Source organism: Heteronotia binoei, chromosome 4 (assembly GCF_032191835.1).
Source record: "Heteronotia binoei isolate CCM8104 ecotype False Entrance Well chromosome 4, APGP_CSIRO_Hbin_v1, whole genome shotgun sequence".
Classification (NCBI taxonomy): Eukaryota; Metazoa; Chordata; class Lepidosauria; order Squamata; family Gekkonidae; genus Heteronotia; species Heteronotia binoei.
Genome location: NC_083226.1, coordinates 147,022,650 through 147,094,738, shown reverse-complemented (window position 1 = coordinate 147,094,738; position 72,089 = coordinate 147,022,650). Strand labels below are relative to the sequence as shown.

General features: G+C 46.1%; 1 protein-coding gene across 1 annotated transcript; it reads left to right on the top strand.

Annotated features, from left to right (window-relative positions):
* Nucleotides 1-20,796: 20,796 nt before the first annotated feature.
* LOC132570151 (uncharacterized protein K02A2.6-like) lies at nucleotides 20,797-53,362 on the top strand (the record flags this gene model as incomplete). The annotated part of the gene is given in 4 exon segments (XM_060236583.1): nucleotides 20,797-20,822; nucleotides 50,520-50,685; nucleotides 52,654-52,686; nucleotides 52,688-53,362. Coding segments are annotated over 4 exon segments (900 nt in total), but the record flags the coding sequence as incomplete, so codon positions are not given.
* Between the last annotated feature and the right edge of the window lie 18,727 nt (nucleotides 53,363-72,089).

Sequence of the window (72,089 nt, the reverse complement as noted above, 5' to 3'; positions counted from 1 at the left end):
CAGGCAATGTTAGTAACAGTAACACAAGTGTGATGCTGAGATAACAGACCCAGTGCTTGACCTGTTGCCTGTTAGGGGTGCTGGATCTTTCTCTTTCAGTGGTTCTCAGCGGCATCATCAATACATCTGATTCTCAAGATGGCCCCATCTGTGGATGTTTAAATCCATGGACTAGGGCCAGATTCAGAGAAAATAGTTATTTCTACAAACTTGAGGGACTTCCCAGGTTTGCATAAAAAACTGAAAATTAAAAAAAAATGGAGGGAGGATGAAATGCCATAATCCCCAGCAGCTGTGTATGGGAGATGGAGAAAGTAGAAGGGACATAATTGTGCTTCTGAAGGGGGAGGCAGAGGAGAGCAGGAATTGCTGCCACTCCCTGGAAGCAGTGAGGGGGGCATGCAGGCAGAGCAGTGGGGGACATGTAGGCTTGCCTGTCCCCAGGTATGAGCAGGGGATCCCCAGTTTTGCAGGCTCCTCCCTGCCACCAGCTGGCTGGCCAGTGGGGGAAACCCCACCCCAACAGCTATGATGTGTGTTTAGATCTCAGGCAGGGTTAGAAGCTTGCAAACTGCTTCTGTTTTGGAAGGTGTATGTGTGTCTTTAAATCTCTGTGAGACTGAAGCTGCAGTGGGGTGGGGCAAGTAGTCAGAGCCTGCTGTGTAAGAGAGGAAGCAAGAGAGCCCAGTCTCCCTTTTGCATTCCTTTCAGAAGCTGTTTGGGATAGTAAAGAGACAGAGGAGAAGAAAAAAGGATAGTAATGAGAAGGATAGAAAAAGAAAAGATAGTAATGAGTTAACTAGAACCTGATTATGGGATAGAGGAAAACTTCACCACCTAGACCAGCGGAGTCAAACATGCGGTCCGGGGGCTAGATCAGGCCCGCGAGCAAGTCTGCTTTCTTCTCCATCTTGCTTCCTTCTGCATCAGAGATTGCTTTGCTCAATCACATAGGAGGTTTGCTCAATCACATAGGAGCCTCTATTTTCTCCATTGGCTGAGGCTCCTTCCTTGGGGAGGAAGGCTGGGAGGGAGAGCTTGCTTGCCAGGCTCTCTCAATCGCACAGGATAGTTACTGAGCCAAGCCTCTTTTTCTTCTATTGGATAAGGCTCTCTCCAGTTCTCATCCCCTGTCTGAGGAAGTATGTGTGCAGATGAAAGCACACACTCTGAATAAAACTTTGTTGGTCTTAAAGGTGTTGTTGGACTCTGATTTCTCAATAGGCTTGTTCCAGTCTTGGAACCCTCCCCCACAGTGCTTCTGTCCAATTTTGCACAAGCTGCCGTGGGCGTGCAACTTGCCCTGCTTCTTTCCTGTGGCAAGCAGAAACCAGTTTTCAGAGGATCTTCCTTACCATGGTCTAACTTTGTTCTAATCCTGATCTTATTTGACCAAATTTAGAGAATCTCCTTGGTAGAGGGAACTAGAATTTAGGAAGATTCCTCTCATATACTTTCTGAAAGCCCCCGCCCCTGACTCAGAGCTGGGAGTGCAGCCAGGATAGAATTGTTCCCAGTCACATGGGATAGGAAGAGGGAAGAAATTGCTGAATGTCTATAAAGGGAATCTGCCTAACCTTTAGCTTAGTCTGTTGGTAAGCTCTCCCAGGTCAATGAGACATGCTCAGGGACTGCTCATCTTTTCTCCAAAGGCTCATTGAGCTGTGGCTTGTGGGCCAGGTCAGGGATCACAGTTTCCTGTAGACTTAAAAAATCATTTGGGGATTCTACATAAACCCCTTTAGAGTCTAGGACTTGAATGAAAAATAGATTAAATTGATTGGGCTTAAACAAAATGACCTGTGCAGGCTTAGGTAGATATGCCAGAAGAGCAACTCAGGTTTATTTTGTTGCCTAATTTCCTTTGACTATGAGTATCACAATATCTTTACTTTGCAGATCAGTTTCCTATATTGGACTAAAAAACACTTTTTATCAATAAGTGAAAGTTATTAATACGGGGCAGAATGTATCAGATAAACTGAATGTATATGCAGGTTCTTGTAGGTCATCATTTACATCCCAGACCACCCTCATGTCTAAAAATGCCCTTGGTCTGACACAGTCCATTTAATAAACATATCCTTTCATTAGGCCTCAGAGTCATTCCTTGCTCAGTCCAAATGCTGGTGGGTGATTTTCCCTTTGGCATCTGTCCATTTCTCATCTCCCCTTGCATACCAGTACCTAGAGACCTGTAAATCATTTTCACTTCAGCACTGCTGACTGGGAAAGGGATTCAAAATTCTTGTTTTGTTGACACATTGAACTTGGGGCCTATTCTCATAAAACAGTAGCTCTCAATGGCCAATGTCATGTTTGTTAGATTTCCAATTGCTGATGGTTGAGTTTCAGTTAATGAATCATGTCCCTGCCTTCTTGCATTTTTACCTTTTATTGTTTCCCCTTGTAAAGAAAAATTTACAAGCCTTTCCCATACCCCTGTTACAGTATTAAATTTGGTTGAGCCCGTAGGGTATTTCCCTTGTGAGGAGCCACATTAAGAGATCAGATTACTCTGAAGATCGATGATTTGCATGCATCCACATATCCAAGGGAGCTTCTCCAATTGTTGTGAAAGTTGTTCACTCCCAAGCCCTCGGGTGCTGCCACTATCAGCAATCTAGGCATTTGATTTAATCAGGCACAGTTTTTAAGGAAGCCTTTGTGCTCTGCTCAGTTGTTGCTCTCTTCAGCTGGAAACACTGACATGGCAGATTCAGAGGGTAACTGGAGCCCTTATGATTTTGGCACTCCTATTTTGTGTACCAAGAGCGCACTCTACGTACAGTCCTCTCAATACACTTGTTCACTATTTTGTGTGAAAAACACATATTTTCCAACTTTGGTACATGCAACTGTAAAACTAACATTTTTTAAATGATTATTTATTTATTTATTTATTTATTTATTGGCCAGATTTTTAAGGGTAAGTATTCACAAGCAAGGAGCCCCATGGCGCAGAGTGGTAAAGCTGCAGTACTGCAGCCCAAGCTTTCTGCTCACGACCTGAGTTTGATCCCTGGTGGAAGCTGGGTTCAGGTAGCTGGCTCAAGGTTGACTCAGCCTTCCATCCTTCCGAGGTTGGTAAAATGAGTACCCAGCTTGCTGGGGGGGAAATGTAGATGACTGGGGAAGGCAATGGCAAACCACCCCGTAAAAAGTCTGTCATGAAAACTTTGTGATGCAACATCACCCCAGAGTTGGAAATGACTGCTGCTTGCACAGGGGACTACCTTTACCTATATTCACAAGTGCCAAAACTGGAAAATACATATGATGCTTTATTCAAGCAAAATGGTTAATGGTTATATTGAGAGGATCGCACATAGAATGGTCTCCCAGTGCATGAGGAACAAGTACTGAAAATCGTAGTAACTGAAAAGGGCTCATTGGGATACAAAATCCAGGATCCCCCAGAATGCAGCTGTTAGATTGTGTCTAGGCCCATAGAGGAATATGGGCAAGGAGTAGAGTTTCCAGGTTTGTGTTGGAAAATACCTGGAGACTTTGGGGGTGGATCTGGAAGAGGACAGGGTTTGGGGTGGGGAGGGACCTCAGCATGGTACAATGCCCTAGAGTCCACCCTTCAGAGCAGCCATTTTCTCCAGAGGAGACTGATCAAATCCACCAAGTAATACACTGTCTTTCAGTTTGCAAAAATATATTACAAGGATTGTGTACAACACATAATAAACAATACAATAATGATAAAGGCTGACGGTGCTAGGGCCTTTTAAAGTAACAGAAACCCAAGGGAACCAAAAAAACCCTGTCTCCAAATGAATAGATATACGTTCAAACTTGGAAATAGTCCAACTGAAATTCACAAGGAAGGTGGGTGCTCCTGAGGAATGTAGCCCATGGGGAAAGAGTCCAATGTTCACACTGAAATGAGAAGCTTAATGCTGTGATTAGAGAGTATAGAACGTGGTTCCTAAATAATTAAGCCATTAAACTGAAGAAGGAATTGAAACATCATCAAAATCTAGAGAGACGTCTTTTTAAGAAAGCGGCTGCGTTGAAGCTATGTTCCTCAGGAGCACCCACCTTGTGAATTTCAGTTGGACTATTTCCAAGTTCTATTCATTTTGGGATGGGGGATTTTGGCAGCTTTGGGGTTTCTGTTACTTTAAAAGGTCCTAGCACTGCCGACCTTTATCAGTATTGTATCACTTATTTTGTGTTGTACACAATCCTTGTAATATATTTTTGCAAACTGAAAGACGGTGTATTACTTGGTGGCTTTGCTCAGTCTACTAATTACACCAAGTGCCCTTCAAGCAGCAGCACATTTTCTCCAGAGGAGCTGATCTCTGCCAGCTGGAGATCAGTTGTAAAAGCAGGAGATATCCAGGCCCCACATGGACGCTGGCAACCCTACTGAGGGGTGAGGTAGATCACCTTTGAAAAGAGAGTTGCACAGCCTCAGCACCCCAATCATAAAAAGGATGTGTTGGGGGGGGGGGGGGGACATGTTATAGGACAATTTGTCCATTCAGCTCAAGGATGTGTTGAGACTTCCCAGAAGCATGATGCTGGAAGGTGGAGGCGAGTTTCAATGTTTACATGCATTTGGTGCTGTTTTGATTGGATTGTTTCATAATTTAAATGTTATTTTTAATTGTTCAGATATTTTGTCAGAGCCCTCTGCTGCAAGGTTGCCTTCCCCCCATTCTGCCATTGTGTCCTCCATGTTGGAGCTCATGAGGCCTCAGAATTGGGGAAGATAGGAGGCCCAAGAACTGTAGGTCCCTCCTTTCCTCCCCTAGAACACATTGCCTCCACCTTCAGAATTATTCATCTTCCTTCCTCCCCGGCCTGTCTATGAAGCCCGCCTTTTATTTCCTTCTCTGGTCTTACTCCCACCTCCTCTGTCCTTGAGGAGTCAATCATCTGCCACTCCCCATTAACCCAACAGCTCCTACACCTGCCCCCACCTCATTTGTTTCCTTGGTCCAGGGGTTTCTCTTCAATCAACTGCTGCCTGCCTCCTGTGGCTTCTCTTGCCTGTGTTAGGCAAGCAGCCTGTTCCCTGGTACCCTTCCTTCCCTCTGATGGCCACAGAGCAGGTAAATATCCTGGCTCTGGGGTCTCGGTGGGTGGTGTGGTGGCTGAGTTTAGGCCCATGGCTGGACAGTTTTAAGAGACTGGATTTATACCCCCGCCCTTCACTTGGAGTCTCAGAGCGGGTTACAATCTCCTTTCCCTTCCCGCAACAGACACCCTGTGAGGTAGGTGGAGCTGAGAGAGCTCTTTTGAGAGCTGCTCTTGAGAGAACAGCTCTGAGAGAACTTGTGACTGACTCATTAGCAGGTGCATGTGAAGGAGTGGGAAATCATAAGAACATAAAAGAAGCCATGTTGGATCAGGCCAATGGCCCATCCAGTCCAACACTCTGTGTTACACAGTGGCCAAAATACACACACACTGTGGCTAATAGCCACTGATGGACCTCAGCTCCATATTTTTATCTAACCCCCTCTTGAAGCTGCCACCACCTCCTGTGGCAGTGAATTCCACATTTTAATCACCCTTTGGGTGAAGAAGTACTTCCTTTTATCCATTTTAACCTGACTGCTAAGCAATTTCATTGAATGCCCATGAGTTCTTGTATTGTGAGAAAGTGAGAAAAGTACTTCTTTCTCTGCTTTCTCCATCCCATGCATTATCTTGTAAACCTCTATCATGCCACCCCGCAGTCGACGTTTCTCCAAGCTAAAGAGCCCCAGGCGTTTTAACCTTTCTTCATAGGGAAAGTGTTCCAACCCTTTAATCATTCTGGTTGCCCTTTTCTGGACTTTTTCCAATGCTATAATATCCTTTTTGAGGTGCGGTGACCAGAATTGCACACAGTATTCCAAATGAGACCGCACCATCGATTTATACAGGGGCATTATGATACTGGCTGATTTGTTTTCAGTTCCCTTCCTAATAATTCCCAGCATGGCGTTGGCCTTTTTTATTGTAATCGCACACTGTCTTGACATTTTCAGTGAGTTATCTACCACGACCCCAAGATCTCTCTCTTGGTCAGTCTCTGCCAGTTCACACCCCATCAACTTGTATTTGTAGCTGGGATTCTTGGCCCCAATGTGCATTACTTTGCACTTGGCCACACTGAACCTCATCTGCCACGTTGAAGCCCACTCACCCAGCCTCAACAGATCCCTTTGGAGTTCCTCACAATCCTCTCTGGTTCTCACCACCCTGAACAATTTAGTGTCATCCGCAAACTTGGCCACTTCACTGCTCACTCCCAACTCTAAATCATTTATGAACAAGTTAAAGAGCATGGGACCCAGTACCGAGCCCTGCGGCACCCCACTGCTTACCGTCCTCCACTGCGAAGACTGCCCATTTATACTCACTCTCTGCTTCCTATTACTCAGCCAGTTTTTGATCCACAAGAGGACCTGTCCTTTTACTCCATGACTCTCAAGCTTTCTAAGGAGCCTTTGATGAGGAACTTTATCAAAAGCTTTCTGGAAGTCAAGGTAAATGTTGTATCCTAGGCTTAAATGGGAGAACTGTTACTTTTGGAGGGAACTGTTACTTTTGGAGGGAAGCTGAACAAGCCAAAGCTTGTACTCCACACCAGGGTTCCAGAGAAGGCCTAAGCGTGCCCAATCAGGGGAAGGATTGAAACATAAGTAGCCAATCAACATCTAGGCTCATACTGTACCCTGATAGGCCCTTAGGGCCCTGTAAATAGCCAATCCATGTAGATAGTTAAGGACCAATCAGAAGGGGGCAAGAATTGTATAAAAGAGCGGGAAGTTTGAATAGAGTTCAGTCTGTGTGTGTGTTCCTGAAGTAAAGCTTGCTGAAATCACTCTCCGACTCTGGTCTCTTACTGCGCCAACCCCAGTACTTTACACTGGCAATGAGGATGGGATGCCAGTAAGAACCAGCAACAGAACCAGGAACACGGAAAGGTGGCTAAATCCAAGCCATCTGGGTCCGCACCTCCGCTCTGCGCACACCCCAGCTCGCAAGCCGCCCAGACACGCTGCCAAGAATGGAGGCTCCAGCCAACCTCCTACAGTCCTTTAGCATCGATCGCCCCGAGCTGTGGGACTCGTGGGTCGAAGGCTTCCAGTCATACCTGACCTTCCGGAAGATTACAGAGACTACCATGCAGAGAGCTCTGCTTATCAGTACGTGTGGCACGGAGACCGTGGACTTAGCCAGGGCTCTTCTCCAACCCAGGAAGCTCTCAGAGACGCCGGTGGACGACATCATCAGCGCTCTGGAGAAGTATTTCCAGCCCCAGACAACCAAGCTCACCCGGCACTGGGACTTCCGACAAAGGACACAGAAGGCAGGCGAAACCACGATGGCGTTCTTGACAAGCCTGCGCCGGGTGGCAAGCCGATGCAGTTTTGCAGACCTCAACGAAGCCCTTCTCGACCAGTTTGTATGGGGCTTGAGGGACGAAAAACTAGTACAGAAACTCCTGTCCCTCTCTGAGTGCAACCTAACAAAGGCAATCGATGTGGCCACCAGTTGGGAGAAGGGCAGATCAGCAGAGCCACGGCTGACAAGACAGGCTGCGGCACACCAGATCAACCCTGAACCATCTACAGAGGACTCAGACGAGGACAAAGCTCTACAAACCAGCTATCGTTCAGCAGGAAGGAAGACCACCCATGTCCCACAGGGCATGAGACACAAGACACTACCTGCATGTGCAAGTTGCGGGGGCCAGCACGAGCGGAAGACCTGCCGATTCCGGAATGCCACCTGTCGAATCTGCAACAAGGAAGGCCACATTGCCTGCGCCTGCAGATCCAAATCCCGAGCACGCGTCCCGCAAAGATCTGCGCACTCCGAAGGCCAGCCAGACTTTGAGACCGACGCTCTCCACGCCCACCCATACCCGGTACAGTACCTACCCTCGCCAGTCAGGCCCTCCAAAATCCGGGTCAATGTAGGGATCGGGGGGGTGCCCTGCCAAATGTAGGTGGACTCTGGGTCAGCATCATCTATTATAGCGGCAGAGACATTTTTTAAAATTCCCACCAGGCTGAGGCCTTGTCTCAGGGACCCGGGGTTTACCTTAGTGGACTTCCAGAAGAATAAGGTGCCTATCTTGGGAGTGGGCCCGGTCCCAGTCCAATACAAGGGGTTCAAGGGCCAGCTACAAGTGCTAGTGGTCAAGAACCACCTTACAAACCTTTTGGGTCTCGACTGGTTCAAGCCCCTGGGAATAGAGATCAGGGGGGTCAATAAGACTGTCGGAGTGGACTTTAACAAGGTTTGCGAAGAGTTCCCGGCCATTTTCGATGGCACCTTGGGCTGCTACACGGGTCCCCCGGTTACACTACACCTCGACCCCACAGTGCGGCCTATTAGGCTTAAAGCGCGGCGAGTTCCATTCGCGCTCAAGCCTAAAATTGAGGAGGAACTGGATAAACTGATTGCACAGGGAATACTAGAGCCTGTCACCCACACAACCTGGGAAACTCCCATTGTGACTCCAGTCAAGCCCAGTGGGGAGGTGCGGATTTGTGCAGACTATAAGTGCACCCTCAACAAGGCTCTTCAGGCCCAAGCATACCCTGTGCCCATCGTCAGCCACGTTTTAGCCACCCTAGCCGGCGCAAAATTTTTTGGCAAGTTGGACTTGGCCCAAGCTTACCAACAGCTGCCGGTGGATGAGGCCACGGCCACCGCCCAAACAATTGTGACCCACCGGGGGGCCTTTAGAGTAAAGCGGTTGCAATTTGGCGTGAGTGTGGCTCCGGGGTTGTTCCAGGAACTCATGGACTCTCTTTTAAAAGGACTTCCCGGAGTCACTCCATTCTTCGATGATGTGCTGATCGCGACAGCCTCGTCGGAAGAATTCGCCGCCCGCCTTAGAGGAGTCCTACAACGTTTTGAAACAGCCGGCCTCAAGGTCAAACGGGAGAAGTGCCTCCTGGGCGTGGATTGGGTGGAATTCCTGGGGTTCTCCATCGATGCCCAGGGGGTCCACCCCTCCGACGCCAAGCTGCATGCCATCAGAGATGCTCCAGCGCCCACCAACAAGCAAGAACTCCAGGCCTTCCTCGGCCTCCTAAACTTTTATCATGCTTTTCTCCCCCACAAGGCAGCGGTGGCCGAACCCCTGCACCGACTTCTAGACAAGAACCGACCCTGGGCATGGGGCCGCCAGCACGCTAAAGCTTTCCAGGATATCGGGCGAGGCAGTTGGCCCCCTTCCTGGAGCGCCGTGACCTAGCAACAGTGATCCATGCTACGGTCACCTCGAGACTGGACTACTGCAACGCCCTCTACATGGGGCTGCCCTTGTGCCGAATTCGGCGGCTGCAGCTGGTGCAGAACGCGGCGGCTAGGCTGTTGTTGGGGCTCCCAAGGTGGGAGCACATACAGCCAGGGCTGCGCGGACTGCACTGGTTGCCAGTGGCATACCGAGTTCGCTACAAGGTGCTGGTTATTACCTTTAAAGCCCTATATGGCCGGGGACCTACCTACCTAAGGGACCGTCTCTCCCCATATGAGCCCCAGAGGGCACTGAGGTCATCTGGGAAAAACCAGCTGAATATCCCTGGGCCAAGGGAGGCCAGACTGAAAGCCACCCGGGATCGGGCCTTCTCTATTACTGCTCCACTACTGTGGAACCAACTTCCTGAGGAGGTGAGGGCCATACGATGTTTAGAGGGATTCCGTAGGGCCTGCAAGACCCACCTTTTCAGGATGGCCTTCAACTAGCGAAAATTAGTGGAAAACTGTGACAAAACTAGATATGCTGCTAGAAATGCTTTTACTCTTGAAATGTTTTTACTGCTGAAATTTATTGAAATCTGTTATAACGCCATATTATTATGTGAATTTTAATATTTTGTAATTGTTTTAACCGTGTTTTATAATTGCAACTGATGTAATGTGTGTTTTATGCTGTGAGCCGCCCTGAGCCTGCTTCGGCGGGGAGGGCGGGATAGAAATAAAAAATTATTATTATTATTATTATTATTATTATTATTATCAAGGGCCTCCTGATGTCCAACTCCGTCCTTGCCCATTTCGACGAGACCCTGCCCTTGGTCCCTGCATGCGACGCATCCCCTTATGGCGTGGGGGCAGTTCTGGGCCACCGACTCCCTGATGGGACCGAAGTCCCTATCACGTACTACTCGCGGACCCTCTTGTCAGCGGAGCGGAACTACGCCCAAATCGACAAAGAAGGGTTGGCAGTTGTGGCCGGTGTCAAAAAATTTCATGATTACATCTACGGCCGGCCCTTTACCCTCTATACGGACCACAAACCCCTCTTGGGCCTCTTTGCATCGGACCGGCAGACCCCTCAGATGTTGTCCCCACGGGTCCTCCGTTGGTCCATTTTTCTAGCTGGCTACACCTACAACCTAGTGCATCGCCCGGGCAAGGCAATGGGCCATGCTGACGCCCTGAGCCGCTTGCCCTTGCCTGACGTGGATCCCGATCCAGCTCCGGCTCATCAGATCCTACTGATGGACATGCTTCCGGACAGGCCATTGCTCGCCCGCGACGTTGCTGCCCGCTCCGCTCGTGATCCAGTCCTCTCCCGTGTCTTGGACTGGGTGGGGAGGGGGTGGCCCAAGGGCTCGACTGGGCCGGAATTTACTCCGTTTGCAGCCCGGAAAGACAAATTATCCACCCACAAAGGCTGCCTACTATGGGGCAACAGAGTCATCATCCCCAAACCCTTGTAAGACCAAGTGCTGAGAGCCCTGCACGAGGCACACCCGGGCATAGTCCGCATGAAGGCTCTCGCACGGAGCTATGTCTGGTGGCCCGGCCTCGATGCAGAAATTGAGGCTTGGGTTAAAAGGTGCCCGACATGCCAGGTGTCAAGGCCTGACCCCCCACGTGGCCCAGTGCAATCATGGGAATCCACCAAAAACCCCTGGTCAAGACTGCATATGGACTTTGCTGGCCCCTTCCATGGGCGGACTCTACTCATACTAGTGGATTCATACTCCAAGTGGTTGGAGGTGGTCCAGGTGCCCTTGCCATCATCGCAGGCGACCATCACGGCTCTGAGGGCCATCTTTGCAACCCACGGGTTGCCGGAGACCATCGTCACCGACAACGGCACAGCATTCACGTCTGCAGTGTTCCAGGACTTCTTGGCCAAGAACCTCATCAGGCACATTCGCTCTGCCCCGTTTCATCCAGCCACCAACGGCCAGGCAGAACGGATGGTGCGCACAGCAAAGGAGGCCTTGAACCGTCTGGGCCCCTCAGACTGGCCAAAAGACATGGCGTGTTTCCTAATGGCCTACCGGACCACACCTACCACCTCCACAGGTCGCAGTCCAGCAGAACTCCTCATGGGCCACCGCATCTGCACCCTGACCGAGCCCCAGACAGGCGACCGGCGCCGGAACACCTTAAAGCCCCCAGAGGGTTCTACCCAGGTGAGACAGTGTGGGCACGGAACTATGCCACCACTGGCCCCGCCTGGCTCCCTGGAAAGGTGGACCACGTCACCGGACCAGTCTCCTATGCAGTGACCTTGGAGGGTGGACATCTCCTGAGGCGACACATCGACCAACTTCGAGGTCGCCTACCTGCCGGGGAGCCAAGGTCAGAGGCTCCAGATCCGGACAACGTAAGTCCCTGAGAGCCTGACACAGAACAGGGTTCCGTGGAGCCCACTTCTGCCCAGCAGGAGGAGACCCCCGACCGCGCAGCTGAACCCAGGTCTCCCGGGGCCGCCGTCCCAGATGTCTCCAGCTCTGCAGCCGCGGAACCACCAACCGAGTCGGAACGCCCAGTCCCCTCGGAGCTCCGACGCTCGACATGAGACCGCCGCCCTCCGGCATATCTCCAGGACTATGTCACCTGATAGCTGGAACTATGGGGGGGAGGGATGTTGTGTCCTAGGCTTAAATGGGAGAACTGTTACTTTTGGAGGGAACTGTTACTTTTGGAGGGAAGCTGAACAAGCCAAAGCTTGTACTCCACACCAGGGTTCCAGAGAAGGCCTAAGCGTGCTCAATCAGGGGAAGGATTGAAACATAAGTAGCCAATCAACATCTAGGCTCATACTGTACCCTGATAGGCCCTTAGGGCCCTGTAAATAGCCAATCCATGTAGATAGTTAAGGACCAATCAGAAGGGGGCAAGAATTGTATAAAAGAGCGGGAAGTTTGAATAGAGCTCAGTCTGTGTGTGTGTTCCTGAAGTAAAGCTTGCTGAAATCACTCTCCGACTCTGGTCTCTTACTGCGCCAATCCCAGTACTTTACATTAAACAACATCTATCGGGTCTCCTTTGTCCATATGTTTGTTCACCCCCTCAAAGAAATGTAACAGGTTAGTGAGGCAAGATCTTCCCTTACAGAACCCATGCTGAGTCTTCCTCAATAATCAATGTGCCTACTCATTCTGTCCTTGATAACTGTTTCTACCAACTTTCCCGGTATTGAAGTCAGACTGACTGGCCTGTAATTTCCCGGATCTCCTCTGGAACCCTTTTTAAAGATGGGGGTGACATTTGCTACCTTCCAGTCCTCAGGAACGGAGGCAGATTTCAATGAAAGATTACAGATTTTTGTTAGAAGATCCACAAATTCAACTTTGAGTTCTTTCAGAACTCTTGGATGTATGCCATTTGGACCTGGTGACTTATTAGTTTTTAATTCGTCTATCAGTTGTAGGACCTCCTCTCTTGTTACCTCAATCTGACTCAGGTCTTTCAACACCCCTTCCAAAATTAGTGGTTCTGGAGCGGGCAAACACTTCTCATCTTCCACAGCCATTTCCCTATCTTCCTTCAGTAATCCTTTTACCCCTTGGTCATCCAAGGGCCCCACTGCCTCCCTGGCTGGTTTCCTGTTTCTAATATATTTGAAGAAATTTTTATTGTTGGTCTTTATGTTTTTTTGCAATATGCTCCACATAGTCCCTTTTGCCTGCCTGATCACAGTCTTGCATTTGATTTGCCACAGCCTGTGTTCCTTTTTATTAATCTCACTTAGACTAACTTTCCACCGCTTAAAGGAGTCCTTCTTACCTTTTACAGCTTCCATTTCTTTGTTAACCATGCAGGCCTTTGTTAACCATTCAGGCCTTTTCTTATACCTTTTTGTGCCTTTCCTAACTTGTGAAATATATTTCATCTGAGCTTCTAGGATTGTAGTTTTAAATAGTCTCCAAGCTTCCCCAAGTTTCAGTTTCCTCTTCATATGCCTCCTCATCTCAGAGAATTTACCCATTTTAAAGTTAAACGTGGTTGTGGCGGTCTTTTTGGGCAACTCCCTATTTATACAAATGGTGAAATCAATAGCGTTATGGTCACTGCTCCCAAGCGATGCGATCACTTTTACATCTCTCACCAAGTCTTGGGCATTACTTAGGACCAAATCCAGGATCGCCCCACCCCTGGTAGGTTCTGGGACCATCTGCTCCATAGCACAGTCATTGAGAGCATCAAGAAACTCAATCTCTTTCTTTCGACCAGAACACATATTGACCCAATCAATCTGTGGGTAATTAAAGTCACCTATTATGACACAGTTTTTATGTTTAGCCGCTATCTTTAATCCTTCCATCATATTATAATCGTCCTCTATCTTTTGATTTGGTGGGCGATAACAAACTCCCATAGTTAGATTTCCTTTTGGGTCCTCTATTTCAACCCAAAGCATTTCTAGAAGGAAATCTAATTCTCTGACCTCAGTCTTACTGGACCGTATACCCTCTCTGACATACAGAGCCACCCCACCTCCAACCCTTCCCTCCCTATCCTTCCGATATAACTTATATCCAGGAATCACCGTGTCCCACTGATTCTCCTCATTCCACCAAGTTTCTGAAATTCCCACAATGTCTATGTTTTCTCCCAACACTAAACATTCCAACTCATATTTTGAACACTTCTAGCATTTGCATACAAACATCTATAATTTCCCAGGCAAGCTAAACCCACAACCTTCCTCCTGCCGCCTCGAGACTTTGGCAGACAGTCCACACTGTTTGTCACCATCTCAGTGGACAACTCTGATCGATTACCCGGTAGAAAAGTAACAGCTAACCCTTCATCTCTATGAGATGAGTCCTCCTGAACCAGAGACATTTCATCTCCTGTTGGCTTTCCCCCAAGATTTAGTTTAAAAACTGCTCTGCCACCTTTTTGATTTTAAGCGCCAGCAGCCTGGCTCCATCTGGGGACAAGTGGAGACCATCTCTTTTGTACAGCTCCCGCTTGTTCCAGAAAGCATCCCAGTGCCTAACAAACTTAAACCCTTCCTCCCTACACCATCGTCTCATCCACACATTGAGACTTCTAATTTGTGCCTAGTCTCTCCTGCCCTGCACGTGGAACAGGTAGAACTTCTGAGAAGGCTACCTTGGAGGTCCTGGCCTTAAGTCTCCCGCCTAGCAGTCTAAATTTTTCCTCCAGGACCTCACAACTGCATTTCCCCACATCGTTGGTGCCAACATGCACCACGACCACTGGCTCCTCCCCAGCACTGTCTATCAGCCTATCTACTACACGTGTAATGTCCGCTACCTTCGCACCAGGCAGGGAAGTCACCATACGGTCAGTACGCGGTTTTGCCACCCAGCTGTCTACTTGTCTAAGGATCGAATCACCAACTACCAAGACCCCCCCCCTCCCTGCCCAGGGATGGTTCCTTGGCGTGAAAGGATACCTGCTCACCAACTGAAGAAGAGGTCTCTTCTGAGGGCGCATTCCCCTTATCCTCAGCCCTGTGCCCTGTTCCCTCTCGACCTTCATGCTCCCTGGCAGCAACAGGGCTGCCACGTTCAGAGTGGGGCTCATCTAATACGGCCCTGAGAGTCTTCCCCGAGTGCCTGACTGTCTCCACTTCTCCAGGTCAGTCACCTCGGCCTCAAGGGTATGGACTCGTTCCCTGAGTACCAGGAGCTCCTTGCATCGAGCACACACCCCCAAGACTTCTGTCCTATGGGAAGATAGTCATACATGTGACACTCAGTGCAAAACACTGGAAAGTCCCCACCCCCCTGCTGGCATTCTATCTTCATGATAGCTTTTTTTAAAAAAAAATATACAGTCCCCTTTTAAATGCTTTTTGTTTATGTGGCTCCCCTTCTGGAGGTCAACTTACCTTATTGGGAGCACAAGGAAAATAGGGATCTGGGTTCCTGGTCCTTACAGAGCCCCCAGGATAAGAGCCCTTTAGCTCTCGCCCTTTGGCTCGCGCCAAAGGCTCGCACCTCTGGTTCTCCCAGATTAGAGTCTGCACTCCTACCCAGTACATCAAACTGGCTCTCCAAACTTTTTGCTTCCCCGGGGACTCTGATTTGGTGGAAAGGAAACATACAAATTTTATAAATAATAGATAATCCCCAAATACACACAATCCCCTACACATTGATTTATTATTTTACAAAATGTATATGTCACATAAAACTCTTACAATGTTTCACAAGGCACATAAAGGCAGTTGTGATAATAAAACACCGTAACATCACAATCAGAAGATGACAGCAAAGACCTAGCTCATCTTCTAGTTTAGATCTCAACATCAGATGACCCTAGGGTTGCCAGCTTCCAGGTGGGACTTGGAGATCTCTTGCTATCATAACTGGTCTCCAGACAATAGAGACCAGGGGGAGGGAATGGCTGCTTTGGAGGGTGGACCCTGCAGCATTGTACCCTTCTGAGGTCCCTTTCCTCCCCAAATCCTGCCCTCCATAGGCTCCAGGTATTTCCCAACACAGAGTCAGTAACCCTACCTACAAAAGAGACTTCCCCTGCCACTGGGAAGATGTAAAGCAAAGTGGATAACTGAACATCTCCAACCAGCAAGTTCCATAATGTTTGAACAATATATTTGTTATGTTTATGTCCCACCCTTCTTTCTTCAAGGTTGTGTGAATATGCCCAAAGTGATATCCCATCTAGATTAGAGCCCCACATGGAAAATTAGCATGTCCAAAGGTGGCCACTTGAACTAACCTGTCCACTTGCTTTGGGTACCTCTTATATCCCCAGTGGAATCAGGGAAGGGATTTTTATGCCACTGTTGCTTTCAAGAGGAGTCAATTTGATCCCTCACTGTTTTTCTGTAAGGAAGGACACTCTGCTGCCCGGCAGATTCCCTCTCTTAATTTGTGTGCCTTCATTTCAGCATTGTATTGAAAAAGAGGCAATTCTGTCTGCTCACCTACACTGTTTATTAATTTGATCAATTTATTTAAAACAGCTAAGTAACATCATTCCTTCTCCCTCTTTTGCAAATGTAGCTCCACTGAAGGGAAGGACCGGTTCATCTCCTTGTCCTTCATTCCAGCCCACAACTCACACACAGCTGTTCCTTGGCATGGGTCTTTCTGGGTACAGAAGGGACTGCAGAAAGGAAGAATATAGGAATACTCCCTGAAACTTCCATGGAGAGGTGCTGTAGCTCAGTGGAAGAGCTTCTGCTTTGCATGCAAAAGGTCCCAGGTTCAATCCCTAGCATTTCCAGTTAAAAGGACTAATCAGTAGGTGATGCAAAAGATCTCTACCTGAGAGCCCAGAGAGCCACTGCCAGTCTGAAAAGATAATACTAACCTTGATGAGCCTATGGTCTGATTCAATATAAGGCATCTTCATCTGTGTTCATGTGTGTGTTCCATGCATGGATCACTGAACAGAAGCTGTTAGCTACTGCTATTTCTTCTCAGGGGAAAATGGCCTGGGAACAAATTGAGCAAGTGGCCCCTGGGGGACTAACTAAGAGGGCTGCTAAAGCTGGCAACCCTTTTGAAGGAACTGGTGGGATGAAAACAGGCATGCCTGCCTTGTGTGGACACACTATCATTTTGTTGCCAAACCAGAAGTGATGCCATCACATCAGGGCAACATGGTAGGGTTTACTCCAAACTCTATGGTCGTTTTCGCACTTAGCGTTTGCTCCCCTTATTCCGCGGCGCAATTATGTCCGGATCATTTTTCTCGTTTTCGCACATTGCCTCTTTAGTGGAGTCGCTTTCCATGAAGCCCCGGCTCAAATCGTTTTCGCACTAGCATCGACTTGAGTTCGATGCCCTGTCAATCATTTTTTTTTTAAGCGCAAGTCTGGTTGCGTAACTACGTAACAACGTAACAAGAGCGTCACGTGTGCCGCTTCTGCTTATGGATTGGCTGCAGCTGTAGCATCCTCCACAGCCCTTTATGTGTTAACAGAAGCATTCACGGAGAATCTGGATGTCAACTTCCCGCCACTGATGGTGATTGGCGGGTGCTCAGCGCGCTCCGCGGAGTCGTCTGGGTGTCCCCAGTCGCCTCCGCTGGCTGCGTGGACTAACGCTATTTCGTTATAATGAAATGGTTGCGCCATAATGAAATGGTTATGGCGACACACTACACGTTGTTCAAACTGGAGAAAGCTTTTACATTTAAGCCTCCCAGCACTAGTGTGTGTGTGTGTGGCAGGTTCTTCCCTTCCCAGCCTCGCTCCCTCCCGGGTGGCGAAGCTGGGATTTCCTCTGCGCTCTTCCCCCTCCCCGGTTGGCGCTTGCAGCTGCAACGGCGACCTAACGAACTAATGAAATGGTTGCGCCATAATGAAATGGTTGCGTTATAACGAAATGGTTATGGCGACACACTACACGTTGTTCAAACTGGAGAAAGCTTTTACATTTAAGCCTCCCAGCACTAGTGTGTGTGTGTGTGTGGCAGGTTCTTCCCTTCCCAGCCTCGCTCCCTCCCGGGTGGCGAAGCTGGGATTTCCTCCGCGCTCTTCCCCCTCCCCGGCTGGCGCTTGCAGCTGCAACGGCGGCCTAACGAACTAATGAAATGGTTGCGCCATAATGAAATGGTTGCGTTATAACGAAATGGTTATGGCGACACACTACACGTTGTTCAAACTGGAGAAAGCTTTTACATTTAAGCCTCCCAGCGCTAGTGTGTGTGTGTTTGGCAGGTTCTTCCCTTCCCAGCCTCGCTCCCTCACGGGTGGCGAAGCTGGGATTTCCTCCATGCTCTTCCCCCTCCCCGGCTGGCGCTTGCAGCTGCAACGGGGACCTAACGAACTAACGAAATGGTTGCGCCATAATGAAATGGTTGCGTTATAACGAAATGGTTATGGCGATACACTACACGTTGTTCAAACTGGAGAAAGCTTTTACATTTAAGCCTCCCAGCACTAGTGTGTGTGTGTGTGGCAGGTTCTTCCCTTCCCAGCCTCGCTCCCTCCCGGGTGGCGAAGCTGGGATTTCCTCCGCGCTCTTCCCCCTCCCCGGCTGGCGCTTGCAGCTGCAACGGGGACCTAACGAACTAACGAAATAACGCAACAGCGGAAAAGCAATAATATCACTATTACGCAAGAAATATGAAGTTTAAAAAAAAAAATGGCCGTGCGGGCACTTTTGGGAAGCGCCGCGAACGGCTGATGATTGGCCAGGGGGGTGGATGGGGTGGGAGGACGGAAAGGGAGAGGGTGACGCCCACAAAGCAGTCGATCCGGCGTGGATGGATTTCCCACAGCAAACTCTGCGGAGTGGATCCGGTGTGGATCCGGAGGTTTTCAAAAACTCCGGAAGCATGTTGAAAAACATACTCCGGCGTGAAACCCCTGAAGCGCTGGAGCAAACCGCAGCGCCGGAGCAACAGGTGCGAAAACCAGGAAAAGATCCGGAGGTAAATGGGGTGCTACGCCGGAGTAAACGCTAGTGCGAAAACGACCTATGATTAAACCATGTCCAAAGGTGGCCACTTGAACTAACCTGTCCACTTGCTTTGGGTACCTCTTATATCCCCAGTGCCCTTGACATGACAACATCACTTCTGATTTGGTGCCATATGTGATATTTTGCACTGGTGTAACTCCCCATTTCTCCCTGGCTGGCCTGTGAAATGCCACTTGGGGATGGGGGGATCCCTGGGAGACCTGGTCTCCCTCCTGGCAGTGCAAAAGGGCCATTCAGTTTGGACCTGCCCAGGAATAATGATGGACATAGGTCCACCCACATTTTGCTCATGCATTACTGCTGGTCAATCTGAGCCACCTGACGTAAAAAAAAAAAAAGGTCACGGTGAATAATTGACCAAGGAAGAGAGGCAAAAATTGAAATTTGTTGGCTCTGAAAAAGCAGAAGAAAGAGAGCTGTTATTCACAGAAGATTCTCTCTCTCTCGGCTTGGCTTCGCGAACGAAGATTTAAGAAGGGTGCAATAGTCCACGTTTGCTGCAGGCTCTCTGGTGGCTGACAAGACCAATGTGGGACAGGCAGGTCCGGCCACAGCGGCTGCAGGGAAAACTCTGATTTAGGGTTGGTCCTGTAGCAGTGCGATTCTTCCTCAATCTCCTTTTGTCCTCAAGACCAGCTATGCGTGCGTTCTCAAAGGAAGAGACAGCCTGGTGGATGGTGTGCCTCCATGCTTTGCGATCTGAGGCTAGGTCAGACCACTGGTGATGGTTGATGTGACAGGTGCTAAGGGATTTCTTCAAGGAGTCCTTGTACCTCTTCTTTGGTGCCCCTCTATTTCGATGGCCGGTGGAGAGTTCGCCATACAGGGCAATCTTGGGAAGGCGGTGGTTTTCCATCCTAGAAATATGCCCTGCCCAGCGCAGCTGCGTCTTCAACAGCAGTGCCTCGATGCTGGTAACCTCTGCCCGCTTGAGGACTTCAGTGCTGGTCACAAAGTCACTCCAGTGGATGTTGAGGATGGTGCGAAGGCAGCGCTGATGAAAGCGCTCAAGGAGTCGCAGGTGATGACGGTATAAAACCCACGATTCGGAGCCATAGAAGATTATATGTCATGAGTTAATGGTGACAGAAAAGCATACCTGTCAACTCCATGGTAGGATGATTAAGTTAATTAAGTTCATATCTGCAATTGAAATAATTAGCGCTGTCAGTTGTTTAAATGATGATATCACAAAAGGCAATATTTATGCAACAGGAACAGAGTTGAAAACTGATACTCAAAGATGCAATCTGTAACAAAAAGAGTTTTAGATCCAGGTGGGTAGCAGTGTTGGTCTGAAGCAACAGAATAAAGTTAGAGTCCAGTGGGCCAATGCAGGGTTTTCTTTCAGTTTATATTTGAAGTTAACAAAAATTGAAATAGAAAGTGGCTTTAGGACACATGAGCTGCAAATATGCATAGGGTCTCAAAAATATCTTATAGAGAAGCATTTTCCCCAGAATTAAGCTCTGTATCCCTTCTGCAGTTGGTGGGATTTAAGGTAAGATACTGATTTCAATTATTTTGAGTTGCTTATTTAGATGGTCATCAGTTGTTGCTATCTTGGACAAACTTTGCCTGATCAAACAATGGATCATGGGAGACTTCAAACTCATGTGAGCTCAGAAATCTTCATTCTGTAATATGGGGGGAAATTATGAAACAGACGGAGGAATGTATTGTTACACTGTTCAGACATGTGGACAATTAATATGAAAAATATATATTTGTTGATTGTTGGAACTGACTTTGTTGTATGTTATTGTAGCAAATTGGAAGCTATGTCCTAGAGATTCAAGGCCAAAATGCACAATATGTGAAGCACAAATCAGGATACAGTTGCCTGACCTGATCCATAGTCACATGTAGGACTGCCAAACTCACCTTGAAAGAAATAATGTTACTTTTTGTGACTCCAAACACTAGGTGAGAGAACAGGCTTCAGACTTCCTTCCTGAGCTATTTTTGCCAAAGGAAATGGCCATGGGAGGTCTGTTTGCTCTTTCCTTGAGCTCCTCAAGTCTATTCAGGTCATACAGAGTTTGAGGAAGGGGAAACAGGGCCTTCCAGGTCTCTTTCCACTGGCAAAAATGGCACAGGAGGGAAGCCTGCTGTCCTGCCCCCCAAAGTGTTTGGAACCATGCAGAACAATGCAATGCTTTCAAGGTGAGTTACAGCAATCCTATATGTGACTATGTCTGGTTGGACTCAAATGTACTGACTCATGTCTCATGTATTTGTCCTCCAATGCACTGATAACCAATGTTCCCTCTAAGTTGCAGAGTCTTGTGAGCAAAAATTCTACTTTGTCAGCTACTGGCATTAAAGTTGTGAGCTACTGGCATTAAAGTTGTGAGCTACTGCATAAATGATTGTGCTCTGGGGTCATACTTCCTGAGCTAAGACAAAAATGTGTGAGTTGGAGGCTAAAAATCTGTGAGCTAGTTCACACTAACTCAGCTTAGAAGGAACATTGCTGGTAACACATATAAGGAGGGACAGTGCCTTTCACTTTAGCAACCCCCCCCCCCCATTTTGCAAAAAGAAACCCACCCCTCAGAAGGAGAAGTGTGCTTGCAGTTAGGGTTGCCAATGAACCAAATTAGTCAAACGCAGTCCTCAAGAAATCCTTTACCAGCTGCCTCTTAAAAGTTGAAAGTGAGGGGTCAAGACACACCTTTGTGGAGAAGACATTCCATAACCTTAGGGGCTGCCACCAAAAAGGTCCTCTCTAGTGTGCCCAGCAGACAAAGTTGCTTGATTAGAGGGACAGTCCGAAAGTCAGTCTTGTGACTGGCTGTTTTCAAATAATATGCCCATTCTTACCCAGGCAGATCTTCAAGGCTTGGCATGCCCACCAAATCCAACCCAAAATGGTTCCCAGGGAGTGGTGTGTGAGTGAGGGGAAGAGGAGAGATACATTCTCATTGGAACTTCAGAGGGTCCAACAGCTTTCACTTGGATGGCTTCGATTCTAGTCTGACCAGATTTGAAGCCAGGGTTTCAAAGGAACGAATTGCTAAAGAACTCAGGAATCCCAAAAGTGTATTTGGAATTGAACCCCAAATTTAGTCCAGTCGGAGGAGGGTGCAAGGACACAGGATGGCATCTGATCAGAAGGAAATAGCCAAAGAAGAGACTCCTTAGGAGAAGGTCCGTGGATTTGTGCCATTCGTGTGAGATCAAGAGAAGATGAACTGCTTTGATTGGGAAATGCTAGAGGCCTACTGGCCTACCGTTCAGCGGGAGAGGGAGAAGAAGAAAGAGGAGAAGGAGGAGGTGATGTAGGAAGAGGAGGAGGAGAAACGGAGGCAGAGAAGGAGGAGCAAGCTAAGGAGACAAGGAGGAGAAGAGAGAATTGGAGAAGGAGGGGGAGCAGTAGAAAGAGGAGGACAAGGAGGAGGAGGTGAAGTAGGAAGAGGAGGAGGAAAAGAGGAGATGGAGGAGAAGGAGCAAGAGGAGGGCCAATGATACTAGTGCAGGAAGGAAACAAGTTATTTCCCAAAACGATGTAGCTTCACTATGGCACTGGGGTGGGATCCAGCCACAGTAGGGTTGCCAGGTTTGTGTCGGAAAATGCTTGGAGACTTTGGGGGTTTGGGGAGGGGAGAGTCTCAGCGTGATACAATGCCATAGAGTCCAAAGCAGCCATTTTATCCAGGGGAACTGTCAGGCTCTGTAACTCTATCATATTAAAATTATAGAATACTAACCAAATGGACTCTTCATACTAACCCAAAGCCTTTTGTTGTACTGTAGCTAGCATGCATATCAAAGGGGGGACGTTTGAAGTGTTAACTTTGTTTAGGTCGTAAAAGGAGCAAAGGAATGCGACCGTTAGTAGATACCGCGGTCGACCAGCATCTTCCCAGAGGCAAAAAGATAAGCGGAAGCTCTCGTGTGAAAGTTTGCACCTTCACTCCCTGTTGTTTTGAGAATAGTGGCTTTGTTTAGATATTGCTTTGATGTAGATTCCTTAAGACTAAGAGACACCCAGTCCCAGATATTAGTCTCAACTTTTGTATCCAGCTATGAGTTTCCAATAAAGTATACATTGTTTCAATGAATACTGCCTTGAGTCTCCATCGCCTGACAGGAACTGATCTCTGCCAGCTGGAGATCAGTTGTAAAAGTGAGAGATCTCCAGGTCCCACTTGGAGGCTGGCAAGCCTAAGCCACAGTGAAGCCACTCTCATACCATTCAAGTAATGTATGAATTCATCCAAGGCATTATGACAGTTGTGCTTAACCATCCTTTACAGACTGAAAATACAAGAATTTAGGAGCAACACACAAATTACTAAGTTCTGAGCATGTTAAGGTATAAAGGTACAAGACCATCAAATAGAAGCTTGAGAATTAGAAGGAGGCTTCGGGAGACAGAAGAAATGGATGGCAAAATACAAAATGGCTGTCATGGGTGCTGAGGCCAATCACAAAACATTCGGAGCCTTCTAGTCAAGTTCTGTCATATAATGGATGCAAATGTTTCCTAATGGACTTCTCCCTCTGGTGTTACCTCTTAGGATTGTCTGAAGCAGCTGCTGTTAGAAAGAGGTAGAGGAAAGCCAGGACTGGCTGTCTGTTTGGGAAAGTGACACTGTGAGGGAAAAGGAAGTGGATGCCAGAAAACACATTTGTGGGCACCTTGGTGACCACAGGGACCACTTTGGGGATTACTGAAGTGGAGGATTGCCCTTTTAACAAGGAAAGCTGTTTGAAGAGTAAACTGTTAAGAATGGAGAAGCAGCGGGGGAGGGGGGGATGGTGTTTCTCTCTCCAACCCCCATTTATTTGCTCCAGCTTTCTTTTCCAGTGGCTCCCCCCTGCATGTTACCAGTGCAATTTGGAATTAAACAACAGAAAACAGTTCTTAGAATGTTAGTTAAGCATTCTTTCCCCTTCTATGGATATATTCTTTTCCCTTCTATAGATATATTTCTCCCCAAGTTACTGATTACTGAAACATTATTTCTTAGTAAAATGTGTATCTGTGGAAAAATTTCACATTTTTGTGTGTTATTTGTAGTTTGGCCTAAGCACTCCAGTGGCATGGACTGATTTAGGTCTGGTAATTGTTTTATGAATCTCCTTGTATTTGTTTTTGTATGGGACTCTGGAATATAAAAATTCCACAGCCAAAGTTGCCAGAATAGAATTTAAAGGGAGGGGGAAAGACTTAGACAAGAACTAAACAGCACACACACGCGCACACATACACACACAGACATGGAATAAAGCCCATTCAGAGGAAAAATACAATGGGCTCTAGAAAGAGGCTCTGGGTGAGTGCCCCTCCTCGCTGTCTTCCCACCCACCCAAATGAAGACATTTACTGCCTTCACCATTGGTGTCTTCCCACTCACCCATTCCCCAACATCCCACCCCACCAATGTTCACTCTAAGCTGCAGAGTCTTGTGAGAAAAAATTCTACTTTGTGAGCTACTGGTATTAAAGTTGTGAGCTACTGGCATTAAATTCTGAGCTATTGCATAAATTATTGTGCTCTGGGGTCATCCTTCCTGAGCTAAGACAAAAATGTGTGAGCTGGAGGCTAAAAAACTGTGAGCTAGCTCATGCTAACTAAGCTTAGAGGGAACACTGCACCCCACCCCCTACAATAGGGCTACCAAGCTCCTGGGCTGGGCGGGGTTTTTCCCGCTCAGGAGGTCCCCAACCTGCAGGCCCGCATTGGGCCGGCAGGTGGATCCTCCCCCAATATCACTGGTGTGATTACATCATCGCGCTGATGATGTCACACAGTGGCTGCTATAGGAGCTCCTGGAATACTCTATGGTTTTCCCTGGATGCTCTAGCAATTTGGGAGGAAAACTCTATGGTACCTCTATGGTAACTCGGTATAGATTTTTCCGGAAGCTCCTAGAGTGGCCGGCATATGACATTGCCGGAGGCCGTGGGGGACTTGGCAACCCTACCCTCCAACTACCACTGACTCCAAACCACCTCTTCCTCCCAACTACCCCTGCACCTTTGGCACACCACTACTCCCCCACCCATGACATTCACTCACCCCACCTTTACTGTCTTCCCACCCATCCACCCACCCTTGGCCTTCACTCACCCTCCCCCACTGCTATCTTCCCACCCACCCCTTGGCATTCACTTACCCAGCCCTGTTGCTGTCTTCCCATCTCCCTTGCAGCTAAAACAGATGCTGGCTCTCCCCCACATGTGTGTGTGTGTCACTTTGTCTGTGATGGCTCAAAGCCCTGAAAGAGGCCTGGAATGAAGATAAGGAACAATAATTATAGGAGTGTGGGGGGCATGATGACAGTCACACAGACACTGAAGATCAGCATTCCTTTTGTTTGCAATACATTTTTTGCTACCTTTTCCTGTCAATTCAGCTTTGCAGTGTTTAGCATCAGTGTGAGCTTGTGGCGTGATTGGGGGGAGGGGTTGCCTGACTTGGTTGTATTATGATAGACCATAGACTATGCACCTCAAGGTGGCCGTTTTTTGTATGGAAATTGATCTGATCAGCTTTCCATCTCCTCCCCCTCCCTGCAGCCTCTACCTAGGAAAAGTACAATCTTTCTCCACAGTGGGGACCAAAGCAGGAGGGAAATGACCGCAGTAGGGTACAATGACACAGAGTCCACCCTGAAAAGCAGCTGTTTTCTCCAGGGAAACAGATCTCTGTCATCTGGAGAGCAGCTGTAATTCTGAGTGATTTCCAGCCCTCATCTGGAGATTGGCAACAATGGTTTCCCCAGAGTAAGACTGTAAGAGTATACTTCTTAGTGCATAATGCTAATAAAGGTTGATGTTGTTGGTTCCCCCAGAGGAAGTGGCTGGTTTTGGAGGGTGGAGCCTATAGCATTGTACCTGTCTGAAGTCCCACCCCTCATCAAACCCCACCTTCTCCAGGGTCCTCCCTTCAAATCTCCATGAATTTTCCAACCTGGAGTTGACAACCTTGCCTCCTTCCCAGAAGCAGTAGCAAGCAGCCAGCCTAGGGTAGCCAACCTCCAGGTGGAGCCAAAAGATCCCCTGGTATCACAACTGAACTCCAGACAACAGATCTTTCTCCCCCTGGAGAACATAACTGCTTTGGAGAGTGAACTCTATGATATTATATTTAGCTTCTCTCTTTACTGATAGAAAAGTAGATGGGGTGTGAACTGGCAGAGACTGACCAAGAGAGGGATCTTGGGGTCGTGGTGGATAACTCGCTGAAAATGTCAAGACAGTGTGCGTTTGCAATAAAAAAGGCCAACGCCATGCTGGGAATTATTAGGAAGGGAATTGAAAACAAATCAGCCAGTATCATAATGTCCCTGTATAAATCGATGGTGCGGTCTCATTTGGAGTACTGGGTGCAATTCTGGTCGCCGCACCTCAAAAAGGATATTATAGCATTGGAGAAAGTCCAGAGAAGGGCAACTAGAATGATTAAAGGGCTGGAGCACTTTCCCTATGAAGAAAGGTTGAAACGCTTGGGACTCTTTAGCTTGGATAAACTTCGACTGCGTGGTGACATGATAGAGGTTTACAAGATAATGCATGGGATGGAGAAAGTAGAGAAAGAAGTACTTTTCTCCCTTTCTCACAATACAAGAACTCGTGGGCATTCGATGAAATTGCTGAGCAGACAGGTTAAAACGGATAAAAGGAAGTACTTCTTCACCCAAAGGGTGATTTACATGTGGAATTCACTGCCACAGGAGGTGGTGGCGGCCACAAGTATAACCACCTTCAAGAGGGGTTTAGATAAAAATATGGAGCACAGGTCCATCAGTGGTTATTAGCCACAGTGTGCGTGTATATATAAAATTTTTTTGCCACTGTGTGACAGAGTGTTGGACTGGATGGGCCGTTGGCCTGATCCAACATGGCTTCTCTTATGTTCTTATGTTCTTAACAGCTTCATAAAAAAAAAACCCACCCAGCTTTCTGTTTGCATCTGGTAAACAGCTGATAGTGAACTTGCAGGTGTTCGATCATCCTTAGCTGTGATCACTATAGGGCTTTCTCACACACACACGGCTGGTTATATTTTTCCATCACCATCTTGTCTGTACAGAGCTGTTAGACAATGTTGTTCTGGGTCATCAGAGGACTTCTTCATCTCTGTCCTCAAGAAGAAAATACTAGAGCCCTTTGCAGCACTGGCCCAAGGGCGTATGGCGCCCTAGGCAGACTGCCATCCCGCTGCCCCCCTTCACAGCAAGTGGGGAGAAGGGAGCAGCGGCAGCACCCTTTCAGGACACGGTTCCTTTGTGCCGCTGGCCTGCCCATGCCACGATGTTTTACCTGCCGATCAGCTGATCAGCAAGGGGGGGGGGTACCTTTAGATCACCTGGGAGCACGGCTCCACCGCCATTCCAGGCATTGACATAGACTTGGGTTGGGGAAGGGAGGGAGGAGGAGGCTGAGGAGTGGGCAAACTAGGTGTTTGCTTAGGGGAAAGGGGGGAGGTCAAATTTGGTGCTCCTGCCCTGCCAGCGCCCTAGGCAACCACCTAGTTTGCCTAGTGGGCAAGCTGGCCCTGGCCCCTTCCAGCTCTTTGAGGAGTTTGCATGGCTCAGTGCAGATAAAATCACATCTGTTCTGGTTTAGACTCCAAATTAAACACAGTATGTTTAATGTTCTTAATGTTTTCATTTGTCATGTTCATATGGGTACCTTCCAACGGTTGCAACCTGAGGATATAGGCAGTATGTTTTCATATGTAAAGCTTACTACCATTCCTCCTTAATCCATACTCCTCGTGGGTTGTAACATCAGAGGAGGTCTAGTTCAATGCATGTTGCTAGTTATAAATAGCTCTTTGATGGAAGGTTCATTACTGTTGGTATTAAAAAGTCAGGACATTATTTAAAAATTTATTCTTGGATGGTTCTGATTTAAATAAATGCCATCTGTTTTCAGATTTATAATTTCCAGGGAGCATGCTAAGAAGAGTGGTGGCTAAATAACTCCAGGTGTTCTTGAATGAAACTGTTGATCTGGATTCCTTTTGACCAGGAAACACTCTGGCCATCCTTGGTAAATGATCTACCAAGCTCTCAGCAGCATTAGATAGTTTTGATGCATGATCCATTCTGGATTGCCTTGCAAAAATCGGCCTGGTCAGCATGCTGCTCTGGGGGCTTTCATTTTCTCTTCCAGAAAGGGCAGCTAGGAGGAAGGGGTGATCTTAACTACAGGGCATAAGAGGCAGCTGCCCTGGGCCCCAGGTTGGGGGCACCTGACTGCCCATCCTTCCCTAAGAACATAAGAGAAGCCATGTTGGATCAGGCCAATGCCCCATCCAGTCCAACACTCTATGTCACACAGTGGCCAAAAAAACAAGGTGCCATCAGGAGGTCCATCAGTGGGGCCAGGACACTAGAAGCCCTCCCACTGTTGTTCCCCCTAGGCACCAAGAATACAAAGCATCACTGCCCCAGACAGAAAGTTCCAACAATACGCTGTGGCTAATAGCCACTGGTGAACCTCTGCTCTGTATGTTTATCCAATCCCCTCTTGAAGCTGTCTATACTTGTAGCTGCCACCACCTCCTGCAGCAGTGAATTCCATGTGTTAATCACCCTTTGGGTGAAGAAGTATTTCCTTTTATCTATCCTAACCCGACTGTTCAACAATTTCATTGAGCGCCCATGAGTTCTTGTATTGTGAGAAAGGGAGAAAAGTACTTCTTTCTCTACCTTCTGTGTCCCATGCATAATCTTGTAAACCTCTATCATGTCACCCCTCAGTCGACATTTCTCCAAGCTAAAGAGCCCCAGGTGTTTTAACCTTTCTTCATAGGGAAAGTGTTCCAACCCTTTAATCATTTTTTGATCTCCCTCTCAGATGGAGGGAAAACGAAGAAGGCTGCTTGCACCCATTGCATACACTTATACCCTCTAGGGCTTAGGCAGTGGCTGGCTTGGTACCCATGGCCAGTCAGCAACACTGCATGGGGTAAGGGCTTTCCCTTGCTGTTTCCTGGTATTCTGGGGTGCCATCTAGGGCTTTTGCCCAGGATTCAGGATTCACTAACTGCTCATGCAGGAGACTTCTGATCAGCCTTTGGCTGATGGAGTATCTCAAGGCTTCATCTTGTCCCTCATGACGTGAGAAGAAGACTTGAAATTGTAAAAGTTTAGCATTCTTCTCTTTTAATAAAGATTTAGATTTTATTTTGGGATCCGTTTCTATAAGTATCATGAAAGAACCTCTCATAACTGGCTAGTGTGTATACACAGTGAGAAGAGCTCTGAAATCAGAACACAGTCTTTTTTAAATAGGCATGCATCTGTTGGGGGGGTTTTTAAGCGAAAGAATGGAGCTTAATAAGATTTTTATTGTAAGTCTCCTCCGATAGTCCATCCAAAAATTACTTTACACAGCACAAAAAATTTAAGGTGGTGGTCATGGGGTGGAGAAGAGGCAAACAGATCTGAGCAATGATATAAAACAAAGAAGAGGATAGAACTGGTGGGAACATCCTGGCTGATGCACTAATAAAATTTCCTTTTCTTCTCCCTTAACAAAGTCTACATTTTATTGAGTGATCCTCTTTAGACAGCTGTGTTCATACAGTTACAAGTTGCTGAGAAACTAATCGAAGAAATGTCTAGAAATAGGTTGGCTTCTCTGCTGTAGACACGCAGAGCTTACAACAAAGATGAAGAGTCACAGTTTTAAAGACAGAAGATTTAACAAGCTTAAAAGGGATGATAAATTAAAGCTAGATAACCATATTCTAACAGAACATAGATTTTAAGGAGGATACGCACATCTTTCTGGTACAAAAATACTTATATTGAGATATAGTTTATTCGGGAAGAGGGTCTGATTTGGAATTTTGCACTATATATTAGCCTGATAGATTTTAGAGGCGGGTTTGCAATTACGGAAGAGGTAATGGTGAAAATCATTCAGTATTCTTAATATAAAATTTAAAAAAAAACTTGTGGCTAGTCTTTGGATTCTCAGGAGGTTTCAGATTTTGCATTTTGTTTGATTGTGTTAAGGTTTTATTCTGCAAGATTTTGAAGTTGGAAGAAAACTCCTTTCCCCACATTTCACAAAGCACTTGCAATAGCAACAGATTCAATATCTTGCAGTATGAATTATGTTTTCCCTGGGACAAAAATATTGTGGGCTTGGTTCAGCAAAAAGTAATATAATGGAAGAACTGCCTGATTAGGAAAAAAAATTACATAATAATGGCATATTCATTAGGAAGAAAGAAGATGTTGAACAACCTAAACTTCCACAATGATATTCATAGTAAACCACGTTTTTTAAAAAATACATAATCAATGTATTTTATGTATATTGTATTTTCATTGCCTCTCATGAACACACATACACAACTATGTACAGCTGTGAACAAACCAACCTCTTGTAAATAAGATCATCCCTCGTAGCTGCTCTCCACTACAGAATTTTGTGTACTACAGAGAAGTGGCATATCCATTATATTTTACTCTGTGGCTCCTCTCTCTTTTCATATGTGACAATATAAAAATAAAACACTAATTTTTAAAAGTAATATCTAACTCAAATCCCCCAGGTGCAAGAAATGAGAGTGAAGGAAAAGAATAACAGAAAGTGATAGAAATTCCCCTTGAGCCCCAAAGAAGCACCAAGTGTGCCAAAGCAAAAATTATCCTCCTTCCATTCTGCTATTTGGCACCAAGGGTGTGTTGTCACTGTACCCACTGCCTGATAAGCATGTGCTAGTAACTAGGGGAGTGCAAAAAAAAATAAATAAAAAAAAATCGGAAAACATCGGATTCGGAAATGTACGGGGCCAAAGTATTCAGAATACCATATATTTCGGAATACTGGTACTCGGAATACAGGAGCTATACGGCTATTTCTGAATATACGGCCCCATTATACCCTACGGGCCATTGAAATCAATGGCAAAATAAGGTATATTGGAAGCCGCCTGGAGGGGGTTTGAGGGAGAGCCGCCAAATTTGCAGGGGACCTGCAGGGGACTCTCCCCTACAAACCCCTCAAGTCCCAAAAAGGTTGGACCAGGGGGTCCCATTCCAGGGGCACCCAAAGAGGGTGCCCCTATCCCACCATTATACCCTAAGGCAACATAGGGCATAATTAGAGGCTACTGGGGGGCAGGGGGTTTGAGGGAGAGCCCCCAAAACTGCAGGGAACCCGCAGGGGACTCTCCCCTATAAAATCTCCAAGTCCCAAAAAGATTGCGCCAGGGGGTCCTTGTCTTTGGGCTCCCCAAAAGGTCCATTGCCACCAATGCTGGGGGAAGCCCAATTAGCCACTTCCTCCACTATAATTGCTGTGGGGAAAGTGGCTCTGGCCAGAGAGGGGTTTGAGGGAGATGCCCCTAAACCGCAGGGCAGCTTCAGGGGACTCCCCTGCATGCAACCCCCCTGGCCCAAAAAGACTGCACCTGTCTGTGGGCACCCCAAAAGGAACACTGTTTCCAATGGTGAGAAAAAAAACAATTAGAGCCACTTCCTCCACTGTAATTGTCATGGGAAAAGTGGCTCTGGGGAGCAGGGGGTTTTGAGGAGAGCCCTCAAAACTTCTATGCAGCTTCAGGGCACTGTCCCACACAAAACCCGCAAGGCCAAAAAAAAAAAAAATTGGATCAGGGGGTCCAATTCCGGGGGCACCCAAAACCAAACCTAACTTCACACCAGAGAATCTCTATAGGACCCAAATGCACTACATCCATCTATCTACTCTAAGAACTCTGCTGGCCTGGAAACAATATAAACCCATTTGCCAATGTCATTGCCACACAAAACACAATCTGCTCAAGCAAACCCAGATGCCAGCTCTCCAGCCCTGCCCCAAACAAAACGGGGAGAGCTGGCCAAGCACAGCAGGCATGCTGGTTCTGGGTCTCTCACCTAGATGCCAGCTTCCCTGCCACAGAACGTGCAATCTACAGATGCCAGCTCTGCAGCCCTACCCCAAACAACACAACTCTCAAACAAGAGAAGTGGTGGCTCCACATCATTCTGTATCTGACACAAAGCAAGAAGCATTTAGACTTACCTTGAGTAATGGATGGTTGGCTGGTCCAGGAACAGAAAAAGGGGGCTGGTCCTCCTCAACCAGCTTCTCCTCCAGCTCCTGTGCGACACTCTGCACTCTTCTTGGGGTGATTGTTTTGGACAGAAAACTGTCCCCAAAGCTCATCTCCAAGGAGGGCTGCTCTTGCTGCCCCTCCTCTGGCTGTTGAGGCCGAGCGACATCAGCTGGAGGAGAGACTGCTCAAGCAGCAGACCCCTACTCAGTGCCAGCACCTAATGGCACCTCTGCTGGGGGCACCCCAGCAGCAGCCTCGATGAAGGGCCCAAGGTGGGACTTCTTCATCACACTCTGGCCAGAGGTTGGAGTGCTGGAAGGTGGCTGTGGAGTGGCCCTATGCACAGGTGGGGGGGAACTGGGTCCTCCCCCTCCCCTTCACCCCTCTAGTCTTCTCCTTGACCTTGCCCCCCGGGCCCCTCTTCTGCTGCCTGTCACTCCTATCACTCTTGGCCAGTCTCACACAACCTGAACTGAGAGTGAGGTTTTTTACACACCTAACTTACTACACTGTACCCTGAACCAACAGGTGCCCTGACTTCTTTTTAAAAACCCTTCCACCAAAACTTGTTTGTTTGTTTTTTTGGTCCCTAACCTGTCCTTCTCTGGGTTGGGGTAGTAGTAGTCTGGAAAAGTTTAGGAGATTAGGTGATCCTGCCTCTACCTGGCTATAGTTTTTAAAAGGCTACCTTGAGATGAAGGCAATCCTTGTTATATCCTCCTAGTTAAACTTCTCCTAACTAGTTCCTAGGACAAACCGTATTTCCTTGCAAACTAGAAATCACGTGTCCCCTATAACTAGAGAGAAGCTGTGGTTTACTCTATGGAAATCTAAGGATGCACCAGCTTTCAGTGGCTGAAAGCAAGATGCACTGCAAACCTAGTCTCTTTAAAAGGGAGCCTGATGTGACCTAGTAGTCATGCTGCCTTTTATGAGAAACCTAAAATCTTTTTAAATTGCCCCTATCTGGCCTAGTTGAACTTTGAAAAAAGATAAAGCCCTAAACTGGATTAATTTTTGTTTTAATTTCAAAGGACACAATCCCTAAAAACACACTTATTAGTGGGGCAGCCTATTTAGTGGCCCTAGCCAAACCGAAAGCACCCTCAGACTCCAAAAATAACTCTATAAAAACATGAAAGTGTCCCACCCCCCACAGCCCACAAACCTACCCCCTCACACTAACCAGAGGTAATTTAAGAAAAACAAAACATGACAGAAAGAAAGAAAGAAAGAAAGAAAGAAAGAAAGAAAGAAAGAAAGAAAGAAAGAAAGAAAGAAAGAAAGAAACTTAACTTTTAAACACCCCCCCCCAAAACAACAACAACAAAACAACAGAACCATGAAAAGGGACAACAGGACAGGATGCAAAACCAACAACAACAGATCTAAACAGATCACTGAGAAAAGGCCAAGAAACTCGACTATTTAAAAAGTGACCTTTTTAACAATAAAAAACCTCAGGCCAAATCAGTCGTCAATTAACCCCCCCCCCCAAAAAAAAAAACAAAAACAAAAAACCAACAACAACCAGAACAAGGAAAAGGGACAACAGGACAGGATGCAAAACCACCAACAAAAGAATAGATCCAAACAAATCACTGAGAAAAGGCCAAGAAACTCAACTGTTAGAAAAGTGACCCTTTTAACAATAAAAAACCTCAGGACAAATCAGTCAACAACACCCCCCCTCCCCACACCAAAAACCAGAACCAGGAAAAGGGACAACAGGACAGGATGCAAAACCAACAACAACAGATCCAAATCACTGAGAAAAGGCCAACAAACTCAACTGTTTAAAAAGTGACCTTTTTAACAATGAAAATTAGGCCAAACGCCGCCCCCCCTCAAGAACCAGAACGAGAAGGAACAACAGCAGCACAACACAGCAGCAACAATTCAAACACAGAATCCTTTTAAAACAGTAAAAAACTTGACTTTTAACAATATAGGAACTATATCAACCTCTCCCCCCCAAAAAGCCTTCACCCTAACCCCAAGAAATCCAAGCCACCCAAACCAGGAAAAGTAAAAGGACACTGCACTTTTAAAAGTCCTCTCACTAAAGTAAGATATAGGCAAACTGGCAACCCCCCCACCCCCAGCAGAACCCCCTAACCCCAAATAAGCTACCCAGTACCCACCCACCCAAATCTGGATAAGTAAAGGGACTCTGAGTCTTAAAAAGTTCTTTTACTAACTAAAATAAAAACAAGAACTCCAAGACTGTCTTACCTTAGATGTCTTTTCTTCTCCAGGCAGGTCAGGCAAGGCTGAGAGAGAGCAGCAGCAGCTGAGGCCAAGGGCCAGCGCAGCACAATCTCTCTCACACACCAACACCAACACAGCAACAATGGAATGGAGTCCAGCTAGGTAGACTCCTTAAAAAGGTTCTCAGGCCCTACACACAGCAGTTTCAAAAAAATACCACTGCTCTGTGATTGGCCAGAGAACACTGTTTACTTGGATCCCCAAGTAAACCAAAGAACAACAATGTTGCTGATGGCAGGGGGATGAGCCCAACCTTCAGCTACACAACAGCCCTGCAAAGCATGCATTTGCAATGCATTTTGCAAATGCATGCTTTGGATTGGCTGCTGGGGCTCCTCTCCCCCTCCCTCCCTGATCCCAGAGAGGCTATGGGAGAGGTGGGAAAAGGCTTCCAAAGGTGGGAAAGGAGGCAGCTCCCCTGAGGCTGCAGAAGCTCCTTTCCCGCCTTTTCTATCGACTTCCGTATACTTCCAAATATTGATTCGGAAGTATATGGGGAGCCGTATATGGCTCTCATATAATGGCTTCCAATTGGATTCAGAAGTATACAGCGCTGTATACTTCTGAATCAGGGGGGATTCAGAGGTTTATTCGGTTCGGCCGAACTGAATGCACACCCCTCCTAGTAACCAATGTTGCTGGCTCTCCCCTTCCCACTGATTCACGGAAACCTTTCAAAAAACCAGTGGTGCCACACAGCTTGCACCCACCCCACTATCAAATTTCAGAACTGCACAACTGATGCCTGCAGAGGAGGGACAAATGTCAATAGCTTCTCTCCAGGCTTTTGGAAACGGGCACTGTTCCTGAACTGTAGAGCAGATTCTCTTTCTGATTTCATTCGACCCAGGAGGCAGTTCTATAATCGTGTTCAGTTCTTCTCCTGGTTGGATCATCATCTGAATTCAGGAGGCTGTGGGTGGAGTATTGAAAGGGAGCATGTGGAAGTGCCAAGAGCTTCAAGGAAGTGCTGTGATGCTTATAGTCCAATTTTACCCCAGAGCTTTACAAACATATTTGGCATGTAGCTGTGGGACAGCTTCCCTTTGTAGTTGCTGTGCTCTTTAATCAACATGCAATTAAAGAGAAGTAGTGTTTGGGTTGGAAAATTAGTTGCTTAGTCTGGAAGGCTTGCATCTCATTTCTCTTTCTCCTTGCTAATAGAGCAGTTTCTTTCTGTTTAGTGTTACACCCTCCCTTCCACATATTCCTTTATAACAAATGACTTGATTCATATACAAGCTGATGTGTGAAATACCAGTGATAATGATGATTAGTTGTGCAGTCCCTTTTTGGATTGCCTATGAGTCAAACAGAAGTCATAGCTGAAATCTATTTCTTCCCTTGTCTATAGGGACAGAACAGAATCATATACATTGATCCCTTCACAACAACTCAAACTAAGCTTTGTTTCTTTAAAAACATTGATATGCCTGCCTTCCATAGCCACACAGTGGGGCTCAAGGGGAGGGGGAGGAGTAAAACTAAAACCAAAGCTGGCTAAGGCAAGATAATGATTCTGTCATCACAACAGTCATAAGCTTCCAAACATTGTAGACTATTGCCAACATCTTTTAGGAAAGCTCTCTTACACAGCAACCCTTTCTTAAAACTAATAAGATGTGGGCTGCCCCCATGACATGTCCCTCAGGGAGGCTGCTCCAAAGGACGGGGAGGGGGGAATCTTATTGATTCAAGTGTTCTGGCAAATTTTATGCATGCATGTGTCATGTGTACAGTAGGGGTGACAGGTCTGTGCTGGAAAATACCTGGAGACTTTGGAGATGGATCCAGGAGAGGGTGGGGTTTGGGGAAGAGAGGGGAGGGGCCTCAGCATGGTACAATGCCATAGAGTCCACCCTTCACAGCAGCCATTTTCTCCAGGGAACTGATGTCTGCCAGCTGGAGATCAGTTGTAAAAGCAGGAGATCTCTAGGCCCTACCTGGAGGCTGGCAACTCTACAGCTTTAAGTGAGCCCTCAACAATTAGTTTCTATTTCCTTCTCATTGCCTACAGAGGACAGAGACCTCAGGGGGACCTGGTCTTTGTTGTTGAAGTTGCAGTGTCTCAGCATGTATTAGTGTTTTCTCTGACTCTTCCAATTGGAAGCAATGCACAGATCTGTTGTTGAAGCTACCAGAATCTCCAGTTTCTTAGCTACAGGAGCAGGACTGAAGGGTAGGGTTTCCATGTGCTCACTGGGACTCCACGTGTCTGGTGGGAGAAAGAAAAATAAAATAAAATTGCTGTTGACAATGGCATCACATTATTTCCAGGAAAAACACACAAGTGATGTCATGCCTCTCTGGAAATTACCAAAAACTCTATGGTTTGACCAATTTGATAAAGTAAAAATAAAATAAAATAAAATAAATATTTTTGGAGGGCCCTAGAGGCATGGCATCACTTCTGGATTTCCCCAGAAGCTATATCATGCTGTTGCTGATGGCTGTGCCCCAATATCCTCCCCCTTTCCTGGTCGCTTTCTGGTTGCCAGGCCCTGCCTATGGCAGGATGAATTGGAAGCAGAATAGATCAGCTTACTCCTACTCACCATGCCCCAGAGGATACTATTTGGTTTTATATCAGTGCTCAGATGGATTCTCCACTATAACCTATGGGAACCAATCTCCATTGGGTATAATGCAGTGGCTAGTATGGTTGCCAAGTCCAATTCAAGAAATATCTGGGGACTTTGGGGGTGGAGCCAGGAGACTTTGGGGGCAGAGCCAGGAGCAAGGGTGCAGCAAGCAGAATTGAACCCCAAGGGAGTTCTGGCCATCACATTTAAAGGGACAGTACACCTTTTAAAATGCCTTCCTTCCATAGAAAATAATGAAAGATAGGGGCACCTTCTTTTGGAGCTCGTAGAATTGGACCCCGTGGTCCAATCCTTTTGAAACTTGGGGGGTATTTTGGGGAGAGGCACTAGATGCTGAAAATTTGGCACCTCTACCTAAAAAAACAGCCCCCCCAGAGCCCCCTATACCCGCAGATCAATTCCCTATCATTCCCTATGAGAATTGTTCATGGAGGTGCATAATAGCTGTGGGGGTAGGGCTTCCCCTGCCGGCCAGCTGGCTGTGGGAGGGGGGAAGCCTGTAAAACTGGGGGATCCCCTGCTGGAAGCGGGGGATTGGGAAGCCTAGTGGCTAGTCACCCCCTCCCCCTGCTTTCCAATAATCCTGAAGTGGGAGGGGAGGTCCTCCAAGCCATGGGATCCCTTGCCCCCAACTGGAAATTGGCAACCATGCACAAATCTCCAGGAATTTCCCAAACTGGAGTTGCAACTCAAATGGCTGTCCTTCCTCTGCTTCCTGTCCACCATCTCTTATAATTTCCTTTTTTAAAAAGGTGTGTGTGTGTGTGTGTGTGTGTGTATGGGTGTATGCATGCCTGGAAGCCATGGTTGACTTTTGGTGACCCCTACTGGGGCTTGAATATTTGGGGAGGTAGTTTGCCATAGTCTCAGCCCCCTGGTATTCCTTGGAGGTCCAATCAAATTACTTGCCAGGGTTGGCCCAGCTTAGCTTCTGAGATCTGATGAGATTGGGCTTGCCTGCGTTATCCACCTGTTTTTTGTTTTTTTTTGTGCATGTGTGTGTGCCTATGGAGGTGGTCAAGAGCAGTGTGTCACTCACATGTCGCACCCACTGGCATTTTCCTGTCCTTTGTGAGCATACAATGAGGACTGCCATCTCCATCCGTCTGACTCAGAGAGGAAATAGCCCAGGATACTTTTGTTTATTGTGGGCAGCAAGGAGAAATGTTGCCAATTTGTGCCATGTTGGTTAATAAGAACAATGAAATAATAGTAAAATAGAAGACATTTAATAGAAGGAACAGAGCAAAAGCCTTCAACAGAGAAGCGTTTAACTGAACACTAAGAATGGTGCCTAAAAATTGACAATCAGAAAGGAAGTATTGGAAATGCCCATGTTAACCTTATTTTAAAAAAGACATAAAAGGGGAAAAAAGGGAAACCCACAGGAGAATGTTCTGCAGTGGTTTTCCAGAAACTTTGCCAAACATCTCTGTGTTTTGCTTATCCAAGAACACTCTTGTGCCAGAAGTGAATGATTTGAAGGATTTCATTATTAGGTACTTTGAAAGCCTGACAGCCACAGATATTGGCCCTGTGAAATCATATTCACTTCCAAAAACCACAGCATACAAGCCTTCTGTAAATTAACTTCTATTCCCAAGAGTTCCTTTTGGGAGCAACACAAAGCAAACACAATCAAAGCCAGATTTTCACTGGGATTATTACAGCACTTTTAGGAGAACCTTGGCATGGTCCCTATTTTCTGCTCCTGATTTATACATTCACAGGTGGTTCCTTGGAAATGTAAAATATTCTGCAAAATTATTTTAATATCCCATCATTCTCTTGCCTCATTTGATTTCCTTGATCTATAAATCTAGAGCTAACTTGCTGCAGTTTATTAACAGCAATATTTACATTCAGAATTCAATATTTTGTTTGTGATTTCTTTTGCATTGCTTGTTCAGTCTATCTATTCTCTCAAAACTGTACTTGCTTCTTTTCTTATCACAGCTGGTGACAGCTCTGGGGAGTAATTTTTTTTTTAATCCAAGGAAACAGAACGGGGGGTGAGGAAATTGAATTCCCTTTGCCAGTGTTGTAGCAATAGACTCCTACCTCCTGTATTCCTGACTAACAGTACAGCACAACTGGCTTTTCATGCATGCACCCGCATGCATTTCATGCATCTCACACAGCTCAGTTGAAGTCTAGTAAGTCCCCATCCTTGATACATTACTGTTCTGCTCAGCAGGCAATTGCTTGAACAGAAAATTAGAACAGTCACAAACCATATACATCAGTCATCAATAAGTGCTGTACTTCAATGAAATCCTGCCCTTCAGTGTTCATCTCAAGCGATATATATAGCGATACTAATGGCTGCTGATCAGTTTGAATCAGCAGCATCTTTGCACATGTGCAGTTTTGGAAAAACTTAATGCAAACCAGTTCAGATCACTCACAGGTCATATAAAATGCTGTGTTCCAATAAAACCCTACTCTTCAGAGTTTGGATAAGAAGACCTTAGTGATGCTAATGACTAAACGGTTTGAATCAGCAGTGTCCTTGTATATGTGCAGCTTTGGGGAAACCCAGCGCAAACTTCAACAGGCATTCTCAGCTGCTCAGTATGAACTGAACAGAACAAATCAAGGGCTTACATCTGATTGCTTCAAACATGGTAGGTTGTTTGATTCTTGAATGGGTTCACACAAAACATTGCAGCATCCCTATTGTCCCCATTTCAGTTTTATGGCATCATGTCATGTGGCTAGTGGTACTGGAGCTGGGGAGCCAGGTAGACAGGCAGCCATCCTCTCTCCTCCACTCCTTGCCAGGTCTAAATATTGCCCAAAGCATCACTATGTGACCAGCCTTTAGTCAGCATGCTCTTCTCCATTGTAGAGCTCAATGGTCATCCTTCAAGCTAGTGCATTGTATAGAAAATATTGGACTGATAAATACAAATACTCAAGTATACTCATCCATTGTTAGTTACAACCTTTCCTCCTCCAGTAGAGTAGCATATCCACATCTGTGGGGCTTTTGACTATATATAAGAGAAGTAGATGAAGGGACAATAGAGCCAGAGGACCATTTTCAATGCACAACAGTTTTCAAATGGCTGGATTGCAGCACGGGTTTAGGAAGGTCTGGAGGAGGCTTTTCACCCTTTGCCTAAGGGCAACGAAAGGCAGGAGCCTCAGACCACTGCACTCGCTGACCCCACTTGGCCAGTCTGGTGAAGCACAGGAAGTTTTAGCTTGCTCTATGCAGGAGTGATGTAGAGCCCACCCATTCATGCTGCCTGGTGGATCCCTCCCCTCCCCCCCCCTTTTTTTTGGTATCTCTATATATATACTTTAACTGTCACAGCTGGGTGATTTTATGCATCTGGGTGGATGTTTGGGGGAGACGGGTTTCTGTGTCCACCTCCCCTCTTTGGGAGCCCTCTTATAGGATCTGGGGGTTTGAGCCACCACACAGTTTGCCCAGCTCTGGGGCTGTGCCCAGGCTCACCCCAGGTGTCAAATGGTACCACTCAGCAGCAGCCACCCTTAGGATACCACTAATATTTGTCACTCCTGGGTTTTCCCCAGCAGGTGGGCTGTGGGATATTTTATCAAGTGGAAGGTGGGTTGCTAAATTTTCTAGGATCCACCCCCATGCTTTGCCAGTGCTCCTTGGTCTGTAATCAATAAATGCTGTGCCTTGTTTTTATTCAAAAATGTTGTTGTTGTCGTCATGTGTTTTGTGTCTCTCTGCAAGCTCTCTCCTTACTATACCCTGGGCCTGCAATCAAAATTGCAGCTGCATTCACTATTGTAAAAAAAACAAACCCAAACCACTGCATAAAAACTATATTTTGTTGCATTATTCATGGAGTCCTTGGGTGACTTGCAATGGAATTCATGGATTTATGCTAATTCCATGCACTGAATTTAGAAACTCATGAAGAAGAGGAACCACAATGGAACGAGCTGTGGGTAAATACCGTCTACAGCTTGTGGCGTGCTATGTGGGTGAATTTTTGCATAAACTATGGCTGTGGAAAACAATGTTTTAATGAAGATTGTTTTTCAGAATGTTGTGAAGAAATGCATTGTTTCTTTGTACAGAAGGGTTAACCAAATTAAAATTCTGTCCTTAGGACACATTTCTCAGGAATGAGTGACTGTTATTTCATTCATTTATGCTTTTTCATTCTGTACTTTTCACTGTTGGTTTTGTAAATTTGTTTGTATTCTGTACATGTATTCTGTACAAGAGGAAAAGCCATAAGGATTTGAGGAGGAGGCTTCTCATTTTCCCTTCCCTTATTATTTTCTCATTTCCTTCCTGGAAAGGCCTCTTTTCCAGCTTCCTTTCCACCCACCACCCAACCTACTTTTATCTACCCATCTTCAGTAGTGATCCCATGGCACGGAGTGGTAAAGGAGCAGTACTGTGATCTGAACTCTCTGCTCACGACCTGAGTTCAATTCTGGCGGAAGCTGGATTCAGGTAGCTGGCCCAAGGTTGATTCAGCCTTCCATCCTTCCGAGGTTGGTAAAATGAGTACCCAGCTTGCTGGGGGGAAAGTGTAAAAGACTGGGGAAAGCAATGACAAACCACCCCATAAAATTTCTGCTGTGAAAACGTTGTGAAAGCAATGTCACCCCAGAGTCAGAAACGACTGGTGCTTGCATAGGGGATCTTTCCTTATCTTCAGTGCTGCCTCCTTCTGTCTCCTTGGCAGCTTGTATCCAGGATACTATGGTCCAGGTGGGCACAGTTGGCCTCAGGGCTGATCCCAGTTGCATGGTTGGGAACCTGCAAAGATTTGCAAGGGGCAACTCATTTTCTCCCCCTTCCCACACTATTTCCTCTTTACCTCCTCCTGGCAACCCCTACAGCCTCACCTTTCCTGTTTCCTTCTCTCCTTCCCACCCACCAATGAAGCTATATTCAATCTGTCCCCCTTCTTCAACTATATGATTTATGTTGATCATTTATACCCCACCTTTTTCCTCAAAGGGGGCTTAAGTACCTTGCATCATTCTCTTAGTTTCCATTTTACTGACACAACTAGGGATGGGCATGAACTGAGGAAATGGAGGTTTGTCCCAGTTTGTGGTTCGTGAGGTCACGTGAACCATGAACCTCCCTAAACCTCCCCATTTACTAAACCAGTTCAGTTTGTGAGGTTTCGGGGAGATCTTCCTTCCCTCCTTTCTGCTGCTGGTGGCTCCCCAAGGCCAGCAGAATAGAAGCGGGAAGATCTTGCAAAAGCCTTTTAAAGGGAACATTCCCTTTAAATGGCTTTTGCAAGCTCAGCACCTACTTCCAAAAGCCACTTAAAGGGAACACTTGGAAGCGGGGGAGGGGGGGACAAAAGAGACCACTGAAATGGATGCAAGCCATTTCAGTGATCTCTCTCACTCCCCCACTCTGTTTCCCAACATGAACCCCCAAACTCCCCTGAAACCACATGGGTGGTCATGGATAGGGATGGGCACAAACCTGGAGTTCGTGAAACACAAACCAATGATGTTTGTCATTAAATTAAGTTTGTGATTTAAGGTTTGTGCTCATTCCTAGTTACAACAACTCTGTGAGATAGAGTAAGCTAAGAGAGTTGCACAGTGTTAGCCACCAAGCTAGACTGGGTCATTTGGATAGTGTTGGTTGTGAGGCCGGGCCCAATTTCCGTGCTGGCTGGGCTAGGCCAGGTTGGGCCCAATTAAAAAGTTAGGAACCAGCAAGAATTTGTGAGGGGCACCTCACTTTCCTCTGTAGTGGAACCTCACTTTCCTCTATTTCTTCTTTCCCTCCTCATCAGCCCCCATTTCCTCACCTTCCAGAGCAGGTGCCTCCAGTGGGAAGTATGTGTGCCTTTGACTTCCCTCACTCTCTTCTTCATAGTACAATGAGTGCCACACTGGGAAACCATTTTCAGAAGAGCCACAGGTGGTCTATCGCATTTGGCTCAGAAGCCACTGAGTGAATATTGCTGCTCTGGGACCTTGCTCAGTGCCTTATCTCCTATGTGTAAGTGACCTCTTCAAGATAGCCAGCAGAGGATCCACAACCTGCCTGCTAGGGTCCAGTGAAAGTTCTCTGTTGTGATCAGCTGATTCAAGGGTCCAATGGGATCTTGTCTGGAAGAAAACAGAGGCTGCTTCTTGGCCCTTCACTTTGAGCAATTTGTCTACGGGTGTTTGTGGCTTCCTATCTAACCTATTGTGTGTTTGAATGATAGCTTGAACCTAAAAAGAAATAAATAAATCAAATTTATGCAGCAATGTAGACCAAATTATATGGTCTATATAAACTAAATAATTTTCGAAATAATATATTCTGTTTTTGCTAATTATAGGGCGGTGTAAGGCCCTTAGCACTGCAGGGGGATGGAGCATTTGCTTTTAAAATATCTTTGTATCTACCACAGCTAATCTTTGCATTCTTCACGGTAGATTTTATTTCTTATTTATTTGTTCAGCTGTGCTTTACTTAATAACTACTTATTTTCTACACAGATGTCTGCTGAAATTAAGTCAATTAGAGCCTTGATTTGTTGGCAGGTTGGAGAATACACTCGGCGAATCTGCTAAAATTGTCTAGTGCACAGTTTAAAATCATCAGCTGCAATGAAGACAGTGAGGAAGAGAATTGTCCATACTCTGCAACTATTCCCTTAATTAATTTCTGGTTCCACCCCAGAATTTCCCACATTTAAGTTCTCTGGCCTTCTTTCTTCATTGCCATGGAAACTTGACATATCAGATCTTTCTAAAACACCACCATCAGGGGGGTTTCTCTGAATCTGGCACCTTTCTTCAGTTAATTAGGTTACAACTCTACAAAGAAGGCTGTAAAACAGTCCCCTGGATTTTCAGGCTGCAAATGTGGATGTAAGAGAATGAAATACAGCCCTCTGCCCCTTTTATTTCCCCTACTAGGGACCAGTTTGGCTGCAAGACTGTGGCCCACCCAGTTGAAATTCACTTTGGGAAACCATTTTCAACATGGGTTTTCTACATCCACATCAAACTCTGTAATCTGTTATAAGAAACCTTTGACACATACCCCTTCCCCATCACTGCTCAGCCAATCCCACCAGTTTTGGCCACTAAAGACTTGATAAAACTGTTTTTGATGCCTGAGGCTGTAGAAACAGAAAGGCTTTCAAACACCTGGCAGATTGATGCTTGAAAGTGCTCTAACCACTAGGTTTCTTGATTGGAACTCTGGTTTCTCTGCCACTGTTCTTCCTCTTGGGAACTCAGGGTAGCTCACATGGTTCACATGGTGAGTAGGCTAGAAAAATAAATGCCCCCAGGACTTTTTTTTGTAGGAAAAGCTGAGCAGGAATTCATTTGCATATTAGGCCACATTCCTGACTCCAAGTCACTTGGAACTCCATTTCTGTGCATTCCTGCTCCAAAAAAAGCCCTGAGTGCCCCCAATCAGTTTCATGGTAGGACAGAGATTTGAACTGATGAGAGGGGCTGTGGCTCAGCGGTAGAGAATCTGCTTGATGTCAAGCTACAGCATTTTGCAGACTTGCTTGGTGGTCTCTGCTTGTAAGATGTTAAGTTACAGGGAAAGGATAAGGATTAGGGGATTTGAAAGACTTTTGCCTGGGACCCTGGAAAGCTGCTGGCTGTCTAGACCAGGGTTCCCCAGTATGGTCCCTGTGGATGCCATGGTAACAACAGGCAGGGTTGCCAACAGCATGGAGAAAAGGTCTCCCATCCCTTCAGCTGAGGCTTAGTAGGATTTACCGGCTAAAGTTATTTAGCTCCATTTCATGAAATGTTTCAGCTACCCATTTCCAAAGTTTAAAAAAAGGTGCAAGCACCAGTCATTTCCAACTCTGGGGTGATGTTGCTTTCACAACATTTTCACGGCAGACTTTTTACAGGGTGGTTTTCCATTGCCGTCCCCAGTCATCTACACTTTCCCCCCAGCAAGCTGGGCACTCATTTTACTGACCTCGGATGGATGGAAGGCTGAGTAAACCTAGAGCTGGCTACCTGAAAACCCAGCTTCCGCTGGGATTGAATTCAGGTTGTGAGCAGAGCTTAGGACTGCAGTACTGCAGCTTTACCACTCTCTATTAAAAGGGCAGGACTCTTTTCCCCAGGTTATAATGAACTCTAGTGATAAGCAAACGTAGGCTGGCCTGCAGTGGCTGGCTGTGTCCAAGCTGTGGTCCTGCCAGCATTTCTGCAGACTGATTTGCTCCTGAGCACCAGCAGCCCTTTAGGGTAGCAACCCTCCAGGAACTTTCCTAGTAAGTTAAAGGGCCAGTCCACCCTGGAAGTGTGAACTACATTTATGACCATCTTTAATAATCACACTTTCATCCCTTTGAACAGCAATACGTGGAAACCCAAAAATAGCCTTTAAAAGATTGTATTTACATTTAGAACCTGCTGATTAAAAATGTGTATTTTTATGGATCCCCCCCCCCTACACAAATTCCCTCTTCTATAAACAGAAGCACAGTCCTCCAATGCATCTGGGTACCCTACTTGGAAGATCTGCAACAGTGTGACCTTATAAACCCAACTGGCCATTGCAAAATAGTCATCTCACATTTGTGCCCAACGTGGTCCTTTTGACTTTGAAACTGCAGTTGCATCTGAAGATAAGAGGAAGCCCTCCTGCTATGTGCGTGTGAACCCACGGAGTCACCGCACTGCCGCTTGTGACAACAGCCACATTCTGCTTCCTTGCACAAAAGCAACTGTCGGTTTAGATTTCTTTAATCTTGTCAGGTTCCAACTTGGCCAACCAACAGTCAATATTCTGTGGGGAAACCATCTGTGAAACAAAGCCACAGCCTTGGTGAAACGACAGGCCATAAAAAAGGCAGTTGAGGCATGATAATCAAAGGGATATTTAGCTTTAAAGTCTGTACATTATAGACTCCTGGTATTTCCCTGAGCAAAAGGGACACTGAGCTTCAATTCCCTGACTTCATGCTTCAGAAAGCATCCTTTTAAAGTCTCTGCATATATATGTGCACACATGTATAAAAATCACCCATGCATCATCTATATCTATATCATCTATATCTCTGTCATCTATATCTCTATCTGTGCTGTAGAAACCCATGTTAAATTCTCAAAGATGGAACGTGGTCAGGAAGGAAAATGCTAAGCAATTTGAATGCAAAACATTCTATTTTCCCATTTTCCAAGGCCTGTTATGAATTTGGTTTTTAAGATTTTTTTTTTTTACATGCATCCATTTATCTCAGGACTGGTCCTGCTTTTATCTACACATTAATCCCATAAAGGACTGAAAAAAGATAACCATATACAGAATCAGACCATTGGTCTATCAAGGTCAGTGTTATCTCTGACTAGCAGTGGCTTTCCAGGTTCTCAAACCTTTCACATCACCTGTTAACTGATCCGTATAACCAGAGATGCCAGGGAATGAACCTGAGAACTTCTGCATGGAAAGCTGGTGCTCTAGCACTGCGCAATAGCCCCTCCCACTGACAGATCATCCTAGCATCACCCAATAAGTTTCACAGAAACACTGATTTAAACCTAAACTTCTTAGCCCTAATATGAAAGTCAATCTACTACACTGGGTAGCCAGTCAGGCCCACACAATGGCATGAGCATTTGGAGGGTGGAGATTTGCAAAGTGGCATCACGAAAACAAGGAAGTGATGTCACTGTACCTCTGTATTGCTCTAGGATTTTTCCTGATATTTATGGTAAAAATTATACTGATTGGGAAAATTCCTCCCCTCACCCCAGTTTTCCCCTGCCAGTGGGGAAATGACATCCTGAACACTGGCTTTCAATAAGAAACCTGGGAATTTGTTCAAGACCAAGAAAGGATAAAGTACAGTACAAGGTGTGGCTGGTAAGATGATATGATATTGTGACATGGATCCACAATTCTCATATTTGCTGAGCAGAAAGGTGTGTGTGCTTTGAGTGCTAGATGGATACACCCATCCTGTCCTCTCTTATGCACAAACTCATACTATGTTACATTTTATATGGGTGCAATCTGTATTTAAATCACATTCTAGATTGGCTGTACATTATAGTTTCGTGGCTCTGGTACCAAAGCCAGTTCCCTGAGGAGTCCTATGTGTGACTCAGACCCCAGCTGCAAAAACAGGAAATAGAAAAACCCTTTTTGCATAATCAGTGAACAAATGGATGGTGTGGATGTGAAATGAATCACATACTCCTGCTTCCAACCTCTGTGCATCTGACCAAAGGTGTAAGTACAGCTTACGTGTATACCTGGCAGTTGTACATACAAAGGTTGTCTCTGTGCAACCAGGAACTCCACAACTGCTGCATGTGCCACACAATCATTGCTTGGCCAGAGACCCAGGGAAGTGCATCTCTGTTGATTCATCTGGACCTGTTAGTTGCTTTCAAGGCCACCAACGGCAATATCCTTATGGACTGATGGTTACCAACCTCAAGGTGGAGCCTGGAATTAAGAATATGTAGCTGGTGTATGTATGGTGAATATGTAGCTACAAGCATAAACAGCTTCAAGAGGGGACTGGATAAACATATGGAACAGAGGTCCATCAGTGTCTATTAGCCACAGCGTATTGATGGAACTTTGTATCTGGGGCAGTGATGCTCTGTATTCTTGGTGTTTGGGGGGGCAACAGTGGGAGGACTTCTAGTGTCCTGGTCTCACTGATGGACCTCCTGATGTCACCTGTTTTTTTGGCCACTGTGTGACACAGAGTATTGGACTGGGTGGGCCATTGGCCTGATCCAACATGGCTTCTCTTATGTTCTTAACTGGTCTTCAGAAGACTACAGAGATCAGTTCTCCTGGAGGAAATGGCGGCAGGCATCACCCAACATCATTATTTCCATCTTGTTGGGATTAAGCTTCAGTTTGTTAGCACTCATCCAGTCCAGAACACTACTCTGCTCTTGACACCCTACCATTTCTATGAGCTTGCTTTGTGAATGATAAAACGTTTCCTTGTTTCTGAGTTAAAAACTTAACTTTTAAAAAAATTACTTTTCAAAAATGAAAATGGTTCATCCTTCCTGGCGGGTATTTCTAGCCTAATTATTTCTGTCCTATCATGTTCAGATTGTTACTGGAGCAAAGGAAACCACAGAAACTTTGCAGTTTCTATGCCTCTAGGCAGCTGTGCTGATTTCAGGTCGGTCTGAGCACTTTAGAACGAGAGGGCTGAAGCTGAGATTCTGCTGTCACATTTAATGGCCTGCATACTTTATAGAAAGATAATAAAATATGCAGTCAGCTGAATGCACACGGAAATGGTATTTTATTACGTCGATAGCTTTACTTGGTATTACAGAGAACTCAATTGAAGTTAATGAGCTTAGAAAGGTGTAACTCTGTTTAGGATTTCACTGACACTAGACTTTAGGGTTGAACTAAAGAAGACATTTTGTAAGTGACAAAATCTGACCCTCCCCCCTTTCAGTAATTTTTGAAGGATCATTTCCAAAGGGGTAAAAGGACTTTTTTTGTAGCAGGAACTCCTTTGTATATTAGACCACACACCCCTGATGTAGCCAATCCTCCAAGAGCTTACAGTAGGCCCTGTAAGAAGAGGCCTGTAAGCTCTTGGAGAACTGGCTACATTGGGGGTGTGGCCTAATATGCAAAGGAGTTCCTGCTACAAAAAAAGCCCTGGGTAAAAGTGTTCACTCATTCAGTGTGAACAAGCATTGTGCTCACCTTAAACTAGCTTCGTTGTACTTCAGTTACATCATAATAAAGACAAGTGTGATTGGCCTCATACTGAGCTGATTTTGCTGTGTCCACTATGAGATCCCTGATGGGCTAGGCTTGTTCAATAAAGAAGGAACCATAACATTAAAAAAACCCTCACCATATAGAAGCAGGAGAAGAGAGAGGAAATAAGCAGTACTGAACAAGCTTTAAAAAGATGACTGTTAAAGTGATCTTTGTGAAATATTTTGCCTCTGTGAAAGGTACATTTCATCCTGAGAAATCAGATGAGTGAATGTTTGGCACAGCAGACTAGAGATATGCCTAGGTGATAGTGATCCAGTTATTGGCTATATGCAAGGTTTTCTCTGTAATGCATTTCCTACAGATCAAGTTCTTTCTAACCATTCTAGTAAAATATAGATCAAGTAAAAGTCTATTTACATTGGTCCAAATATCATCTAAAATACTGGAATACTGTATGCCATTGAGATTTGAAATCTTGTACAGTCGCAGTTCAGATATAGCCACCCCTACCTGAGTGCCATTCACAAAAGCCCTATTCACACATTACACTGAACACATGTACATCTTGCACGTACCTGTTTCTCTGTCTGCTGTCTGTCATCCACCCACCCACCCATCCATCCATCCATCCATCCATCCATCCATCCATCCATCCATCCATCCATCCATCATCTATCTATCTATCTATCTATCTATCTATCTATCTATCTATCTATCTATCTATCTATCTATCTATCTATCATCTATCTATCATCACCACCTTTCTGTTCAAAAGAACATCCAAGGTGGCTAACAATTTTGAAATACCAATATGATGCAGATATCAAATACTGAATTATTAATTAACAAAACAGTACCAGCTTTCAAGTTTCTTTCTTTGTTTATTGTTCTGGCAGGCCATTGGGCATGGTGCTGAACAGAGAGAAAAACTCAGCCTAGATGGCAGTCTCCCTAGCCATATGTTCACCATAACCTGTGAACAGAGGCAAAGTCCTCCTTGCCACCGTGAAGTCTTTGGATCACTCATGTGCTGGGAGTTCTCTGTTTCCCATGTAGATAGGAGCCTGATTTAGAACAGAATCATGGCATGCATGGAGAAGTGGCTTCAGTCTTTCCCTTGGGCCTCACCCCTCTCCTCCACTTATTGTCTCTGTGTGCACAATGTGAGCCTATGTGTGTGTGCAGTTTGTATATACCACATATAGAGTGTTCAGAGTTTTGCATCAATTGTCTGGATGTTGGGGCATGGAGAGGACTGCTAGCTCTGGGTTGGGGGAAAAAATCTGGAGATTTGGGGGTGGAGCCAGTGAAGGGTGGACTTTGAGGAAGGGAAGGACTTCAACAGGGCACAGTGCCATAGAGTCTATCCTCCAAAGGAGCCATTTTCTCTAGGGAAACTGATCTCTGTAATCTGGAGATTAGTTGTAATTCTGGGAGATCTCTAGGCCCCAAGTGGAGGCTGACAACTGTAAGGCCAGCATCTTCTGCTCATGCATTCATATTCACATATCACATGTTCGGGGTTCTACACAGCTTCCATTTTCATTTTCTAAAGAAGTTCAGATGTACCCACACACTCTGTAGCCATTTATAGTCAATATGTCTTTTTCTCAACAAGACTATTCAACATATGTCTGTTTGCCCCCAAAGTCGGAATGAAGAGGCTGACACTGTATTTGGTAAAACGGGCTGCTTTATTAAACATAACAACTTGAACGGCAAGGGCAACCTAAACTAGACAAGCCCCGGGGTCATCACATGACCCTTCCTTATCCAGAAATGGATGAGCCATCCTGCCCCTGGCATGAGCCACTGATTTTAGTTCATGTCAGGCCGGCCAGGCCAGGTCATCCTACCCCACATTGGCATCATCACCCAGGAAGAGCCAATCTAGTGGGGAGGCATGACACAATCAGCATTTTGCAACATTGAGCTGTGGAGCCCTTCTGCCGCTCCTGCCAGTCGCCTGCACTCAACTGGTGCTGTGCCCTGGGTGCTCACCTGGGCTTCTGCAACCCCTTGCCCATTCTGCCAACAACTTAAAAATAATACTCTCTATTCCCTCACTATCAGGCAGTACAAGGTAGGTGAAAAACACCTCACCATTAGCCAATCAGGTGAGAGTGAAAAAATTCCTACCTGGCCCCTAATAAGGCGACCAGTCAAGCCTGTACTGCTACAGGATGGGAGGGTGGGCCGAGAGCCGAAAAGGAACTGCGCATTGTGGGGCGGGGTCAGGACTCTTATAGTCCTGACGCTCTGCCCCCAGTAAAGTCCTGGATGCCCGGGAAGCCGGTGCAGCCTCCTCCTCCTCCTCCGAGGCAAACGTGTCCCCCCAGCCTATGGCCGCAATTGCGGCGCAGCCGGAGATGGGTCGAATTCTCAACATGACTATTCAACAGCAGTCACCTGACAAAAGCCACTGTGGTACTGTGGTGAGAGGTTCATAGTAGGATCTGGGGGGATGAGGTCTGAATCCCCAATCTCCCATGGAAGCTAAATGGATAACCCTGGACTAGTCACTCACTCTCATCCTAACCTATCTCACAAAGTTGATGTGAGGATGTAGTGTATCGGACTCAGCGCAAGCGCCGCGCGACCCGAGCCACCCTCGGGTCGCCGTGCGCAGCGCGGGAAAAGCCACCGCCAATCCTGACCAAGGGCGGGAAGTTTAACTGGCCAGGATTGGGCTGGCCAGCGAAGGGGATGTTCCGGGATGCATGTATATATTAGCGGACCCGGCCGCGTGTTCTCAGTTCTTGTGATGTACCAGCCAATAAAGACCTATGCCTTCACCACGTCTCGTCTCCCAGTACATTACACTGGCGACGAAGGTGGGATCGAGATAGGTCCGGCCGCCCCGAGGGGAACCTGACCGGGCCGGAGACGAGGAAGGCGTGAAACCGCAGGATCGCACAGCCCGCCGCCACCATGGCGAACACTACGGTAACGACGGGCCATCTTGCGGAATTCAACCCGGAGCACCCCGAGAGATGGGAGACCTACACAGAAAGGGTCGAGTGCTACCTGCGGGCGAACCTGATCGAAGATGACGACAGGAAGAGAGACGTCCTGCTGAGCGTCTGTGGAGAAGAAACTTTCGAGATCGCACGAGGCCTCTCCGCTCCAGCTAAGCTGACCGAGAGGACCTACCGGGAAGTCGTGAGACTCCTCACGGGCCACTTTTCGCCCCAACCGTCCATCGTCGCCCGCCGATTCCTCTTCCACAAGAGGGACCAAAAGTCGGGGGAGACAGCGGCAGTCTACCTGGCGGCCCTTCGGCAGATCACCGGGAACTGCAATTTTGACAAAAGGGACGAAGCCCTGAGGGACCGTTTCGTCTGGGGCCTCCGAGACGAACGACTGCAGCAGAAGCTCTTCGCTAAGGAGGAGCTCACGCTACAACAAGCCTTCAACGAGGCGACGGCGTTCGAGAGGGCCACCAAGGCGTTCGGCCAGCCACGCGGCGAAGCAGTCCACCAAGGAGAAACGGAGCTGGAAGACCGAGCAGAGGAAGAAGCGTTTCAGCTCCGGCGGCCTCAGAGAACGGACACACGGGCCCCAGCGAGACAACGAGCGACGGAGAGGGCCACCGCCACCACCGGTTCCAGGTGCGCCAGCTGCGGCGACCCCCATGAGCGACGGGACTGCCCGTACCGCAACCTGGACTGCCGCAGCTGCGGAAAGACCGGCCACATCGCCCGGGCTTGCCGGGCCAAGAACAGCCGCCGCCAACCGTCAGCGCATCACGACTCCCTGGACACACACACGACGGCATCCACCAGTTTGCAGGTATTGAACTTGCCCCTCTCGGCCCCAGACAAGGTCAAAATGTCGGTCCTAATCGAGGGCACCAACTCCCGGACGGGAGAGAGGCGCCGATCGCTTACTACTCCCGGACTCTGTCCCCTGCCGAGCGGAACTACGCCCAGATCGATAAGGAGGCCCTGGCGATCGTGGCGGGGGTGCATAAGTTCAACGACTACCTCTACGGTAGGCGTTTCACCATCGCCACTGACCACAAGCCGCTCCTCGGCCTCCTAGCCCCCGATCGTCAGACCCCCCAGATTCTGTCTCAGAGGGTTTTAAGGTGGAACCAGTTCCTGAATTCATACACTTACGCACTGATACACCGCCCCGGTAAAGCAATGGGTCACGCAGATGCCCTCAGCCGCCTGCCGCTACCCACAACGGACCCAGATCCCGCCCCGGCACACGGGGTGATGCTCATTGAGTCGCTCCCCGAGCGCCCACTGCACGCGGACGAGGTGGCTCGGGCGACTGGGAGAGACCGCATCCTCGCACGAGTCAGGGACTGGGTGGGAAGGGGGTGGCCCTCGGGCAAGGTGGAAGAAGCATTCCGGCCGTTCGCGTCCAGGAAGGACGAGCTATCGACACACAAGGGGTGCATACTCTGGGGGAGCCGGGTGGTGGTGCCCCCCCCCCCTGCGCAGACAGGTATTAGAGGATCTCCACGAGACCCACCCGGGCATCGTGAGAATGAAAGCCCTGGCCCGGAGCTACGTGTGGTGGCCGGGCATGGATGAGGAAATAGAGGGGTGGGTAAGAAGGTGCCAACCATGCCAGGAGTCCAGACCCAATCCGCCGTCCGCCCCGGTCCACAGGTGGGAGTCGAACGGGCGGCCGTGGTCCCGCCTCCATGTGGATTTCGCGGGGCCGTATCAGGGCCAGATCTTCTTTATACTTGTGGACGCATATACAAAATGGCTAGAGGTAATCCCGGTGGCCTCGACCTCCACCGCAGCAGCAGTCAGGGCGCTCAGGAGGGTCCTCTGCACACACGGGATCCCTGACACCCTGGTGACGGACAACGGCACGGCATTCACCTCCCGGGAATTCCGGGAGTTCACCGACCGGTACCTCATAAGGCACATAAGGTCCGCCCCATTCCATCCCGCCACCAACGGCCAGGCGGAGCGCATGGTGCGGACCACCAAAGAGGCCCTTGGCCGTATAGTACATGGGGATTGGGACCACCGCCTCTCAGCATTCCTGTTCCACAACAGGATCACCCCAAACCCTGTAACCGGTTTCAGCCCCGCAGAACTGCTCATGGGGAGGAAACTGACCACTCGTCTAGATAGGCTACACCCGGACCGGGCGCCGGATGTCCGCGGGTCCCCCGAGGTCCGGGAAGCAGTGAGAGGATTCTTTCCGGGCGACCCAGTGTATGCGAAAAACTTCGCAAGCGGCCCCGAGTGGTTGGCGGGAAGGGTTCTGAGGGTGACAGGCTCCCGGTCATACGAGGTAACCACCGCCGGAGGCCAGGTGCTGAGACGGCACATCGACCAGCTGCGCCGCCGCACCCTACCCGAGGAGGCAGAAGAGGCAGAGAGTAGGGAACCGCCAGCAACGGAACCGCCAGAAGGGGCCCCGCCAATACAGGAGCTACCCACGTACGAGGCCCCCGCAGCCGCGGGACCAGAACCGGAGCCAGCACCCGACCCGGGCCGGCAACAGCCAGAAACGGCGCCACCCACGTTGGGATCGGGCCCCACACCAACGGCAACCCCGAGGAGATCAACACGGGAACGCAGGACGCCAGCGTACCTACAGGACTATGTAGTTTAAACTAGGAGGGGAGGAGTGTAGTGTATCGGACTCAGCGCAAGCGCCGCGCGACCCGAGCCACCCTCGGGTCGCCGTGCGCAGCGCGGGAAAAGCCACCGCCAATCCTGACCAAGGGCGGGAAGTTTAACTGGCCAGGATTGGGCTGGCCAGCGAAGGGGATGTTCCGGGATGCATGTATATATTAGCGGACCCGGCCGCGTGTTCTCAGTTCTTGTGATGTACCAGCCAATAAAGACCTATGCCTTCACCACGTCTCGTCTCCCAGTACATTACAGAGGATAAAACAGAAGAGAGGAGAATGATATACTGTAGTTCAAATGCTTGCAACCATTATATTAAATATATGATCTCACTGAGCCTGTCAATTGTGTTCTGTAATATAAACAGACCTCGGATTCAGCGGGAGCTCACAGGATTGCAGCTCTTGAACCTTTCTGGCAGTTCCCCCTCCTCCTTCCCACCTTGTCCATTGAATAGTATGTGCAGCTGCATAACAATTCCTGGATGAGCTCCACCACCTATTTTTCTACAAAACGACCCTGAATATAAAGTACTAGTTGCTAATGCCAATGAATATATCTTTTTAAATGTGTGAAATTATCCAAACTACCTAAGTTCTATATTACGGGGAAATTCAGATCAGCATCTCCCACATGTACTGTTTAGTTGCTTAGTTCCTCAAATGGAAGAATCATGCTCCCTGGATGAGCCTCCCATTGAATGTTCATGAGTTGCATGAATAAAGGATACATAGCTATCTTGCATAACTGATATTCATGTATATATCATTAACACGCTAAACTGCTCAAAAATAGTTTGGGTCAGATTAGATGTGACATCTATCATGTGTTCTCTATGGGGTTTAGAAGTTGGTCTCCTGCCTCTCCCACTCTGTGCTGGATCTCATCAGATCTTGGATGCTGAACAGGGTCCAGGGTAATCTGTGGTTAGGATGGGAGACCACCAAAGAACACAGAGGCAGATGATGGCAAACCACCTCTGAAGGTCTCTTGCCTTGGGTCTTCAATAAGTCAGCTGCAACTTGATGGCATTTTTCACCATTGTCAGAAGTAGGATTGCCAAGTCCAATTCAAGAAATATCTGGGGACTTTGGGGGTGGAGCCAGGAGACTTTAGGGGGTGGAGCTGGGAGACATTGGGGCGGAGCCAGGAACAAGGCTGTGACAAGCATAATTGAACTCCAAGGGAGTTCTGGCCATCACATTTAAAGGGACTGCACATCTTTTAAAACACCTTCCTTTCATAGGAAATAATGAAGGATAGGGGCACCTTCTTTTGGGGCTCATAGAATTGGACCCCCTGGCCCAAACTTTTTGAAACTTGGGAGGTATTTTGGGGAGAAGCACTAGATGCTATACTGAAAATTTGGTGCCTCTATCTCAAAAAACAGCCTCCCCAGAGCCCCCGATACCCGCAGATCAATTCCCCATTGTTCCCTATGGGAATCGTTCATGGAGGTGCATGATGGCTGTGGTGGCGGGGCTTCCCCCACCGGCCAGCTGGCTGGGGGAGGGGGGAAGCCTGTAAAACCGGGGGATCCCCCTCTGGGACCTGGGGATTGGGAAGCCTGGTCAGAAGTTAGATAAGGGATACAAAAACTGATATACTTCCTATTTTGAATGGTTCCTTACCCGTTAAGTGTGGTTCACAATCATTTTGTCTGTCACAATAATTTACAGAAGAGCAGCATCAGTCGTTTTCGACTCTGCTGTGAAAACACTGTGAAAGCAATGTCACCCAGAGTCAAAAACAACTGGTGCTTGCACAGGGGACTACCTTTACCTTTAATCCTTCAGGAAGCAGTTGAATGGGCTTCTCTGAGCTTGCAGGCCTCTGTTCAGGCGACTTATTCCTAAGAGTGCCTTGTTTGCAAATTTAGCTGTCAGAAATTTGCAAGCAAAGAAGAAGTTAAATAATATTTCAAGCCAGAATTTCCGGTGCAGGTTTCCTATATCTCCCCTCGAGGGCCACATGATAAAGGATGTGTATGTAGTTCTTTGACAGGCGAAGCTGCAATTTCCTCAGTCCTATTTACAGTATTTGTCTAGTGTTTTGCAATCCGAAAGCTTTTAGGGAAGAAATCTGGGTAAGACACCCACTGAAGAAAGCCTCTGTGGTTTTGTTGCTCAACAAGTCCCAGAGCAGACAGTTCTGTTGTGAAATCTGTAAATTAAAATCAATGCAAGAGTTGTCACATCAGATAATTAACTTTACATAAGTTTAGTTTTCCAGCAACTTGGAAAGGCACTTCTATTTTGTGAACTTTGCCTTATCAGCAGATGGCACAGAAAAGAAGAGGAGCTTTTGTGGCTTGCCAGTGGAGTAGAGGGAGAAATCAGCAGGGAACAGAGCTCTGCTTAATTTATATGGCTTGCCTGTCATGATGACAAGGGTGTGTGTGGGAAGAGTTTGTGTATTGCAAAAAACACCAGAGGAGGGGCAATTGCAACTGTCCCTATTTGTCAGCCCAGTAGGATCTTTGTCATTGAGGGATGGGCCACCTTATGTACAGGTTAAGATTTTGTCTTCACTGAAACAGCAGAACCCAACTACAGCCCTTAATTTACCTTCAGTAGTATACTGCAGTTCTCAATAGCCTGCTGCACTTGAGGGTGACCAAGAAATGGAATCAGGTTTGTTGCTACAGATAAAAAAATAGACTTGATTCTCAAAAACTGTGTTACTGAGCTCAGGTGGGAGAGTGCAAGTTTAGCTATCACCTTCCTGCTGTTTTGGAAGGCTTTCCTCTGCTATACTCTCAAATAACTGGCATATTCATTCCAATCCACTCGACGCATTTATAAGCCGCATTGGTTTCAGCAAACACATACTTGGCTTCCACAGATATCAGTGAGGTTTAGCAATACTTGCCTTTGACTGAATAAGACCTCAGGGTATCTATGTACCATTCAAATGAAGATTTAGATCTGTCATTAGATATAGGCATTATATGATGATGCAGATATCTGCTTTGCTATGGGGATCTGTGCTGAAAATGAACTACTCCAGATAATAAAATGTTGATCATAATTAAGATGTCATTCTACCCAGAGCTTAGACTGTGTTGGAAGAAAACCAGGGATGCTTCTCAGTGATAACAAAAAGTGATAGTTTGCTATTGCTACAGCAATGTTTGCCATGCTCAGTGCAAACTCCACTTTTTCTCGCTTCCATGCAAAGAACATGCTGGAAACTGTCTTCACCCACCTATTTCCACTCTTCCTTGCCATGGAGACATGCTGGAAACTGTCTTCATGCACTCATTTCCATCCTTCCTTGCCATGGAGGCTGTGGAAATGTCACCTGTGCATCCACATTTCCTGCTATTCCTACTGATCTAAAGAGGGGAATAAGAGTTTTTAAAAGTTCAGATGGATACGTATGTGAACCAGCTCTGAAATAAGGCCATTCACAGTCATATTTTAACAATTAGAAAAGGAATGCTGGATGCATAACAATAATAATAATAAACTTTTATTTATATCCTGCCCTCCCCACCAAGGCAGGCTCAGGGCGGCTAACAAAGAGTTACAATGACTGATCTTTGATCCAGCAACCCCTGTCCTCACAGGAAGGCAAGTAGCTCTCTCAGAGTTTCTTTAAGAACATAAGAGAAGCCATGTTGGATACACACACAAACACACTGTGGCTAATAGCCACTGATGGACCGCTGCTCCATATTTTTATCTAAACCCCTCTTGAAGGTGGCCATGCTTGTGGCCGCCACCACCTCCTATGGCAGTGAATTCCACATGTTAATCACCCTTTGGGTGAAGAAGTACTTCCTTTTAGCTTAAGCAGTACCTGCCTCACCTGCTCTGCATCAGTTCCCATTCTGGTCCTGGTTGCCATGGGGAAAGTGACAAGGGTCTTACCTATCTTTGTGTTAGGGATGTTCCAATAATGAATTTTTCATTCGTTTTGGTTTTCACTAAATATGCATTGCAAACATTTCCATCCTACTATATCTTTTGCCATTTACTCCACTTTGCTCGTTTCTTCTGCGCCATATTGATACCATTTATACGCAAAACCAAAGGCACCAGTTTTAACAGCAGTCTTACTATCAAATTTGTTGTTTCAGAGGAGGAAGAGATGACTGCAATTTTGTCCCAAGCACTGAGAAACAGATGCTCTGGATTTTGAATTGAATCGGAATATTCATGAAATTCATGAAAATTGCACCAGGTTTGAGGGAGCACCCTAATCACTGAGTTGAAACTACAGAGTTGAAAGGCCTATGTGGAAGTAATGGCTATTTTATTCATTGGGTCTTACTCCCAAAAGCGTTTTTAGGATTGCAATGCTAGTATCATATTCATACTAACCCATGGTTACATGCTACAGCTCCATAGCAGAGGGGAAGTGAACAGGTGAGTGTAGTAATAGCAGAAGGGTGGAAAGGTGGTAAGAACAGACAGGATGCTTTTTTGCCTGCTCCTTCAAAACAGGTGTGACAGTACTGTCACATCAGTGAAACCTGGACAGCTGGCAATTAAAAGGAATTTAATTTACCTGGGGAAAATATGGGAAAGTTTAGCAGAACAATCCTCTGGATTTTCAGGAATAAGAATAAAACAAATGAGCCATAACTGAAACAAACTATAGATTTGCCGGTCTACTGAATCAACTCACAGACTGAAATTTCAATTCTGTATTTGTACTTTTCTGGCAGAAAACAGATTCTGGCACTAAGAGAGAAACTTTAAAAAGAAAGGCAGAGCATTGTTTCATGGCTAAATATATATCCTTCATGGTTGGAGGTAATTGCCATTATTGCATTTCTTGTTCATTTTCTGTTTAGGACAAAATAAGAGGAAAGGTCAATGGGCACCTCTTTTTATGTCTTAATACATTCAGGCAAGAATCCAGAATCCACTTAGTGAAGGACCAGCAAGTCTATATTATTTTCAAGTGTCTTTCATTCAATATTAATGTATTGTTTGTTGCTTCCTCTTTCCTGGGCAGTGGAAAGTTTTGGCAACCTTTGTAGGTTCTGTTTCCTATAGAGAAGGGAGCACCTAGGAGTTTATGATGTCTATGTAATCATCTACTGCCTACAAATGAGCAAGTCTTATGGGGCTGCAGAAACAGCAATACCTGTCTACTCTCCCTGTATCCAAACCAGAGCTCTCTGGCTTGGTTGACAATGCTGTTGCCTTTTCCCAGTTCTTTGCCTTTTCTGAGGGTTCATTCACAGAATCATTTGACCTTGTGGTAATCACTGACTTTCTCCACACCCAACTGTAAGGCATGAGCCGAGCTCTGCTAAGACAAAGTATTTGCACTCCGTTGCTACAACAACTTAAAAAAAAATCAAGTAGTAGAAGTTGACCTTAATAAGACAGTGAAAGCCAGTGTGCTGTAGTGGTGTCTGACTAGGATCTGTGAGACTCAGACTGATTCCCCACTAGGCTTGTTCTGGCATCCAAGCTTTTTCCTGCCCGACGCTTCTGTCCGATTTTGCACAAGCCGCTGCAGGGCTGTGACTTGCCCCACCTCTTTCCCGCAGCAAGCAAAATCCTCTGCAAACCGGTTTCTACTTGCCGTGGGAAAGAGGCAAGGCAAGTCATAGCCCCGCTGCAGCTTGTGTGAAATTGGACAGAATTGGTCTCAGGGTAGAATCGGTCTCAGGTTCAAATTCCTACTTTGCCATGGAAGCTCACTGGGTGACCCTGGGCTAGTCACCCTTGCAGAACATAAATTATCTTACAAGGCTGTTGCAAGGACTAAATACAGGGAGAACGTAAGTTTAGCACATCTATGCTAGCAGTGCTAGCAGTGATTGAGATTCATCAAACTTTTGAGGCTCCAGTTAGAACAGGAGAAATTTATCCAAGATTAACTAGTTATAGGTTTGCCCCTGCAAATTAGGCATGGTTGAAACAGTCAGTAATACGTTATTGTATTATCCTTTGTATAGGCACATTCAGTCTCTACATGTAATTCCAAACTTATCACATTTTCCAGGCAGACTTGATAAATTTTATATTTCCCTCCTTCTCTCAGATTGCTCTAAAAAAACCTTTAAGGTGACCAGATGTTTTGCCTTGGTATGCTCAACAACGAAGTAGCTGGTTAAGGTTTTTATTAAAAATTAATTAAGTCTTAACTATTGAAATGAGCCTACTATATAGCTTGGAAGTGTTATTGCATGTAGATGTGCTGATGACTCCATCTGTGTGTCGATCTCTGCTGATCTAAGATTGTAACAAATTAAGACAGATTGATTGATTAACCAAAAACTCTAATCTACACTGGGTTTAAAGGTTTGTATGAATGAATGTTCAAACTAGGCAAAACTGGTGTCAGCCAGAATCTACCCTAGCAGGTGGGTGTGACTAGCATTTCAGATCCTGGAATTGGCAATAGCTTACTTTCTCCTTTTATTCACTATACCATGCCAAGCTTGCTTGTTCAGGGAAGTCACGCAAGTTTCAATAGGGAGCTTGCTGGCTCTACTTCCAAAAGCTCACCACAATACATTTGCACTTCAGTATCAGATCAGACCCTAGTGCAACACAGGACTCTTCCTGAAGATGGGAAAGGTTGGAGAAGAGGAGGGGATGCTGTTATAGGCATTATGGCCCATCAAGCTATATCTCATTTATGGCGATCCTATACATTAATGTCCTCCCAAATGCCCTATCAGGTCTTGCAAATTGAAGGCTGCGCCTGCCTTTATTGAGTCAATCCAGCTCATGTTGGCTCTTCTTTTCCTGCTGCCTTCAAGTTTTTCTAGCATTGTTGTCTTTTCCAACAAGTCTTGACTCCTCATGATGTGACTAAAGCACAATAGCCTCAGTTTGGTCAATATAATCTCTAACGAGAATTCAGGCTTGATTTGATCTAGAATCCACTTATCTTTTTTGGGGGGGGCTGTCTGGTTTTTAAAACTAATCAGTTTTCTTCCTGTCAGCCTCCTTCATTGCCCAGCTTTCACATCCGTACACAGTAATGGAGATTGGAGAACACCTCCTGTCTTGTCCTATTCAGAGCAAGTTGATTTCTTGGGCACAATGGGTCTTTTCCCAGGTATTTCCCCCCACAGCTTGGGTGCTGAATTGCAGAAGTTTTTATTCTCGGCTTCCTCACTACATCACTGTGCATTTGTTGTCACCCTGTGGTTTCCTGCTGAGCTCTGCCCACCTGAGATAATCCTGAAAAATCGATAATATGACCATGAACACAGCAAGAAACTAGTGTGCAAAGAAAGACCCAACGGGTTCATTTCTCACAGGGGAGAAATTAAATTGAAACAGGGAAATTCTAATTGCACCAGATAGCTTTTGAATGTTTGTCTTATTGTAACTAGTCTATACATCTCATCCACACTTTACATATTTTCTACAGGCAGCACTGTTACGAGACCAGTATATATGCAGCTAACACACTTGCAGCACAAAGAACAGAGCAGCTTTTAGAAAACTGGAGTTACTGAAAGGACTACAATTGTCTGCCTGTGCCAGAAACAAGCTGGGAAGAAGGCCCCTCCTCTTCCCCGTTGTCCCTCAGAAATTATCTCCTATTTATAAACTCTCTTTTTACTGCTGACGGGTAAGTATGGCGGTCCCTGCCAGAATAGAGAGAACTGAAAGGCCATCTGCATTCTGGCTCAGCTCTGCAGAAATGACTACATGTAATGCCAAAATATTAGCGTAGCTTTACCAGAATGGACAATTCTCCCATGTCTGTTTCCATCATCTTGGTGTCTTTTTGGGGGGCGGGTGGGGGCCCCCTGGCTTCTTTGGCATCATTCAAAGTGGAATGCAGACCTTAGGGGCTCTGTCCTCTTTGTTTGAGGAAGTGAAATGTTGTTTTTAAAGTGACTTGTCTTCACCTTATAATTAAATGCTTTGAGCAGCAGGACTTCTTATGTTGCGCTTGCCTTGCTTTCCTTTAGTCTCTATGTACTGTTTACTGAACTCCTTTGCCCTAGGTCTAAGACTATATCATCTTTTCTGATGGAAAATCAAGGAGGATTACTCTTGGTCCCAGAATCTCTAGCTTCTAACCATTCTTATGGTTATTCATCAAGTGCTGTCTTTGTGTGATATGTAAACAAACAAGCAAAGTATCGAAACAGATATCCTCACTTCAAAAGGAGCTCAGGTGGGACACCACATTAGCTGATACAGGACAGGAAAAAACAAATGGACAAAGGAAAGGGAAAACAGAGGTTTAAACTCTGCTCATGATTAGGGTTGCCAAGTCCTACCCTGACTGTGGTGAGGGAGTCCTCTATGGTACCACAGAGTTTTTAAATGCTAGAGTGTTCCCTGCACGACATACCTGGCACGATGATGTCACTTCCAGGTGATATCATTGCACCGGGCATGTTGTGCAACAATGGAGCTCTATGGGAGTGGGGATCCCCTCAGTGGCTCACTTCATGCTGGTGGGTTGGGGACCCCCAAACCGGGGAACCCCTGCCCCTAGCAGGAGCTTGGCAGCCCTACCCATGATGTGGGAAAAATTTGAGCCATGAAGGTCTGTAGTGGTGGGCCTCTGTCAGGAGTTATCTTCTTTGCTCCAGGGATAAGGCAGTCCCAGACCTGGATAGCCCATACTAGCTCATCATATCTTGGAAACTAAGCAGGGTCAGCCCTGGTTAGTACTTGGGTGGGAGACCACCAGGGAAGTGCCGAGTAGCTACTCAAAGGCAGGCAATGCCAAACCACTTCTGTTTGTCTCTTGCCTTGAAAACCTTGTGGGGCTGCCATAAGCTGGTTGTGACTTGATGGCAAAGAAAGGGAGGGGGAGGGAAGGAAAAAAGAACAAGAAAAGACAGACAAGCTGTCCTTTCTCTTTCCCTCACTACTCTCTCTTTCCCCCCTTGGTTATGCCAATAAAGGTTGCCTTTAAAGTAAAGCAAACCAGGCTGTCTAGATGCAGCATGTATGTAAATGAACATCAATGGCTTTCATAATGTTTGTAGAATTCTCATTATGAATTTGATCCTCCACTAATGCCAAGTGGGAGGCACTGAGGGAGATCCAGTTTGTGGTTTGAAGGCCACATTTGAGCACCCAAGGGCCAAACTGCATAATATGTTTGGCCATATGTTGAGTTGGGGTTCCCATCACCTCACTCACAATTTACTTACCCAAGAGCCACAAGGCCTAATTTGGTTTGGGACTGTGGCACTGGGGAAGAAGGCATTTCAGCCTATCCCCCTCCCCCCCCGCCAACACTGTTTCCCCAAACTGATGGAGATATTCTCTCAAGAACAGTTCCCACCTACCTCACAGGGTATCTGTTACGAGGAGGGGAAGGGAAGGAGATTGTAATCTGCTCTGAGACTCTGAAGGTGAGGTCAGACGTTCATAAAATCCCGCTACGAGCATGAGTGGAGTCCGGAAGCATATCGGATTTTAAGCGGTTGTCCAAACGTCAGCATCTGCGAATGGTGGTTAGCTCGTTCGAGTCCCGCATTGAGACTACTGGGGCGCAGACGAATTTGATACTGCTTTAAATCAGGAACAAAATCCTTCTGACGGTTCCTGAGCGGAGTTTCTCTGTTTGAATGCTGCATCGTTGGCGACTCGTCAGAAGCGCACCATGCTCAGTGCAAGGGAGGGAATGCAGATTGACGTCTCATGAAACGAGGTCTGGTAGAGCAATCTGATCGACCAGTGACGGGTCCCACATGGGATAGAACGGGAGCCTGGCTGTTGTCTGATCGGAAAATTGGTTGTGCGGATTATAATACAGGTGCGTTGCAGATGGATTTAATGGTGAGTGTGACCGCACCCCGAGTGAAGGGTTGGGTATAAATCCATTCTCTTCTTCCTCCATGTTTTTAGTGGGTGTCCAAAGGCTGTGCAGCTCCCTCCTCTATATACTTCAGATCCAGGCCTTTCTCCCCCCTGCCCCCATTGGAGCTGACCTGGATTGTGGCATTGGCTGCTTTTTCCTTTTCATTTGGCTGTTTTGTTGAATGTCTTTACCTTGCAATGTACCCTGATTCTTAAAGACAGGATAGACTAGAAGCCAAACAAATAAACCATTTTGAAAGCTTTGTTATTTCTCTAGCTATCAATTGTTCCATTGTACAGGGAAGAGGCAACTGGACCAAGGATAAATGTTCCTGAAGTTTTTTGCAAGTGGTAGGCTGAATTCTGCAAACATGACAATCTAGGCAGCATTCACAATTGTGATAGAACAATAATTCACTTCCAGGATAGTCTTGTCCCTGAAAGTGTCTCCCGCTATACAAAAAACCTAGAAGTCTGAATCCTGGATGGTGGTGGATACAAGGAGATGCCACAAGAACACGACATAAATCTGTGGTACAGTGAGTTCCTCTTGGACAATCAGTCCGTCATGTGCATAATAAAAGGGCATCTTGACTCAGCTCTTTCCTCCAGGCTTACTTTAATGTCATCAAGATGCCTTTTTGCAATGGAGGATACCTGTGCACAGCTATTAGCTAAACAATCTGTCTTTTGATGAAGTCCTCAAAGGCTACCTTGTATAAGGCTGGTTATTTTTTTAATATGTGGAAAGGGCACATTGGGTTTCTTAATAAAATAAGTGACAATTATAAATGCTTTCCTTTAAACAGGTTCTCCTACTAACCTGAGAGACATGCTGCTTGGACTGGTTGCCCTGCCCAGCTATTCAAATCCCACACTAGATGCGCTGCTCATACAATTCCAGTTACCACATTTATCTTCATTTATTCTTCTTTAATGTTTTGCCAAGCACTGCTATCAAAAGGGCAACTGTCATGTCGGGATCACTCCCTAGCAATACCCTAAGACAAGCTAATCATTTTCATTCATCATTACCTTCTTGGCTTTCTCTTTATCTGTAAATTACTAGGCCAGCACAATGTTTCCAACTGAATCAAAGAGTTTCTTTATTGCACTTTATTCCTATAAAATGGGGAAGAATCCTTCTTTGCGTGGCTTGGATTTTTGTTGCTGTTAGCAAATGCACAGAAGAAATTATACTGTTAGCATGCTCATTTCCTGAAGAATTTTCAGTCTTAACTATACAATGTGCTGGGTACAGTTGGGCTTCATTGGCGCCATCAATCAAATTGTGCATCCAAGACAAAAACAAAAAAACACAAACCCCACCACACCTTCCAACAAAGCCTCTGTTTTTCAAATAAACATGTACAAGTGAATAGCTAAGATGTCTCAAACTCTGCCATGCTAATTATAATGATCAGATTAGGGGGGAACTATACTGTGCTCAGATTTTGCTTTATCATACACAACCTACACAGTGGAGCACATGTACTGGGACTGTTCTAGCAATCCATATGTCTTGGATACATAGAGTTAATATGTTGATGTGACTCCTGTACCTTTTCAAGAAAAAATGTAAAAAATTCATGGGATATAATAGAATAGTGCAGGACCAGCCCTGCCACTAGGCAAACTAGGTGATTGCCTAGGGTACCAGCCTTCTGCGGGTCATGAATTGGGCACTCCCATGTGACTTGGTGATGTTATCAGTGCGGGGGGGGGGGACACCAGAAGTTATCCTTTCCTAGGGTGCCAGGCAAGTCTGCCCCTGGACTAGTGAGAGTTACTAACTAAACAGTGAGCTTTGCCACACCATTCCTAGGCACAGCCATGGAAATAGCCGTGGAATCCTTTAACACTCTACTCATGGTTGATCATTGAAAGAAAATCTTGGACACTAGGACGCTTGGGTTTTAAAAAGAGGTTTGTGTGAATTTAAGGCTGCTCAAGGGCAACTTTAATTTATGTGCCAATAAGTTGCACAAATATTTTCTCTACTCTTCAGTTAAAAGCAAGTAGTTACCTTGGATACCTCTCACTGCACCATACTTCTCCTAGTTCTTGGTTCCAGTATATTACATTCCCGAAGAAAGAAGCATTCTCATATATCATGTACAGGACTAACGTGAACACTCTATTAAGAGAAGGGAAGGCAAAATGGATTCTTCAGTCCTTTGAAGATAGCTTCCTCTGGAGAACACTCAAACTTTCTTTTCAAATTTATTTACACATTTTTTTCACTGTCTGTTGATAAAAAGTGCACTTGTTACTCTTTTAGAATAATAGGGAAGCCTTAATTATGGCACGTCATTTAATTTTGTTGAATCATGAGACCTTCAAGATAACAGGATAAGGCAGTGCCTATTTTCTGGGATTCACTTGTTCAAGAAAAAAAATGACCATGAATAACCTTTATGGGACTTTGCATTTTGCTCACTTCAGAGTCTTCTCCTCTTGCAGGCACAGTACTGATATCCTATCATAGTGTGGATGAGATCTGAGACATATGTAGCCACTGAAACTATCAAAGAGGTGCCCTTGAACCACTTGGAAGTTATATTCCAAACAGGATTCACAGCAGCATCATTAGCCTTTTGGATCCACTGGCACCAATGCGGCTAAAACAAGTGGAGCATGGCATACCACATCCTTAATTGTATTTGAAGTTTGGGTGAGGGATCTGGGCATGTTATGCCTGTGAACTGCAGCTGGCTTTGGGGTTAGGGCTGTAGTTCAGCAGGCATCTGCTTTGCATGCAGAAGGTAACAGGTTCAATCCTCAGCATCTCCGGTTGAAAATATGAAGTAGTAGATGATGTGAAAGACCACTACCTAAAATCACGGAGAGCTGCCAGTCAGAGAAGAGATAATACTGACCTTCGGAGACTCATTATAAGGCTTCCATGTGCTTGAGAGTAGCACTCTAATTGTGTGATGGTAGGTAGAGTTATTCTACTCTAAATCTGTTGAAGTCAGTTGGCTTAGACTGATATAACCCTGTACAGGAGTACATGAAAAGCCAGTTAAGGAGTATTTTTCTCTACTCTTCCTACATATTGTTCAGGTTTAAAGTCTGGCAGTAACAGATGGCCAAGGCTGAGACTCCATGAACCTTGACCCAAATTAAGTCATGTACATGTCAAGTTATGCAATTTTTATTCATGTCCTTTTTAATCTGATTTCCATGAGATGGAGTTCACAGTCCAGGAACTACAGGCTTGGACCCAACCTGTAAACTCCATCACAGTCCTATTTGCATGTTCTCCACTCTTCCCATTCACAGGTTCACACACTGGATTGGGCTGTCAGTAGATGCTTCTCTCTCCCCCCGCCTCACCTGCACTGTTACTCAGAAGAGAAACAGAACTATTCAGCCCACTGCAGAGAAGTATGTGGCCTTCTGCAATGCACCAGATGGAAATGTTTCTATTTGAGCTAACGGCATGGGGAAGGGAGTTAAAGCTCTTTCTGCACACTACAGCAGTCCCAATTGGAGTAGTAACAGCATGTAGGAGCAGAGGAAAATAATGAGTGCATGAGTGTGATGCTAAGTTCATGGGCTGGTTCCGAGCAGGGCTTTTTTTGTAGCAGGAACTCTTTTGCATATTAGGCTACACCCCCCCCCCCGATGTAGCCAATCCTTCAAGAGCTTACAGTAGGCCCTGTATGAAGAGCCCTGTAAGCTCTTGGAGGATTGGCTACTTCAGGGGGGTGTAGCCTAATATGCAAAGGAGTTCATGCTATAAAAAAAGCCCTGGTTCAGGGGTCCCCACCCTGTTGTTTCCTACAAACTCCATATTCTGGGAATTGTAGTTTCTGATTTGTAGGTAGGAGCTATATCTTTAACTTACTATACATGCTCTCAGATTTCTGTGTTACTGGAGCAGTACAGGAAGAATGCATTTTGCAACCATTCTCATGTCATTGAGGAAACAGCAGAAAACATTTTTAGAATGCTTGGCAATGGCAATGGCATTGAGCCAGCCCAATTTTAGGAGCATTTCTGATTGGTTTTGTTTGGTTTGTGTGCCACATTTATGAGGCAGCATGGTAGGTTAGTAGCTGTGTTTGAAAAGTAGCACAGAGCTTCTTCCATGGCACAAATATTCCATGGCCAGAAGGCCTTCTGCAGACAGGAAGAAACATACTAGTAGTGGATAATAATAATATCAACCAATGAGATGAAGGAGAAATTAACGGTGCTTGTCAGTGGCTGTCAGCCAATCAGCTACATCCTGCAGTAGCGTTATGGAGGTAACGCAAACTAGATGCTAGTGTCAGCCTCTAGAGACCTCAATTTTGAGTTGTTCAGCTATCACAACTTTTTATCATCCTTTCAACTTTTGCACTTTCCCAGAGTTCATTTGTTATAAGCAGAAAACAGATCCTGCCACAAATTGTTGCCTATTTGTACTGGATTTTTTTTCTTTACACTGACTCAAGTTAAATACGTGACTTAACGTTCTTGTTCAGCAGGCATTAATTATTCAGCTGTTCAATACAGAACATCTTTATTTCCGAGACAGCTTTCTGTGCCAATTGTTTTTTTTATGTATTTTTTTTTGCAAGCACAGAAATCCCATACACAACCCACAACTTGATATACGAGTTGTAAATGGAAACTTTTTGAACAGGATCCACAGCTTTACAATGCTTCATTTATTACCTGATTGTCCAGGGAAAAGTTTGCTGTTTTTAGATCTACAGAAGTAACATGGAACAGAGGAGACGGTTGGTAAGCAGATACACAGAAATTCAAATGAGGGTTAGATCTTTCACTGCACTGTTTATCAAGGAGGGAGCGGCTGGCTTTTTGCTCCAAAATCAGGCCAGATTTTTACCCTTCCTTATCCTGGTCTGTGCCAGTTTTTTGATGTTAGCACAGGTGTAAACTGAGCATTGCATTTAGCACAGCATGTTATGCTCCAACATATGCCAAATCCAATAAAGTGATGGGCAATCTCTTAAGCTGGATTTGGGTTGCATTATATGATTAAGCAGAGAAGGGGTTTGCATTATGAATCCTCTGTGCATTCCGGAAACAACTGGCTTGGCTGGCTGAACACATTACAGACTATGCAGATTGGGCCTAGATCCCCACTCTGTGTCAGACATAACACAGAAGCGAGTTCTTAGGTCCTCTGTGTCCATTTAGGATCATGTCTGCAGGGGATGGAGAAGAGACTTCAACCTGAAAAGGTCCAAGGGAGGCACAATTAGGACAATAACAAAAAAGCACCCAGGGAACATGTGGTTTCCCCAAATAGCATCCCTGGGACTTTATCAGGCTGGGAAAATTCCTCAGGGCAGGAGGCTGAAACCCCTAAAGACAGCATATCTCCTTCTCCCATAACATTAGAACTTGGGGCATGTGACAAAACCCCATCTTTAGACCTAGGGACTTAAATTTCACCCTCTATGTGTATGTGGACTAATGATGTTTTTACCTGTGTTCCTGCTTGGCTCATTGGAGCTTTTAGGTCAGAGCTTGGGGACTTGGGAACAATGGGCAGTAGGATCCAAATCCCTGCTGCCCTGCTCCAATCACGGGCCCCCTGCTGGTTTAAATGATCCAATGGTGTCCTAGTGCTGAACCTTGAACTGTATATAGTTGGCCCCATTGACTCAGTAAATGGGGTCTTAGTTAATAGTTACCATGCTGTAACTCAATAAAGAGCTATGATCACTGCAACCATGTCTCCTCCATGCATTGAACCCACTATATTATACTCTACAAACTTGTTTTTTATTTAATACTTCTACAAAGGCAGCAAACCACTAAATACCAGTGGTGGGAAGCAGCATCAGGGGAAGGCATTGACTTGTATGCCTTGTTCAGTGGCCCTCCAAGGCAATCGGTTGGCTTAGCTCCTATGTGAAACAGTATGCTGGACTAGATGAACTGCTGGTCTGATCCAACAGGGCTTTTCTTATGTTCTTACATTGTTCTCCATGTGCGCCATGGTTCTGACCCTAATTAGATATTGCATGCACAAAGTAGCTACGTGTGAAATATTAGTACATGACACCAGCATTTGCCTGAGCTGTGGGTTACTGGTATGCTAATTGCACACATAGGTGTTTGGTATTAGATGCTGGCTGCATAAAGTTGTGTGGATAATTTATTCTGCATCTCCAGTATCACATTTAAATATGGCCATTGTCCATGCCTTTGATGCAGTTGTTAGACTTTTGGATTAGCAGAGAAAGATGGCTTCATTCTATCCTCAGCTATGAAGAAAACTGGGTAACTTTAGGCCAGACATTATCTTTTAGCCTAACCTACCTCACAGGATTGTTGTGAGGATAAAATTAGGGTAGACTATTCATGCCAGCATGAGGTGCTTGGAGGATCATGGAACACCATTGTGACAAAAAACCAATCTAGTATTAGACTTTCTGCAATATAAAAAGAAATGCATTGATCATCTGAAGAAAAATAATGATCCATAACTGTAAAAATAAAAATTAAGGAGCACAGTTCATGATCCAGTTTCTTCTCTGGGTTTCAGCAAATGCATCTTTGTTAAAATGAAAGAAAACATTGCCTGTTTGCAGCAGTAGAGAATTCATCCCTGTGCATTTCCAGAAAAAGGATTTTTTTTTTTGTCAGTATGTCACTGGGGAATGGTTGGTAAACATGTGAACTGTACTTTCAAAGGGTCATTCCTTTGTAAATGAAGTGGCTTGGAATTTTCCATATGTAAATCTGTCATCCTCTGAATAAAATGACCATGTGTTGAATATAATACAGGGGTGTTTTCTTTTTTCTTTCTAGATTTTGGCATCCAGCAAGTTAAGAATGTCTCCAGATTTTGGGCGTTTATGGAGCATTTTATGTCAGGGTGCATGTTTACCTGGAACGGTTCCAGGACACCAGGCTGGTCCAAGATGCCTGTTGTTGACAAGAAGAGAACAATGTACCACTGATCATGTGATCTTACTTGGATCACAAAACACCTACACAGTCTATTTGCTCTTTAGGTATGGTTAGAAGTGTAGCTTTATACAAACATGATTTAAACATCTTAATTCCCCCCCAAGGGCTTCCATGGGAACAAACAAAACATTTAGGCAATACTTGACTTTCTCAAAAAGTTCAAAAGGTTATAATCACTGGACTTCCTGTCAGCCAGTCCACAGAACTTGAAGGGCATCTACAAATGAGCCATATGACCAAAACTTGTGGCAGCAAATCTTTGTCAGCTGTTAGCACCTGATAGTGTTCCCATGGGCTAATTCTATCACTGGCCATTAGTCATGGAGTATGTTCACATGAATATTTACTGCAAGTTAACAAAACCTGTAAGGTATTTGCTGCTAATCATATAAGTAACTCAGTAAGACTCTTACACAAGGCCAGGTTCATAATGAGTAACATAATAAACTAGTAGGTCATGTAGGGTAGCCAATTCCCAGTTGGGGGCAGGGGATCCCCTGATTTGGAGGCCCTTCCCCTGCTTCAGGGTTATCAAAAAGTGTGTATATGTATGTGAAGATTTGAATGTCTGCTGGGCTCTCCATAGGGTATAATGGAGAATCAAGGCACTCAATTTTCGGCATAGCATCTGATGGCTCTCCTCAAAAGAAACCCAAGTTTCAAAAAGATTGGACTGGGAGGTCCAATTCTATGAGCCCCCAAAGAAGGTGCCCCCATCCTCCATTATATCAAATGAAGGGAAAGCATCTCAAAGAAGCACGCTCTCTTTTAATATGATGGCCAGAATTCCCTTTGGAGTTCAATTGGGCTTGTCACAACCTTGCTCCTGGCTCCACCCCCAAAGTCCCCAGATATTTCCTGAGCTGGACCTGACAATCCAACTCTAGATCAGTGGTACCCACTCTGCAATTTGCAGACAGCCATACTTGTATTTAATGTCAACCAAATAAACTGCTGGTTAATCTGCACCCCACCCCCCCACACAGCTGTAGGATACAACATTAAATATATAATTATAACATTTTAAATTACCAGAGTGCCTCTCAGCATGTTGGATTGTCCTTCTCCACTATGTTTGGACCTTTGTCATTCCTTATGTGTCTGGTGTGAGGGAAGGGCCTTTTCTGCCTGCTCATTCTCTCTTCAGCATAAGGCACAATAGCTTCAGTGAGCCCATATGCCTGGAGGACAGCAAGCTCACTGTGGAGAAAGGATACTTACTCTTATCTGTGGCCAACTTATTCTCTTTCTGACAGTTGCCCAGGATGACTGTGCCCAGGATGGGAGTTGTTGGAGAGGATGGGCCTTTTACTTTAATTCCTGTCATGACTAGGGTGTCCAGGCCATGCCTGGCAACTGACAGGAGTTGGGGATTGGATGCCATTGGTGACACTGTGACGTCACTCCCAGGAAAAACCCATAAGTTATATCAGCCTTCTGTGGGAATTGCCGAAAACATTATGGTTTTACCATAGAGTTTTGATGATTCCTAGAGAGGACCAGCATTACTTTTACATTCAGGTATTC